The sequence below is a fragment of the Neltuma alba genome, unplaced genomic scaffold (genome assembly GCF_004799145.2).
Source record: "Neltuma alba isolate B1F8T4 unplaced genomic scaffold, ASM479914v2 tig00012732_pilon, whole genome shotgun sequence".
Taxonomy (NCBI): Eukaryota; Viridiplantae; Streptophyta; class Magnoliopsida; order Fabales; family Fabaceae; genus Neltuma; species Neltuma alba.
Window position 1 is genome coordinate 272,781 of NW_021637152.1, and position 72,089 is coordinate 344,869.

At 34.0% G+C, this 72,089-nt stretch overlaps 2 protein-coding genes across 9 annotated transcripts in view; both read left to right on the forward strand.

Annotated features, from left to right (window-relative positions):
* The first annotated feature begins 14,550 nt into the window (after positions 1-14,550).
* On the forward strand, positions 14,551-37,526 carry LOC114730412 (protein NRT1/ PTR FAMILY 5.10). Of its 3 annotated transcripts, XM_028917468.1 has the most exons (5): positions 14,551-14,788; positions 14,875-15,092; positions 35,891-36,423; positions 36,507-36,637; positions 36,710-37,526. In XM_028917468.1, exons 1-5 carry the CDS (start codon positions 14,632-14,634, stop codon positions 37,321-37,323), a joined length of 1,653 nt encoding a protein of 550 aa, XP_028773301.1. In that variant the 5' UTR covers positions 14,551-14,631; the 3' UTR covers positions 37,324-37,526. The 3 variants fall into 3 exon arrangements, with proteins under 3 accessions (XP_028773301.1, XP_028773299.1, XP_028773300.1); XM_028917466.1 differs by having other exon boundaries at positions 14,552-14,788; positions 36,507-37,526; XM_028917467.1 differs by having other exon boundaries at positions 14,553-14,788; positions 36,510-37,526.
* Positions 37,527-66,672: 29,146 nt separating this feature from the next.
* The window catches only part of LOC114730425 (uncharacterized), a 9,904-nt gene continuing 4,487 nt past the window's right edge, over positions 66,673-72,089 (forward strand). For 2 of the 6 annotated variants that reach the window (XM_028917489.1, XM_028917494.1), the window contains exons 1-5: positions 66,674-66,778; positions 66,936-67,047; positions 67,198-70,293; positions 70,932-71,537; positions 71,707-72,089. The exon at positions 71,707-72,089 is cut by the window's right edge and continues 250 nt beyond it. In XM_028917489.1, coding sequence (XP_028773322.1) covers positions 67,198-70,293; positions 70,932-71,537; positions 71,707-72,089 — 4,085 coding nt within the window. In that variant the 5' untranslated portion in view covers positions 66,674-66,778; positions 66,936-67,047. Of the gene's footprint in view, positions 66,779-66,885; positions 67,048-67,197; positions 70,294-70,931; positions 71,538-71,706 lie in introns of those variants that run through there. The other 4 variants (XM_028917492.1, XM_028917491.1, XM_028917495.1 and 1 more) reach the window with 4 other exon arrangements.

Below are 72,089 nucleotides of genomic sequence, written 5' to 3' on the forward strand. Positions count from 1 at the left end.
ATCACATGCTACTGCTTATCTAACCTATTCATGATCAATTGAATAAGGTCAGCAGGAGATCCTCTTGGCTCTTCCTCTAATTGTACATTCCTCCTTGTTCTAACCATTTTGTCGTCTTTCAACCACAAGAAGAATAGAGTCATTATTCATCTAAACATATACCTATAATAGACTCATGTTTAAGACATAGCAACAAAAGCCATATACATACTAACCAGTCGCCACAGGTTATAAAGGTCTAACATTCCACTATCGTTTACTCCTAACCAAGGGTCACGGAAGATTAACTAAAACAGGGGTATCTAGAGCACTTATTAGCTCATCAACAATGCACACCTCTGTGCAACTACAAATGTCCCCAATACCTTCCTACCATATTCATGTCATCCTTAGTGACCTAACAATGCACAAGCTTAATGTGATAGAGGAACTCGAGGTACAAATGATTGAAGGAGCTTCAAATAGAATTTTGAACTACCTCAATATGATTTTTCTACAATTAGGTATGAATTTTCAAAGTTAGACCGAAAATCTAGAATTTACTGATGAATATTAACCCAATAATTGGACTTCAAAATTTTAATCAACAGGCTTGTTTCATGAATCGCTTGAATTATAATGCTTCTAGATGCATACTAAAAGGGGTTTAAGGAAAAATGTTTCACAAAAAATATGGGCTAAATTTTCATAAATATTTTACCTCTTATATCCTTTTTGGTATATTCTTCATTATCAACATCCACCACTCGTCTCATATTAATACTTAATAGATTAAAGTCATAATTAATCATCAACATGCTAGAGTCAATTCATAAGTTGCAAATATCAAATGTGCAATTCTAATAATCAACATAAATCCAAGATCATCACAATCATTTTTCAATAAAAATAAGTCCTATAAGACAATTTCATTAATAATATAGTTTCGTAGTTCATATCATAATTCAATAGCATATCATAAATTTTATATAATTTAAAATCACTCATAAACAATATGCCAGCAAACATAAAATATAGAAAATGGTTACTTCCCGTTCAAGTAAGGAAAAAGATTATCACTAGATTAACCTCGTGTCAAACCAACAATCTAATAATTAATCTACACAATTAATACAACCACATAACAATGCACAAACTAATTAATAAATTAACTAATTAAGAATATATCTATGTATATTAGTTAAACTTTTATTTTTTATTTTAGATTTTTAAGTATCTTATAACTCATAATTAATCCTTTCCACAAAAATTTGTATTTTTTCTAAAAATCCAAGTTGCTTATTTAAATCCTCTATTTTTTTGGGTGAAAAAAGCTGGTGATTGGGTATTATAATACCCATGTGATTGCATGTGTTTATATATAGTACGCATATATTATAAAAGGGGGATTTAACCCCCCTCCTTATTTGATACTGATGGCCCACGTGCTGCCACCACTGGACTTTTTTTGGGGTTTTTGATTGGTCTTGGATCCCTTTTCCTTAATCTTTGGAAAAATGATATTGAGGTCCTATAGAAGACAAAGTATTGCAAAAATGTCCCTTCAAACTTGATAATTGCACAAGAGTCCCAAAGGGACTTAGTTATGTTGATGAAAAAGGTGAGTAGACATTATTGCCCTTCTTAATGAAGAGCCAAAAAATAGAGGCAAAATTTTTTCCTTTGTCTTCTTGATGGAGCTTCTCTGTGAGAAAGAAAAGCTTGACAACAAAAGAAGCAAAATGGTAGAGCATCTTCCCTATCACTATTACTAAAGTTGAAGCACCTTTTGCTTCATCATCTTGGCCGATCTTAATGTTCCAAAACTTGTTTTCCTCTCCTCTCTTAGAATATTTTGTTTAGTAGATTGGGTTTGTGTGTTGGGTATGTAGAAAATTGTTTCTCCTTTTAGTTATTGCAAAACTTTTGTTTTTTTTTATCTATAATGAACAAAGTAACGAATTGCAAAGCTTGTGTTTTTGGTTTGGTATATGTTGGTAATTTAACTTAGGGTTTCATTGTGGTTGGGTAGGGTGATGGTGGGTGTTCTATTTTTGGGTATATTATGAGTGTATTCATTGTGGTTTACTCTGTCTAGTGATGATTTAGTGGGAGCTGATGAAAAAGATGAAGATTGGTGTAGGTAGAAACCCTTACTATAGAATGGGAGAATGTGTTGTCAATCCCAGCGACCATAGTTGTCAATACAGCTACTTGACTTGTTAATGACAACTATGTCATACAAGTTTATATTAAAGATAACGAGTATGTCTAGAGAGCATCTATTTTGTATTTTCATATAGAAAAAAGCTTATAAATGATAAGAAGATGATATGTGCTATGTTGAGGGTAGTGTGAAAATAAGAAGCATAAAGGAACACATAAGTTATTAAGAGTTGAAGACAATGATATCATTATTTTCCAGAGACATTGGAACGCAAGAAACAATAAAAAAAATTCAGTTTGTTGTTTAATATAATTTCGAATAAGTTCATAGAGGTCTTCAAAGTTCAAGCACCCTTACTTGAAATCAAATTTTTGTTAAACTTATATTAGTAAATATATTGACAAGTGACAGTGCCAATATTGACAAGTAAGGAAAGGTGCATTAACAAGGGAGAGTGTAAATAATGACAGTGAAATACATATTAGAATGTAACATTTTGGATTATACCAATCTCAGTTGTCATTGCATGGTATTATTGTTGCCATTTTATTTTGTCTTACTCTGTCTTCCTTGTTATGTAATTTTTTTTTGGCAGACTAATTGTTTCGATTGTAGCTTATTATGTGCTATTGAGCTAGAATTACTTGAGGATGAGGGTAAAATTGACAATAAAGTGAAATAGGTCAAATTTTATGTTTGTCACATCCCATTTTTTAGGCCTAGGAGCCCTGAGAGTAGCCTGAAATAGGTAGGCTACTAAGCCTCTTAGAGCAGAAGTCCCAAAAATAGGAAAAGAAGTCAAAGCAGTTTCATGGACTAAACTGCAAAGTAAGAAAGTTTTTTTTTTTTGGGTTACAAAGGCAGGCTGAAGCCTGAAAGGAAAAAAAAACTAGGGAACAACAGTCCTAGCCCACAAAATCAAAGGAAAGAAGCAGACATGAGAAGAGCCTCAATGATGTTGTCTATCTTCCAAAATAATCTGCTTACGGATAGGAGGAATTGTCGACACCAAAGACGTTTGACAATTGCTTTGGTGTCCCATCTTTGCCATGTAGTCCGCACATCTAATTAAATCTCTACTAGTAAGAAGTATTTCCGCAAAGTAAGAAAGTCACTAGAGGACAAACGTGTAAGTAATATTGAGGTTTCAGGAGAGTCTTAAGGGCCCAGAAAGAGAAAAAAGGCTAGATGTAAGCTAAAAGTTAAGTTAAAAGCAATGTTTTAAAAGCCAGACCGGATATTAAACCGGAAAACCTAGCAGGTCACGGTTCAAATGGTCAGATCGGTCGGACCGTTCGGTCAGACCGGTGACGTAATAATTAAATAAAAAAATAATATTATATACTTATATAATAATATAAATATAAAAATAGATAAAGAAATCACTGTGTGACTTGAGAATAAAAATAAACAAACTCACATGTAATAATATATATCCTAATTCTCAACTCCTAACACAATAAAACTATTGAAATAAAATTTTTTTTAGCATTGTGCCCTTTGAATATGATATTATAATAGTACTATTTTTAATTTCCTTTTCAGCATAGTTTTTTTTAAAAATCATTTCACTCCGTTTTTTGGGCTAACTCTTTCACTACAATTAATACATGTCAGATGGCCTTTTTTATCCTCACATGCAAGGATTTCGTTTCTTTTCAGTTTTTACTTCTTCATTTTCCAACTGTGGGGCATAAAAGTGATGTCTTTTCTGTCAGTCTTTCTTTTAAATTTTTGATGGTGCAGCAATAGGAGTAAGACCAGATGGCTTCTATTTTTTATAGTGTATTTATGCATGGTGGTTTCAACCCCTCGATTTGCAGAACAAAAGTAACGAGCTTTTTTCTTCTTCTTCTGTCATCATCTTCTTCTTCCAGCAAGCATGTCTTGTTCTCTTCTTCAATATTCTCCCTTTTCTTTTCTTCTTCGTATTTCAGGAACAGATCTTGAGTTGGTGTTTGAGTGAGACTATGTACGAATTGTTTTTTCAAGCGTTCGTAGTGAGATAGAGTTTGACCGTTTGGTTTTTCCAAGACTATCCTGGCTCTCCGGTTAATACCGGCTTCCGGTCTAAAGGGCGGTTGGAAGCGGCTTGAAGCGGCTCAAACAGTAGAATGAACTAACTAGTTGGGATGAGCTGTAGTGGGCACCGGCTGACAGTCTAACCGCTCTAATCGGCCAATCCGGTCTGAGTTGTAAATCAGTGGTTAAAAGTCTTAAAGAGATGTTTTTTGGGGTTAAGTCCAAGTAAGGACTAAATCGTAATTTCAAAAAATTACGGCGAATAAGGTAAAAATGGAAAGTATACAAAAAATTTTAGAAAAATCTCAAAAAATGGGAAATAATATCCTAAGACTCTTTTGTGAAGAGAAATGACAAAAATTCCCCTCAAGCGACTTAAATGGAATTTATAAAATTATGGCTGGTAAAAAGTATACCGTTTGAGGTAATTATTTGAAATGGCAAAAGACCTAAAAATTATATGTAAAAATAAGGCTAAATAGTTAAAAGGTTGTCTAATTTATACAATTAGTCTTGCTCCCAGAAGGCTAGTGGAATGGCTTTAATAAAATATAAAGCCGATTATGTTGAAAAAATGACATTTTGAAGAATGATTTTTAAGTGGGGCCTACAGGATGAGTCATGGCTTGAGATAAATTTGCTCTAAAGGTAAAAGGAATTTATAGAGTAGACAAAAGAATTTTTTGAGCTCCAGAAAGCCATTAAGAAAGCCAAATAAATGAGAGCCTTGGAGATTAAGTTTTGATCTAATGGTCAAGATTCATTCTTCCTTCCTCTCCATTAGAATTATGACACCTATCTCTTCTAGAAGGATGAGGTAAGGGATGATGGAAGAAGATGATGTAATGTTGATGTAAAAGTACATTTGAAGTTCCAAGTTTTGCCCTTACAACTTCTATTAGCTTCGAAGGGTATTTTGGTCCATTTAAGGCCAAAGTTTTGGCTATAAAGAGACACTCCCTCCCCCTTGCAAGAGCACATTTTTGGCCAAAGGAGGGAAACTCTTACAAAATATTTTCTTGAGTTTTGTGGTTGAAAATTGTAGATTCCCCTAAGGGGAGGTGCTGGCCAAAACTTGTTATGGATGAGGGAAGATGATTTCAATGTTAAACCTAGTCTAAATTCATTGATTATAGCTTGATTTAGTGGAGTAGTATTGTGTTGAAATTTGAAAGATTTTATGATATGATTATTGTGGGTGTTGTTCAGCTAAGCTAAGATCTATACCCTATGATGTATTTTTCATAGTTTTGATACTTCTATTGTGGTTAAAATGAAAAATAGTACAGGGTAAACCTAAAGAACAAGCATTGGAATTAAAGTTGAAATTTTTAGATTTCAAAACCCCCTATTCGACCAACCCTGGTTCTTGGGAAATGAGATTTCTTTTAATGAATCCAAGATCATATTTGGATTCCTTGGGCAAAATTGTGTAGGATTGGCCTAAGGAAATAGTGTTACAAAGCTAAAATACTAATCCAAAAATTTAGAGAAAAGTTTAAGTTCTTGGGAAAGGAGAGTTAATCTTGAACCTTATGTAATCTCTTGGTCCTAATGGATTGTATGATCAATATCACTATGTTTAGGACCTTGTAACATTAAAGAGGATATTTAATGATGTTAACCAAAAGCTTTTATGGTTGGGAAGTCAAGGAAGTCAAAGGAAAAGCAAGAGTGCAAGGTAGTGAACTTACTTATTATCATTACTTGATGTTGTATGCTTGTGTATTGATATATACATGATATTTGAATATTTTTGTGACATGTTTTGGCTACAATAATTGGTATTGTGATGAGTAAATTATGTCTCCATGGTCATGCATTAATTAGGTAGCATTAAGCATGCTAATATGTCACTAACTAATAAGAGAATAAGCAAGTTAGCATCCATCTAGCATGATTAATGTCGTGTTATTTGCTACTGAGATTCTCCTGAATTTCACCCCTCCCTAGCTAACCATTTAGGTTAATCGATGATGGGTAATGATGGCATAAGAAGGAAGAAGAAGAAAGGGAGAATTGCTGATGTTAATGAATGAGATTAAGGATTAATGTATAATTCTCCTATTATACAAATTGTGTTTATGGTTGCCAATGAGACAATGTTATTGATTAGAATGTCTATGGCATGAATGAAAATATATGAGAATGAATAGGAAAGAGTAAGCCTAAGTTATGCATGCCAAAATAATAAAAAGAATTAAAGCAAAAAAAGGTGAGGAGAAAAACATAGGTCCTAGAGCAGTTAGTTTCAAGCTTCAGTTGACCTATTAAAAGAATGAGTTAATCTACAAAATTTGGCAGGCTTATTGTGCACATACTAAGCTTTAATTACATAGGTATTTTAGCATTTTTGGATGAGTATACTAAAAGATACGAATTCTCAAAATTAAGGTAAGAAATTTGGAAGTTTTAGAATTTAACAAATAAACAGTCATTTTTATGGATTAAACTGTACGAATTGGTAGGAGATAAGTCTAGTTGATATTTTTTTTCCTTAAGATTGTTGAAAGAGCGTCAAATCAAAATTTAGAGTACCTCTATATGATTTTTGTAGGATTAGTTATGATTTTTCAAAGTTGCGCCTATAATTTGAAAAAAATACATGGTGAACAGTAACCTGAGGAATTAAAGGAAAATTTTTAATTTTTGGGCCTAAGTAAAGCTTCCGCATATCTAATTTTGCTTCCAAATGTGTACTCTATGCGTTTAAAGTCAGGATATTTTATTTTGGTATCAGAACAGAGGTTTTGCAATAGGAGCAAGAACTATCTGTTCATAAAACAGAATACGTAAAGGTTTAGAAAAAGCCTAGTTCAAGCCAGAACTAGTAATGGGTTACTTGTTCAAAGTCCAACTAAGGTTATGGATTGGAGGTAAATGCTCTAGGAAAAGTGACTACAAAGGATTATTAAGAGAAAGTGTGTCTCGTCATGGTGAACCAAAAGAATTGGTGGTGACGAACAAACACAAAAGTGATTGCCAGAAGAGTTTATGACTTTCATCACAGCGAACAAGTAGTCTAGTCAGGATGAATAGACACAACAACTCTTAGATGTTAAGATGGTATCTCAGCAAGACTCAATAGACTATGACTCTTAAAGGTCACTGAGAGTACGACTAGTAAAAATCAGAATGAGAGAGGTAGCCATTATTTAAAGTTATCAGACTCCCCCACTAGAGGAAGAGTAACGACTAAGAGTTAGACAAGACAATTAAGGGTTGAGTCTTGATTGAACCCATTTGTTCTATATTATTTCATATCATTTTCAGGGTTTTTATTATTGATTTTGGCTCTTTTTGATGATAATTGTGCTTAATTTAGATCAAGAGTCCTTATTGTGGGTTAGTATCTTTTTTAGGGTAAAATTGTCATAACTGGTTATTAATTACATTCAATTGATTTCTAAGACAATTGATACTTCAAACCATTGCTTTTCATTGTAGGATACTCAAAAGCTAGAGTCAAGATTAAAGACCAAGAGATTGAAACACACAAGATCAAGAGTATTAGCAGTAGAAGAGTTCGTCGCGGCCAATGCTATGCTTCACCACAACGCAACATGTCAATTTCACTAGGGACCTCTCAGGAATGTTCAGTTCATTGCGATAAATACATTTATTCACCGTGACAAAATGCCTCGTATCAGTAACGTCAAATTCAGGTCAGAACGCTAAAATGGAGCATCTACTCAAATGATCCGACCCATATTAACCCCCTAAACCCTTAGAAACCCTATTTTCATCCTATAACTCCATTCTCTCATCTCCAACACCTCTATTCTCCCATCTTCTTACCCCTCCATCTCCACTTTCTTCACCATCCATTTCCTTCACTTTTTCTTCATCCTACCTCATTTCTTTCATCTCCTAGCTGCTATGGCTAAAGATTCCACTCTGGTTGGGGCTGTTTCCAAGGCTATGGTGGGCTAGGGTTTTCCAACTCTTGAAGATGGCAGAGTGGCATGAGTTTCCAATCTTCAAAGGGGAGCTTTAGTTTCAATCTGTAGTTTTTACTTATGTTCTTATGAATTCCTAGGTTTAGGAGTTGAAATTCTTAGTTAGATACTTGGATTGCTGCTGTAATTATTGTTTGATGATTTATAATTGTAGTTTGGATTGGTTAATATCAAATTCTATGTTTCAATATATGTGGTTGCATATATGTTTCATGTAATCCCATTGATTCTCCTTTATCTTGCATGGTTGTGTTTTGATATTGAGTTGATGTTAGGTTGCGTTTGAACCAATTGCATTGATCATTCTCAAATTGCACATTAGGAGAGCTTAATAGTGTTCTTATTAATGAAGTTTATTGATTTAAACATTAGACTCAATGAGTAATTGAGGTTGTCATTGAAGAGAACCTAATGATTTTATGAAATTCCCAATATCTTAAGTAAACTATTGTTGCTATCAAAACCATTTTCAAGAGATTTTCTATCATCCATTTTTATTCCATCATCATTTTATCAAAAATACCAAAAATACAGTAGCTTAGATTTATTTTTATTGCATTTGGGTTAGTCATAATTCAGTTCCAATCTTAAAAACCTAAAACCCCCTTTTCAATTACATGTTTTCATTACATTTAGCTAGCTTAGGTCATCAATAAAGGCTCCCAAAAGTGAAACGACCCGAGTTTTGCGCTATATCGCATGCTTGGATTTATTATTGTTGTTAATGAATGAGATTAAGGATTAATGTATAATTTTCTTATTATGTAAATTGTGTTTATGGTTGCCAACAAGGCAATGTGATTGATTAGAATGTCTATGGCATGAATAGAAATGTATCAAAATGAATGGGAAAGAGTAAGCCTAAGTTATGTGTGCCAAAATAATAAAAAGAATTAAAGCAAGAAAAGGTAAAGAGAAAAACGTAGGTCCTGGAGCAGTTAGTTTCGAGCTCCAGTTTGACCTATTGAATGAATGAGTTAATTCACAAAATTTGGCAGGCTTATTGTGCACATCCTAAGCTTTAATTACATTGGTAGTTTACCTTATTTGGATATGTATGAGGCAAGAAATTTGAAAGTTCTAGAATTTACCAAATGAACAGTAGTTTTTATGAATTAAACTGTACGAATTGGCAAGAGATAAGTCTGGCTTGATATTTTTCCCTTAAAGAGCATTGAAAGAGCTTCAAATAGAAATTTGGAGTACCTCTATATTATTTTTGTAGAATTAGTTATGATTTTTTGAAATTGGATCTATAATTTGAAAAAAAAACACAGTGAATAGTAACCCGAGGAATCAAAGAAAAATTTTTAATTTTAGGGCCTAAGTAAAGTTTCTGCATATCCAATTCGCTTCCGAACGTGTACTCTCAGGGGTTAAAGTAAGGATGTTTCAATATCTAGTCTAATACGTGAGTTTATTTGCTATACTAAATTAATTTGCTTATTGTGGTTTGTAATCAAATTCGTATGATCCTTACACATTAAATTTTGTTTATAGTGATTAGTATGGCATTCATGTCTTCTCATGGCTATATAAGTGAGATGGCACTGTTCGTGATAGTGTAAGATTTACTATGCCACAATAGTTGAAGAATGAAATACAAGAGTTTAAGATTAGATGCTTATAATGGTTGGTTACTTATAAAAACAACAAACATAGGGATAAAGTACTATCAATGCTACTGGATTTCAACCAAATCAAGAAGAGATAACGCTATTGACAATTTAGGCATTAGAAATGACTAGAGCCCTCTAGTTAATAACTCACTTTGTAATAAGAACCAATCTAATTATGTTGAATTGTATATAATATGATTACTTACTCTTTTTTTTCGAACATCAATGTCTCCATATGTTACATGTAGCAGGAATCGGTCCAATTATGTTTAATTCCATTTATTTACTTATATTTTGAAAAAAAAACATAAAATATATATCATCAGGAAATTTAACAAGTAATAGTGTAATTACTGACAAGTCCGGGTATAGATATTAACAACTGATATAAGAAACATTGACAACTAAAGGTATTCTTAATTTCAAATTTACTATTGAATAATATAATCTTAAAATACAAATATCATAGCATGTGATAACTCATTATAACTAAAATATATTGCTAAAAGTTATGTTAATTGAACGCCATTAAAAAGGGACAAGTCTAACTATTGACAAGTCATAATATCACTATTAATAAGTGATTGTGAAGCCATTGACAAGTCTAATAATAACTAGTGACAAGTCAAGGTGCAGTGAATAACAAGTGATTTATATCAATGATAATAAGTATGTTATTAGAGATTTTATATGACATTATACTGAACCTCATATTATATTTATATGACATTATGACCAAATTTATATCAGCAGATAAATTGACAAGTGATAATGTAATGATTGACAAGTACGAAAGCATGTATTGACAATGCAAGTTGCATATAATTACAATTGCTTACACATTAGAATTGAACATACCATTTTATAGTCAACTTTTATTCATAGCTTCATATATATGTAATTTCACTAACTTTACAACCCATCCCAAATAGAACATATGAGTTACTATGTATCCAATATCAAACTAATTATTGGTGTGTATTACCACACATATAAAAGATTCCATTTACAGCCATTTACAAAAAAAGAAGAAGAAAGGCTTCCATAACATGTTCTCAATTAGGGTTTGGATTCTTGCATGTCTTAATAGTTAGCATGTTCAGCTTTATTGCATCTTCTATAACACATGAAATTGACGGTCGCTCTCCAATTTCATTAAACAGGTTAAGTACAGACATAGGCAATCCATTTACATCTCTAAAAAATTGATTAATCCTGTGGTAAATGACAAGTTAGGGTGTAAATAATGACAACTTAGCAGCATGTCACCAACAACTTACATAGCAAAAAGTGAAAATACAAAAAAAAAAAACCCAAACTAAACCTACATATCTATCTCCTTCATTGCATCATTCCTTATTGCTTCTGTATGGTCATTATTGCCATTCTTTCTACATACATATGACCACTTTTTTTTATTGAACTTTATTAAATACTCCGTCCCTTTATTATCTACCAACTCCATAAATGTATTTTTATAATACATACATAAGAATTTCAAATCAAAAGAATTACTTTCTTTTCCAAGAAATGACAATGATGTAATTTCATTTAGTTCTTCATAACCTGTGCTTTTTTTTTAGACTTCTTGTTCTTACAGTACCCCAACATATTTTATATCATATTCTTCACCATTTATAAACTTACCCTCTATATGAAAAAAAAATAAAATAGATATTTTTTGGACGTACTCCCCTTCTTTAATGTAAACCTGTATCACACAGTCATCATTAATAAGTGAAATAGCAATATTGACAACTATCACGGCCTATATTTACAACTATCATGGCCTATATTGATAACACAATATCTTACTTTGCAGTAAGAGTTTTCACATGCACCAACCTTCATCTTTTTCATTTATTCTCAATTAACCATGTTCAAACAGAGCAAAACCATTATCAACCCACCCACAATATATCAAAAAATAGAGCATTCATCATCATCTTACCCACCTATAGCAAACCTCAACTCAAATCACTAACATACACCAAACCAAAAATAAAAGCTTTGATTTGCTTAATTTATTCATATTAGACCAAAAATGGAAGCTCTACAACAAGTAAAGGGTAGATGATTTTCAATATACCTATACCCTAGCCTAATATGTCCACCAAAATGTTCTAGAAGAAGAGAAGAAAGAAACTTTTGAACCTTGAAATTGGCCAAGACGATGAAGACTGAAGGTCAAGGGCAGAATGATTTTCAACATACCCATACCCAAACCTACTCTATCGACTAAGATGTTCTGAGGAGAGGAAAGAAACTTTTAAACCTTGAAATTGACTGAGAAGATGAAGAAGGAAGGTGCATGAACTTTGCTAATTGTGATGGAGAAGAAGGAATGTCTCCATTGCACATTGTCTCCTTTGATTCCTACTTTGAAGGTTGAAGCCATCCAATAACACACCTAAACTTGGGGAAGTGATTTTGTTAGATGAGGATTGAGCAAAGAAGGGATGTGACAATAGAAGAGTGAAAACAAGGGAAGGTGAGAAGGAGGAATTTGAAATGGTCTTGGGAATAAAACCCAACTTCCATATTGGGGTTCATAGGCTGGGAGTGATTATCATATCTCATGAGTGGAATCTCACCTCTCTAAATGATGATGAGATCTGAGCAGGGATGAGAAAGACCACAGGGCGACGGCAATGAATTGTTTTTTCTTTCTTTTTTGCTTTCTAATATATAACATCAAACTTGTCTATAGCAAAATGGCATCACTGCGTGTATAAAAGACGTTGGATTGCTGAAAAGTTGCAAAACGGCATCGTTTTATTTAAATGGAGACGAAGTGGGGACAACACACAATAGAGACATTCTGCTCTGCTTTTTCATGCCCAAGATTTCAAGATGCATAATTCTCCCTTTTTTTCAGTAATTTTTCTGCCTATATTATGAAGGGTAAAGAATTCTACTCTTATTTTGCTAAGTCGCTCTGAGGTCTCTTTGGGACTTGTGATTAATAAAAGACTTTCAGGGACTTTTTAGCTCTATTTTCTCTACTATAGGACCTCAATGCAATTTTCTCTTAATCTTTTTCATTTTCTATATTTTCTATTTTGTTTATTTTATTCATATCTTTATTTCTACTTTTATTTTTATTATTTTATTATTTTTTGAATTATATTTTTTTTAAAAATTCTATCTACGCAAATAATTACATAAAAAATTTCATTTGTCTTGAAACAATTGTTTTAAATTGAAATAAATATAAAACATTTATTACCTATAATGTTGCACTTCTTTTTATAAAATAATTTTCAATTATATTTCATTCTTTTTCAAATTTTCTGTTTCCAAACTTTAATGTACTCTAAATTTCAAGTTAGTTAATAAATCTTGTCATAATATTGATTAAATTCATAAACAAAATTTGACATTTTACATTATTAACCCTTTTCTTTGGGAGAGTAAGAGAAAAATAAGGGAAAGATAAAATAAGCAAATATCTAAGTGATTAAAATATACTTCTATATAAAAAATATAATATGTTTAAAATTAAATTAAATATTACAATAAAAAAACCATCTTAGCATTAGCATCATCAAATAATTTAAAATCAAATTATTTGATAAACATATATTTTCATGCATATTTTAAGACTAGCTAATTTAGAGAAAAATTTTATTTTTCAAGATAAAAAAGTGAATGCCTTTTTTGAAATTAAATATAATAAAAGAAAATAAATAAATTATATATAATTCAATATTATTAACAAATGTAAAAATATAATATAAAAAATAACCCTCATTCTCAGATCCACTCCTACATCTTGACACCCTAAACGACATCATCGACAACAATTAGGTATTTGTTTCAACTTAATTTATAATTAATTATATCTGATAAAATCTTGATTTTGTTAAACATATTAAAATTTGAACTGAAAAATTAATTTAGACATAATTTATTCAAAAAAATTTTAATAATAAATTATTATGAATCAAAATTCACGAATGCTAATTTTATAAATAATTAATTTTGGGCTAATATACTTTTTTTGAAAAAGGGTTGATATAATTTTTGGCTCTTTAAGTTTGCTATCATTTTAGTTGTGATCTCTCAAGTTTCAAATATCATATTTTAGTCTTTCAAGGAGTAAAATGATTCAAGATTTTATAAAATTATAGAAACCAATGTTTTAAATGAAAAAAAAAACTTGGGAGACCAAAACTTATAGTTTGAAACTTGAAAGACAAAACAAAAAAAAAAAAGCAAACTTGATGGATAATAATTTTTTACAAAATTTATTTTCCTCGTCACTAATGCAAGCACACGAAAATGATTTGCCGAATGAAACCATTTATATTCCCAAATAATTATGTAATATGCAAGGAAATTTTTATTTAGGATCCGTTTGAAAACCAATTATAATCATCAACTATGAGAACTAAAATGATTGTTTTCTTAAAAATTATATACCTTTTTTTTATCTTGTTTATAATTTATAAGTTACTTCTAATATGTTTTTTTAAAATTAATAAAAAATTTAAATTTCATTAATTTTGCTGTAAAATTTAACAAATTTTTTATTTTATTTCTACCTAATATATACACTTTACTTTACTACAGTAGTATATAATAATAATAAACAAAGAGTAAAATGATATGTTTATGTTAAAAATTTACCGAAATTCTCCGAGCACAAAAGCTACGGAAAAAACCACATCCATATTTGCAGGAAATAACAGAAAGAACAAGTGGGACAAAGTGTGGGGATTAAAAAAGGGGCCTTACCAACTCCTGATGTCACCGAAGTGGACTTTTCTCCAATTCATGTGGGCAACCCGAAGAGCCATCGGCGGACGCAATACCATATTAAAGTTCCTACATTAATGTGAACCTTCTTTGATAAGTCCTCCTTTCGAACCAAAAATCAGAAATGGCCCTCCTCCACCGATCCGACGCCATTTTGCAGGATTCCGAACCGGGAACTCCGCTTTTGCGTCTCGAGACAATGAACGGCGCCGTTGACTACAAAGGCCGACCGGCGATCAGATCCAAGTCTGGCAATTGGAGATCAGCATGCTTCATCATAGGTATTCTCACACTCAATCTCTCTCTCTCTCTCTATATGTATATACACACACATATAATGAGGAAATTGATTATTCTGTGCATGAAGGTGTGGAAGTGGGAGAGAGGATCGCGTTCTACGGGATAGGATCCAACCTCATCACTTTCTTGACGGGGCCGCTTCATCAGAGCACGGCGGCGGCGGCGAAGAATGTGAACGTTTGGGAGGGAACGGCGTCGTTGCTGCCTCTGTTGGGTGCTTTCATCGCCGATTCCTATCTTGGACGCTATCGAACCATCATTGGAGCTTCTCTAGTCTACATCCTGGTCAGTTCACTTCAGTCCATTCTTTCCCTATCTGTTTTTATTTTTTCAATTTCTCTTTTCCTTTGTGTTGAATAAATCAACACTGAGGAAATGAAAGTATCTGAAGTTAACTTGAATGATTTTTAAATCCAATTTTGATTTAATTTCCTTTCATATAATATTTCCCCCCAATCATGATGAGGTTTTCTCGAAATAATTGAATTAAAATAAGAGAAAAAGACAGAAAAATACCACTTGAATTTCATAATCCCCAAATCGTCTACTAAATTTGAGAAATCTTGAGACCAAATTGGAATTATCATGTTAAAATAAAAGACCAACTTACCCTTCATTTTAAATATTGTTTTTAAAATATCACAGCTCCTACTGGCCGACCGGTCATCGGAGCTCCGGTGGCGGTAGTCACCGAAACTCCGGTGACCAGCCAACAATTGGTCACCAGATCTCTGTCGGTTAGAAAAATTTTTTTTGAACATTTTTACAATTTCAGTATAACGGTTAACAACTTTTGTAATGTTACTAACAACTTTAGTATAGCAGTTGACAATAAGTTGTCTAGGAAATTCAACAAGCTCTAGCGACCGGAAACAATTTTTTTTGAAAATTTTTACGATTTAAATATAACCGTTAACAACTTTTGTAATGCTATTAACAACTTCAGTATATCAGTTAACAACAGATTTTTTGAAAAATTCAACAATTAGTCGCAGGAGCTCCAACGGAGGAAAACAAATTTTTTTGAAAATTTTTACAAGTATAACAGTTAACGATTTTTGTAACTCTATTAACAATTTTAGTATAGTGTTTAACAACAGGTTTTTGAGTTTGTTAACGGCATTACTGAAATTATAAAAATGTCACTTTTTGAATTTTCCAAAAAAGTTATTGTTAACTGCTATATCGAAGTTGTTAATAGAGTTACAAAAGTTGTTAACCGTTATATTGAAGTTGTAAAAATTTTCAAAAAGAAAAACGTAATTGTTAAAGTTATAAAAATGCCATTTTTTTTAATTTTTAAAAAAACATATTGTTAAATACTATACCGAAACTGTTAATAGAGTTACAAAGTTTGTTAACGGTATTACTGAAATTGTAAAAATGTTAATTTTTGAATTTTTCAGAAAATTTGTTATTAACTGCTATACTAAAGTTGTTAATAACATTATAAAAGTTGTTAACGGTTATATTGAAATTATAAAAAAATTTTTAAAAAAAAAGTAGTTGCCAAAGTGGTAAAAATGCTATTTTTTTTAATTTTTCGAAAACATGTTAAATACTATACTGAAATTGTTAACAGAGATATAGAACTTGTTAACGACATTATTGAAATTGTAAAATTACTAGTTTTTGAATTTCTCGAAAAAACTTGTTATTAATATCATTACAAAAGTTGTTAACCGTTATACTGACGTAAAAATTTTCAAAAAAAATTGTTTTCGGCCGTTGGAACTCCGACGATCAATTGTTGAATTTCTCAAAAAACTTATTGTTAACTACTATATTGAAGTTATTAATAACATTACAAAAATTGTTAACTGTTATACTGAAGTTGTAAAAAATTTTACTTTTAGTATAACGTTAATAATTACGTTTTTTTTAAAATTTTTACAATTTTAGTATAACGATTAACAACTTCGATATAATAGTTAATAACAGGTTTTTTGAAAAATTCAAAAAGTGGCATTTTTATAACTTCAGTAATGCTGTAAATAAACTCAAAAGCCTGTTGTTAACTGCTATACTGAAATTGTTAATAGGGTTACAAAAATTGTTAATCATTGTATTGAAATTGTAAAAATTTTCAAAAAAATTATTTTTCTCTACCAGAGCTCTAGCGACCAATTGTTGAATTTTCTGAAAAATCTATTGTTAACTGATATACTGAAGTTGTTAATAGCGTTACAAAAGTTGTTAACAGTTATATTGAAGTTGTAAAAATTTTCAAAAATATTATTTCCGATTGCCAGACTTGTTGAATTTATTAGAAAACCTATTGTTAATTGTTATATTAAAATTGTTAATAGCATTATAAAAGTTGTTAATCGTTATACTGAAATTGTAAAAATTTCAAAAACAAAAAATTTTCCGACCGACAGAACTCCGATGACCAATTGTCGGCCGGTCGTCGAAGCTCCGGTGACTGTCGCCGCTTGAGCTCCGGCGACTGGTCGGCTAGTGGGGACTATGATATTTTAAAAACAATGTTTAAAATGAAAGACAATTTGGTCTTTTTCTTTAACATGATATCCCAATTTGGTCTCTTGATATCAAATTGGGATTTCTCAAATTCAGCAGACCATTTGGGGATTATGAAGTTCAAGTGGCATTTTTCTACCTTTTTCCCTTAAAATAATTAATATAATTAGTTCGAATTTAAAATGGGGAAAAAGGCAGAAAAATAACACTTGAACTTCATAATCTCCAAATGGTCTGTTGATTTTGAGAAATCCCAATTTGGTCTCAAGAGACCAAATGGCGATTATTATGTTAAATGAAAAGACTAAATTGCCCTTCGTTTTAAATATTGTTTTTAAAATATCACGGCCTCTACTGGCTGGCAGATTGTCGGAGCTCCAGTGGCGGCAGTCACTGGAGTTCCGGTGATCGGCCGACAATTGGTCACCGGAGCTCCATTGGTTGGAAAATTTTTTTTGGAAATTTTTACAACTTCAGTATAACGGTTAACAACTTTTATAATGCTATTAACAACTTCAATATAGCAGTAAACAATAGGTTTTCTGGAAAATTCAACAAGCTTCAGCAGCAGGAAACAATTTTTTTAAAATTTTTTTACAATTTCAATATAACCGTTAACAACTTTTGTAACGCTATTAACAATTTCAGTATATTAGTTAATAACAGATTTTCAGAAAATTCAACAATTAGTCGCCGAAGCTTTGGCAGAAGAAAACAATTTTTTTGAAAATTTTTACAAGTTTAGTGTAACGGTTAACAACTTTTGTAACTCTATTAACAACTTCAGTATAGCAATTAACAACAGGTTTTCTGGGAAACTCAACAAGCTTTAGTGATCGGAAATAATTTTTTTTAAAATTTTTTGCAACTTCAATATAATAGTTAATAACTTTTGTAATGTTATTAATAAATTTAGTATAGCAGTTAACAACAGGTTTTTTGAGAAATTCAACAATTGGTCATTAGAGCTCCGATGGCAGGAAACAATGTTTTTGAAAATTTTTACAACATTGATATCACGGTTAACAACTTTTGTAATACTATTGACAACAGGTTTTTCGAGAAATTCAAAAAGTAGCAATTTTACAACTTCAATAATGCCGATAACAAGCTCCGTAACTCTATTAACAACTTTATTATATTATTTAACATGTTTTCTTAAAAATTAAAAAAAAGAATTTTACCACTTTAACAACTACTTTTTCTTTTTTTAAAAATTTTATAACTTCTATATAACTGTTAACAACTTTTATAATGTTATTAACAATTTTAGTATAACGGTTAACAAGTTTTCTGAAAAATTCAAAAAGTAGTATTTTTATAATTTCAGTAATATCGTTAACAAGTTTCGTAACTCTATTAACAATTTCGGTATAGCATTTAACAATAGGTTTTTTTAAAAAAAATTCAAAAAATAGCATTTTTATAACTTTAACAATTACTTTTTTGTTTTAAATTTTTACAATTTCAGTATAACGGTTAACAACTTTTGTAACCCTATTAATAACTTCAATATAGCAGTTAACAACAGGTTTTTTGCCGTTAATAAACTAAAAAACCTGTTGTTAAGCGCTATACTGAAATTGTTAATAGGGTTACAAAAGTTGTTAACTGTTATACTGAAATTGTAAAAATTTTCAAAAACATTGTTTTTCTCCGTTAAAGCTCCGGTGACCAATTGTTGAATTTTCTGAAAAATCTGTTCTTAACTGATATACTGAAATTGTTAATAGCGTTACAAAAGTTGTTAACCGTTATACTGAAATTGTAAAAATTTAAAAAAAAATTATTTCCGGCTGTCGGAGCTTGTTGAATTTCCCATAAAACCTGTTGTTAATTGTTATACTGAAGTTGTTAATAACACTATAAAAGTTGTTAACTGTTATACTGAAATTGTAAAAATTTTCAAAAAAATTTTTTCTGACTGACGGAGCTCCAGTGACCAATTGTCAGCTAGTCACCGAAGCTCTGGTGACTACCGCAGCTGGAGCTTCGGTGACCGGCCGGCCAGTAGGGGCTGTGATATTTTAAAAACAATATTTAAAATGAAGGGTAATTTGGTCTTTTCTTTTAACATGATAATCCTAGTTTCGTCTCTTGAGACCAAATTGAGATTTCTCAAATTCAGCAGACCATTTGGGAATTATGAAATTCAAGTGTTATTTTTCTGTCTTTTTCCCTTTAAATTAAATAAATATTAGTACCAAATATATAATTTTTAATTCAAAATGAAAGATGAAAAAAAAATAGTTGTATAATTATTTAACCGTTTGTATCTCTGTCACTTTCAGTAGTCCTTTTACTTGTCGTCGCTTCAGGAAGCGTCCACCTTTCATAGTTTCAATCTCAACTTTTCTTTTTCGCATTATAACTTCCAGCCTTCCAGGTGTCAAAAATGGCATATCCTTGTCCAACAATCTTGCAATAGATTTTTATTTTCAATCTTATTAAAAAATAGTTGTTTTAATTTCTTAAATATAAAAAATTGTTATCATGAATTAAATTTAAGAAAATATGTATTTTAAGCAAATATGTTTCCATAGGTATTATAAAAGTTTATAATAAACCAGAATATAATTCTCTTTAATATTAGACTCATGGGATCTAATCTATCGTAGTTTTAGAAATAAATTGGCATATTACTTTGATTTAATTATCGGCTGAGATGAGGTGGTTGACGGTTTATATTAAACGACCATTAATGGAAAGACTGTTGTGGCCCTTGGTTTGAAAGAATAGTTTTCTGCCGTTGGATCTCCGTTGTCCTGTCTTTTTGTGCCATCGTCCCCAAAAGTTAGGATGTATTAAATGTTGGTGGCAAGTTTAACTCAAGACGGTTGAATTTGTTTCTCAAAAATTTCTTCACAATAAGCAAACAGATAAAGGATCACAGTGGATTAGAGAATCACAGAAAATATCAGGTTAGGAGATCAGAGTGTAATATAAGATTTGATCAAAATAAAATTTAAAACACTGATAGAGTTGGGTAGATTAGTCTCTTGCAAATCAAGGTTCAAATTCCTGTTAGAATTTGGAAGAGATGTCCACATTTAATATCTAACAATATCTCGAATAAAATAAATCAAATAATTAGAAATATAGAGAATAAGGAAAGAGAGATTGCAAACAGAAATTTATCATGCTTTGCTTCATCAATCTTGGCCTATACTAATTCCCAAATATTTTTTGAGATTTAGTTCATGGTTTTCACAGGGACACTTGTGAAACCATTATAATTCTTCAAGTTTCATTCGGACACTTGAGATGCCACCCCAATCCCACGGGTTCGATCCAGGCAATTGCAATTATAAAGTCACTATAATTCTCTGAACTTTTGTGAATCCACACTTTTCTAGATTGCCACACTTGCAATTTCGTCTAAGATACGCCCACCTTAGAAATTCACAACCCTTTTTGAGAATAAATTTCTCAATAATACTCTTTATATGAGTAGGATAAATGTATTGAAAGTTTAGACTATAATAGATGAGAAGAATATGACCAAGACATTTTAATCTAATTTATGAACACGATTTCTATCATTCTCGCTTGGAGCGCATTTTCTTAAACTTCTTGATCTTCATTCTTTGACCAAATATTATTTCTCTTCATTTAGCATGGCTCTTTCAGCTTATTATCTATTTTTCAATTTTGAATGTATTTTTATAAATAACTTTAACTTCATATTCGAGTTAGTAGATCAAGTAAACATGATATAAATATTGATAACATATTTAAGAATTATAATCATGCAAACTTTTTGCTCCAGAGTCTTGACTTCAATTCTGGTCCAAAAAAAAAAGAGTCTTGACTTCAATTTGCATATTTCACCACTCTGCTTATAAATCAGTCATCATCTAAAACAAGTTAGTGATGGTGATGTTATATATTAGTCTTTTATTTTAGTTTTTCATTATTTTTATTTTCAACTTCTTCTGATTTTTTTAAAGAAATTACTATATTTTTAAATATTAATAAATTTTAAAATTGTTTCTATGTCGAAATAATTTTAATTTAATGATTGTTTATTTAATTCTTTTTTAATGATAATTCGACGTGAGCCATATTCATGATTGGGGGAAGCATGATTCTATTTTCACATATTACCGCAGCTAAGCATATTACGTGTATTAGATGGAATTTGACATTCATTAATTAGGTTGTGCTATTTTGTTATTTTTCTTGTAAAATTTATATTTCTCTAAAATTACTTTTTCGGTCAATAATATGCCTCTGCATTCTCAAATCAATCACTAACTTTGTACATTAGAATTCAAGATAATATTTTTTTTTCAGTAATTTAGAATTGTGTAAAAAAGACAGTGACTTGTAGAAATTAAGGCTTGTTTGGTTTTTTATTTTGAAAACAACTTTTCCTTTTTAAAAAAGAGCATTTATTGATTTTATTTTTAGGTGGTTATTTTAAAAAAACAGTAATATGTTTTTAAAAACTAAAAAATCAAAATAAATTTTATATGTTTTCTTGTTTTTGTTTTCAAAAGTTAGAAAAACTTCTTTTTTTGCTTATTACTTGCTAGAATCAGGAAAACGGGCAAAGCATGATAGGCTGGCTCATTTAAGTCTAAGAATTGTGAGAGTCGGGTTTAGAATTTTCTCTTTCAAATGAGAAACAAGTTTGGAAAGGTTAGCCTTGTATGGCCAAGGACTTAAACAGGCGGGCTCGTTTGGGCCCTTTTATAATTTTTTTAATTGTTAATGATATTTCAACTATTTAGTTGTTATTATTATTTTGAAATTAAATTTCACAGAATGGTTTGATTTATTTGGTTTTACATAATAATTTGTCCAATTAAATTTTAAAAAGGGGGTAATTTACATTTTAATAATGATTTGATTTATAATATATGTGTTGATATTTTTAAACTATATATATTTAATATGAGAGTATTTTTATACTTATATAACTTGTGATTCTATAATTTGAATTAGAAATTTATGAGTTTCAACAACAATATTTCTCAAACTAAAATAAAATAATAGTTAGACTGCAAAATTTAAAATTGAAATTTCTATAAAGAAGGAAAACTTGATTTTTTTTGCTACAAAAGAAGAGCATACACATGAAGAAGAGCAATTCATTATAATGATGATGACGTTTCAAAAAATTAATGATAGTGTTTGTCTATTGCATATTTGCACGATTGACGGAACTTTTGGATGTTGTCTTATTGTTGATGGATGTTTTAGATGTTTTTGGATGTTGATAGATATTTAGATATGATAATATGTTACATTTGTGACTTAATTTTATTCATATTTATGTCTTTTATTAATAATTTCATTAGTTTATTTTTATTTGTTGATTAAAAATATAAGAAATATGAAAATAATATTTTTTTCTTAAACGGGTCGAAAGCCTGCGGACTAGCCCTGAGCATGTTAGCTTAAGTACTAGGCCTAAAAAATTAGAGTATTTTTAAAATTTTGGCTTTGCAGAATTGGCCCTTTTAAACCAACATGTGTGGAAGTGGGAATACAGGCCGGACCTGCAGGGTTGACAGCTTTGGCCCGTATTCCCATTTCCGCCACATGTCATCATCTTTGGTAGCCACTGCCCACCAACCATGATTTTTGTGTGTGTTTCAAATATGATTTTTTTAAAAAAATATCTAAATAATTTTTTTATCTTTTATTCTTAAAATTTATATTTAAAATTTTTTTATAAAATTGTTTTAAGAATAAGATAACAAAAAGCAAAAACAAACAAGCTCAATAACTCCTTTTGGAAGCTCAACCAAGTTACTGTTCACATACTCTTCGCACTTTGGGCTCTTCGAATCCATTTAGACCTGAATTAGTGATGATTAAGGCTTTATTTTCTCCTTCCACATACGCATATGGTTGAAATGTCTTGGGCCTTCAATAAGATTAATATGGACTTCAAATGATTTTAATAACCCCCTCGATCTCTGTGTTTTTTTTTGATACGCTAGAAGGAAAAAGGCGAAGTACAAAAGAAAGTAGGTCCTTGTGCCTGCTTGTGTTAGGAGAGTGGCAGCCTCAGGGCCAAGAATTTGGAGACCAAAACCATTTGACAAGGTAGCCTTTGCTAAATGATCAGCAAAACTATTCTCACCTCTGTCTATATGCATCAGGTCCACTCGCCAATTCTGTCATAGCATGCTTTTGACTTCTCCAATCAGTTGGATATCTTCATGTAGCTCTGGTGGTTCATGCTAAAATAGTTGCAAAGCTTCTTGTGAATCACTCCTCAGAAGGACGCTCCTGAAGCTACTGTCCCATGCATGCTTAAGACCAATAAGATAGCCCCAAATTTCTGCAGAAAGTGAGTCTCCTGTATGGCATCTGAACTAGAATCCTTCAGTGACGAGCCCATTCTTGTCTTTTAGTATGCCACCACAGGCAATACTTTGGTTAAGCCGCGAGTAAGCATCGTCCACTTCAATGATCACCTCATGATCGTTGTGTTGAGTATGATGATGGCTATTAAAAGACAGATTCTTTGACAGATTAGTTTCTTTCAACTTAGTCCTAACGCTTCCCAGACTACTCAGAATCACTGTAGCTCTAGCGTGTATGCTAGACAGATCCGTATGGGAGTTGTTATGGATCTGGTCATTACAATCTCGCCAAATCAGCCAACAAATAATGACGAAGAGTCCTTTCCGATCGCTTGTTTGGTGATTCACTTGGGCCTTCATATTCAGCTTAAACCAATCTGTTAAAGTACCAGAGAAGAACCTGCTATATAAGGACGGTTTAATGAGAGCCCTCCATACGTTTTTAATATCAACACAATCTCTGAGAGTGTGCAGGCTATCCTCCATACACTGCTTGCATCTATCGCAAAGACCAGTTGGATGAAGGTTTCTACGATGTTTAACCATATTTGTCGTCAGTCTGCCATGTAATATAATCCAAGCGAAGGTCTTGCAATGTTGGGGAATTTTCAATCTCTAAATGTCCTTCCAACAAACAGATGTGTCCTCAATATCTGGTTCAAGTGAGCAATAAGCTGAACGTACCGAAAAAATGCCACTCTTCTTCTATTTCCATTGCACTTTTATGTCTCCATTTTGATTATGTGCTTGTCGAATACCTACTTCAACTTTGGTCCAATTTTGTTTGATCCTATTCCAGGTATTAGAGCCCGCTCGCTTTAAGCAGGTTGATTTTTGGCATTAAGTTATTTCCACATCCATATTTACCTCTGATTACTTTGGCCCAGAGAGAGTTTTGGTCATTAACAAGGCCCCATCCTAGCTTTATCATAAAGGCATGGTTCTGTTGTTTCATATGTTTCATGCCAAGACCACCAGCATGTTTCTCTTTACAAACTGTATCCCACAAAATAAGGTACATTCTTCTTTTCTCACACGAGGAACCCCATAAGAAATCTCGGGCTTTCTTCTCGATGTTCTCACAAGTTGTTGAGGGAATATTTGCTATCTGCATAGTGTAGATAGGCATAGTTGCTATAACAGACTTAGCAAGAGTGTTACGTCTTGCAAAGGAAGTCCTTGAGAGGTTCCAGCTGCTTAATCTGTTCCTGACCTTGTCAAGTATGAATTGGTATGTACCTGAGGTCACTCTATCATGTTGTAAAAGGACTCCAAGGTATTTGTCTAGGCCCATCGTGTTAGCATATCCCAGCTCCTTGCTCACTTGATATTTTTAGAGAAGAAGACCCTTGTTTTGTTGGTGTTGACTTTTTGTCCTGACATTTGGCAGAAATTTTCCAAGTAGCGTTTAATAGTCTCCACTTGGTCTATGCTAGCCTCTGCAAACAATAGCAAATCATCAGTGGAAAGTAAGTGAGAGATGGGAGGGCCATTCTTACCGAGCCTAATTGGCTTCTAGCATTTCGGGTCAATCTCCTTTTGAATCAAGAGAGCTAATTTCTCCATGCATATGATGAAGAGATAAGGCGAAATTGGGTTGCCCTGTCACAGTCCTTGAAGCGAGTAGAAGATGTCCGCCTTGCTTCCTTCCCATAGTATTTGCATAGAAGGGGAAGAGATGTATTCCCTTATGATATTAGTAATGGACGGAGGGAGATTAAGTTCATCAAGGCATTCCATCACAAACTCCTAGCGAACCCGATCATAAGCTTTCTCAAGATCCATCTTGATGGCCATAAATTCTCTTTTCCCTTGCATGTTCCTCATAGAGTAGATCACTTCCTCGGTAGTAATGATATTATCTGAGCTGGTTCTACCAGGAATGAAGCTGCATTGATTTGGAGAAATAACCTGCGGGAGAAAAGTTTTAAGTCTATTAGAAATAACTTTAGTAACTATTTTATAAATCATAGTATAAAGACTAATAGGTTGGAAATCACGAATGGTTTCTGGATACTCCCTCTTAGGAATGAGCACTATGAAGGTATGGTTAAGTCTTTGGATGTTACTTGGGTGCCTAAAAATATCTTTAACCACTTTGATAACTGAAGGCCCCAGAACATTCCGTTGTTTTTGAAAGAATAAGGCATTCAAACCATCTAGGCCAAGTGACTTCAGAGTGCCCATACTAAAGATAGTAGACTTAATTTCATCGCTAGAGACATCTCTTGCAAGGTTTGCAATGCAAGCATCATCAAGGGGGTGAAAGAGCAGAGTCTACGTGTAGGCGCTGGAGCAGAGTCTACGTGAGAGAGCCATAAAGAATTCTGTAGCCATGCATTTGATCACCGTAGTGTCATCAATCCATTCATCCGCCTCATTTTTAATGGCTTCAATTTTATTTCTTTTCCTTCTACCATTAGCTCTGGCATGGAACTATTTAGAGTTTTTGTCGCCTAACAAGTACCAGTTGCTCTTAGCTTTCTGAGCCCATATAAGGTCTTCTTGGATGAGTATCTCTTCCAGCTCAAGCCAGAGCTTTCTTTGGAGTTGATTGATGGAATTTTTATTGATTCCTTCAAGTCTACCCAGAATTCTACTCTTTTGTTTGCCTAGATGGCTGTAAATGTTGTAACTCTAAGATTCCGCCTCAAAAGTAAAGTTGTTAACATTTGCCTCCTAGTTGGCTTCGGGATCCTAAGCCTTTTGAACCATTCTCGGGAAATCATCATATAAAACCCAAGAAGCAACTACTCGAAAAGGTCGTTCTTGTTTATCTCTTGGCATCGTTGTAGTCATATTCAGCAGAAGGGGTCTATGATTGGATTTGAACCAGGGAAGGCTTTTTACTGAAGTATCCTTGTACAGGTCCTTGATTCTATTGTTTGCCATAATACGATCAATCTAGCTCTTGCACCCTTCTCTTTGCCAAGTGAAAAAAGGTCCAACACAACCCAAGTCAAAGCTCCAAATCTTCATACCAACTAATGAAGTCTCGATCAATTGAAGTAGGATAAGGAGCAAAGGAACGGCGTTCACAATAGAATAGAGTTGCATTAAAATCTCCTCCCACCAACCAAGGCCAACCTTTGTCAGGTTTGAGCTCCTGAAGTTCGGCCCACAAAAGTCTATGATTGTTAATATTTGTGCTTGCGTAAATAGAGGTAATATAAATTCTATCTTGTCCATGCATGGCCATCACATGTATGTAGTGGTTCGATTTTTTCTCAATCAAAATTTTAAAATTTCCTTCCTTCCTTTCATGCAATCCAAATACCTCCTCGGAGGCCCTTAGCATCAATTAATTTGAATTTATCAAAACCCAAGTTTTTGCAACGTTTAATGGCTTGCTCGCCACTTGATTTAGTTTCAAAGAGTGTCAAGAAGTCGACCAAGTAACGTTTGCTAACTTCCTTTATTAAACCTAGGAAAGCTCGTGCCCCAGTTCCCCTACAGTTCCAGAATAAGCAGTTCATTGGACACCCGAATAAGGGGTTACGGTGCTTATAGATCCCCCTATGTTATTCGCAGACACGAAAGTAGATTGAATTCCCATGTTGATGTTTTCTATTATGGCTATTTCCTAAGTGTTGTTGCTCTGAGTATTGTTGGTTGCATTGGGAAGGGATACCTTTGTGCTGGTATCATCTCCACTGATATTCAAATCAAAGTTCTTGTTTGTTTCACATTCCCCCTCTATTGAGGTGTTAGTGCTCATGTGTATGAGAGCATGGAAAGGATTCGACGACTCCAAAAAGTGCTTGTTGGCTATGGTGACATTGGTGTTAGAAGGACCTATCTTTGAAGAGGAAGGTTCCTATGGGTCCATGTTGCTTGCATTGATTTTATTAGTTGTAGGCATATCTTTTGCATGGTCATACCCAGTTGGGACCCACTTCCTGAGGATTCTCGGTGCCTTTCCAAAATTGTTGGGAATCTCCTGGGTCGTCGACTTAAGACTCATATTTGATTCCTCCTTTTGCTTCGCCTTGAAAATAGATAAGTGGGGATCTTGTGGTGCTTTAATGCTCTTATTAGATCACGAGATTTCCTCCTTTCCTTGATATGTTATGCCTGATTTTATGGAGTTTCCTAAAAGTCGTCTTCAGTGCCGTTAACTAGGTTCCGAACACTGAAAGCTTCTACCGCCACTGGGGAGCCATCGCCGGTAATATTCCATTCAGCCAAATGATTCTTGTATCTCTTTTATGCCTCTCTCGTATGGTTCACATTAATATCTTTAGTCGTCTCTTCAAGCATGGGTGCTTTCTCAGTGCCATTTTGAGTCCGTGCAGAAGCGTTTTCATGGTCTTGCGTATTTGTCGAAGCTTTGTCCTTGCCTTCGGTGCCCTGTATAACTATTATATCTGGACAAGTGTCCCTGTGATGCCTATACCTCCCACAACAAAAGCAAATCAAGTACAAACCTTCATATTCCACGCAACGTCTCTTCCCGAAGATCCTGATGCCTGATTTTAAGCATTTTTGCAGGTCGATCTCTATACATATATGCGCATACCGCCCTTGTTCACTTGTGCAGGTGATGCAATCCACCTTTAAGGTTTTCCTAATGAGAGAACCAATCTTTCTCAGACTCGCCAGATTGAAAAACTCAAGGGGTAGCACAAGAATGCATATCCACACCGCTATTTTCCTCTGTATCTCTATGTTCTATGGATCAAAGTTTGGCTACCAGCGTTATATCACAATATATCGATCATCTAGCATTCATGGTCCTTCTTGGTAAATGTAGTTTATCTCATCTTCTTCTTCAAAAGAGACCACAAAGAAGCTATTGTTGACGTCTCGAATTGTGAAGGGCTTATTAGTTTTCCAAAGGCATTCCAGTTTTGGTTTCATCACCCAATGTGGTACGGACTTGCCTAGAAGGTGAATGATTAGTGATTTCTGCCAAGGCGCACACCACAGCTCATATCCCTCCTTGGAGAACCTTAGGGCAGGGTAGTCCTCATCGTCTTCCTCAATTTTGCCATCCTCATTCTGGGCGGATGAGTTTTTAGTGTCACTGAACTAGCGCTATAACTCTGACATATATTCGTTCCAAGCATCGTCAAAAACATTGTACCCCTTGCTATCCTTTGGAAGAGGGTTGGGTTCAAGCCCCATCATTTTGTCCTTAAATGATGGCTCATTACCAGTTTTCTTCACCAACATTTGCTCCACTATGTTGGAGGCTTTAACATGTTTCCCTCTCCTCCTGGTAGTTTTTCGTGGGTCTCCGTTGTCAGCTCCTCCACTGCCATCTGTTTCGAAGCATCTATCAGTCATGTTATGGGAGTTCATAATTTTTATGAAATTATCTGTTTCCATTCTAAACAATTCCTCATATAACCCCTTGAATTTTTCTCTTGTTATTATGACAATTAATGATAATTTCTTAACTTTAACAATTGCCATCTTAGTATATATCGAGATTTAGTTTTATTATGTTTCAAGTATCAGTTTGTTGAATATAGACGAGTGTGCACATACATATGTAACTCAAAAGTAGGGGTTTCCACTTGTTTCCTATTCGAGCATCCTGTCTCGGTCCTAGTCATTTTGAGATATGACAATCTAGTGCCAAAATTTTTCAGGATGGCATAAAAACAAAATGGGACAAAAATGTCTTGGGATGGTACAAGACATGGGATAGGAGTGTCCCTTCCCGATTCCGTCATGATATATTATCTTTTTTTACTTTTATAAATTTATTTTACTTTATTATTATAATAATATTATAACTTTTATAGCATTAGTACAACTGACAAGTGTTAAACTTGAGGTGGCAATGCTACTATGCAAAACGAATACCTAAGGTAGGTTTACAGGACACACTCTAGAAACCGCTAAGTCTTTCTCTATTTGACCCACGCAGAATGTGGGTGGGACTAACAATACAGCCCTCCCCATATTCATCTTGTGCGCCTTTTTTGCAAGTCTGCACAGATCAGTGCCTCTCTATGGGCATGTGAAATCTCAATATCCTGGTGGCTAAAGATTAACGATCTTACATCTGATATCTCGGCTACCAGGGGGTGATATTGTCCTTTCTCTCCATACAAAAGCTGTAATGTCTCAAGGGAATCAAAGAATAGTTAAATCTTCCTCAACCTTTTTGCCTCATAGAGTTACAATCCTTCTTTTATAGCTTAAAGTTTAGCTTCTACTATGGATCTGTAACTACGCTTTTATTGTAAGCCTACTATCCATCATCCATTCCTGTCACGAACTACTCCTCTGCATGTGGCGAGACCCTGTCCATTTCTTGAGCCATCGATGTCTAGCCTCATGTACTCCTCGGTTGGTCGATACCATTTGGCCTCTTCGTGCTATGTCAGGTTGAATATCTAATGTTTAAGTCTTTTGTTTTCAGTTTCTTCCATCAATAGATGTAAACCCTTGTGAATCAATTGTTGGGGTTGGTCACTACTGTTTTCAAAGATTCGTTTACATCAATTCTTCCATAGTATCTAGCAAATAAGACTAAAGACTTTCCGCCACTACCACTTGGACATTCTTCTGTTCCCAAGTTCGTGCTTCTCATTCCATTGAAACCATTCCTGCAAGTTTCCACAAAAAAAAAAAGTAATAATTCGGGTTAATTAAATTTAGCCACACAGTGTTTGCAACCTTACAATCTCTCTGGATATAAAGAACTGTTTCCTCTTTATTACACTCAAAGGGATGCTCAATATGATTCCAGACCCTCGTTGTGTTCCTAATGCTTTTATAGGGAGTCTCTCTTGGTAAGCTTGCCATAAGAAATATTTCACTCTCTCTAGGATGGACCACTTCCAGACATGCTTCAAGAACGTGTCCTTTCGGCTTCCATTTCCATTTTTCATCAGGTGGTATGCTGAGTGGACACTAAAGTTTCCATCAGGGGAAAGTTTCCAACAACATCGATCATCGCCAACCTAGCTTGGGGGATTTACTTGTCTAATTTGCTCCACCACCCATTCGGGCAGAAAAGTTCTCTATTTTCAAATGTCCTATATGTGGTCAATTAGTATGAAATCCTTGACTTTCGCATTGGGATCTATTACCGAGTGATTGTGATCTACATAATGTAGGAGGGGCCTATCGAGGGGGTCCAATTGTGTTCCCACACCTTGGTATTCACTCCGCTTCGGAGTTTTCTCCCTACACCTTGGCAAAAAAGGTCCCACACATTTGTAATTCTATCCCATATGGCAGACTGTTTGCTTCTATTCTTTACCATCTGCATTTCTGCCTCACCACACCTGTATTTGCCTCGTAAACATTTCAGCCAAAGCAGTTCTGGTTTAGTCATTATTAGGCCCTAATAGAGTTTCATTATGAATACAGCATTTTGGCAATACAGATCCTTTACTTCCAGGCCTCCACTGTCTCAATCCCTCTTAATGGTTCCCCATACAATTAGGTGCATTTTGCGGTTTTCCACTCTATGGTTCCGGAAGAAAGCTGACTCAACCGCTTGATCTCCCCCACTATGTCTTTAGTAATGATTAGTGTCTACATCTTAGTACGGTAATGATGACAGTACTAACTTGATGAGAACTATCCTCCCTGCCACACTTAGGAACTTCCCCTTCCAGCTTGCTAGTTTATCTTTGACTTTTTGAATCAAGGGGTCAAAAGTTGTCTTTATAGCTCGTTTATGCAGAAGATGGACACCAAGATATTTCCCCAAGTCTGCAATAAGGCTAACTACCAAAATTCTGCTGAACTCATAGGCTCTGTTGAAATGTACATTCTTAGAAATAAAAACTTTAGATTTAGCAAGACTAACCTTGTGGCCTGATATATTGCATAATACTGACATGATACTTTTCATTGTCTCCATCTGGTCCACGAAGGCCTCACTAAATAGGAAGAGGTCATCTGCAAAGAATAAGTGGGAAATGCCTGGTCCTCTCCTACTAAGCTCTAGCAGTTTCTATCAGCCATTTTCAACTTCATTTTGAATCAGATGGCCTAGTCTCTCCATGCATAAGATGAAAAGGTATGGGCTCAGTGGATCTCCCTTCCTAACCCCTCTTGTAGGTAGAAATTGGTTTGTTGGGCACCTGTTCCATAAGATCCTTATTGAGGCTGAGGTAACACTTTGCATGATAAGACTTATGAAATTTTGTCTTAGTCCCAAGCTTTGCAAATTATATTCTATGAATCCCTTGTCCAAGCGGTCATACGCTTTCTCCATATCAACTTTGATAGCGACATACCTGTCCCTATTCTTTATGGTTCGCATGATGTGGATGGCTTCTTGTGCCAAAATGATGTTATCACACCCCTGTCTACCACTTACAAAGCTGCACTGGTTTGGTCCGATGAGATAATCCATGATTCTTCTAAACCTATTTGCCAATACCTTTGTGATGATCTTGAAGCTAAGATTGCATAAGGATATTAGCCTAAAGTCCTTCATCGTAATCAATTGCTCAACCTTCGAAATCAATACTATATTAGTCTGGTTTATGTCTTTTATTCGTTGGGGGTCATTGAGCACTTTGTTCACCATATCACATATTTTGGCCCATTACTTGCCACTGTGAGTGGAAGAAGTGGGGTGATATACCATCTGAGCCTGGTGCTTTGAATGCCCCCATTTTGAGCACACATTTTTTATTTCCACATCTCACACACTACCTTGGAGTTGATTCAATTGTTGTTCTGATAGCAGCGGGAAAGTATGTGACTAGGATGTGTGGCTTGTTACCCCGGCATCTTTAGAGTAGAGGGTCCTGAAAAAATCCAATGCCATGTTTTTTGAGGATGACTGGTCCGTTGCCTAATTTCCATTTCCATCTTGCAAAGTTTCAACAGTACTTTTCCTCCTTTTGATCACTGTTGATGCATGAAAGTACTTAGTGTTCTTGTCCCCAAATTGCAATCACCTACATTGGGATTTCTGGAACCAAATTAGTTCTTCTTGGTTAATAACTTTTGCATATTCCATCCATAGTTTCTTTTCTAGTTTCAATAGCCCTGGATGGAAATTCAATTCTTTTGCCTTGTCCAAGCCTTCAAGTCTCCTAATTAAATTGTCTTTCTTCTTGGGAATACTACCGACTACCTTATAATTCCACTTTGTAGCCTGTTTCACAAAGTGTTTATGCCCCTCTAGCCAATTCTTCCCACTCCAAGACTCCTTGACCACTTTGGGGAACTCCTTTTCCATTGCCCATGCAACTTAAAGGGAGATAACCGTTGAAGTTCTCTATTTCTGCTCCCCTGTGTAACTACAATCACCTGATGATCTGATTTGAATTGCAGCTAGTAGAAAGCCTTGTGGTAAGGATTACATAGGACCTAGTTGAGATGTTCCTTTGTCTCATTTCTAGTCCAAGTAAACTCTGCCTATTTTATCTTCCGAACTGAGGAAAGTATTGAAATCACCTAGTATTAGCCACGACCCATTACACGTGCCCGCTTTACAGTATAGTGTTGACCAAAGATTTAGTCTTCTATTTACCAAGGTATCCCCATACACGAAAGAGGAGTAGGTCTTTTCTCTTGTAGCTCTGTTCATGATACGACAATGGAGGAATTGGGTATTTGAGTCCATATATTCTACTTCAATCTCCTAATAATCTCATAGGACTCATATGCCTCCTGCAAATCTAGTAGCTTCTAATCTCAGCCAGTTATTAAAGCCCAACTTGTGTACTGTTTTTTTTGCCCGGGTACCACTTATTTTGGTTTCTAGAAGTCCCATAACCTGAATTTCATACTTGATGACTTCCTTGAAAATACCTAGGAACATTTACCCGCCTATCCCATGACAATTCCAAGACGCTATAATAAGTAAACAATCAAAATAAACACGGGAAACAGGCTAAGGAAGAGTTCACTTATCTAGTGGTTTTGATTCCTTTGCGTTGACCTCCTTGGGAATATTTCCCTCTAGGCCCCCCTTAGGTGGTTTGGGCTTAGTTCCTCGGTCCACAGGGGGGTCACTCTCCGCCAATATACCCATATCGTGCTTCAACATTATCATTGCAATTTGACTTTCTTTATTCCGAGAAGTTGTCTGTGTCATTTGGAGGTTTAGATTTCCTGGGGCATACTCTGATGTACCCATTTGGGATAATTTTGGGCTTTGGGCTTGATCTCCCTTTAATGTAATAGGTTCTGGATGATTCATGGATCTACTTACCACACAGTGGATTCTCTGTCTACTTGCTTTTTTCCTTCACCTTGCTTTAGTCCGCTTTCTTGTCTATTCAGCTCAGGTTCGCTAGTAATCATCACTTGGGCTTTCTTCGAGCCCAACACAATTGGCCTCATATTTGCATTTACTTTAGCCACATAAGTGTTCTTTAGGGTGGGAGGGCTCTTAGTCTTCCCTTGTTTTTTGTCCTATCATTAAATCACCTTTTCTATGATCAACTTTCCTATTCTTGTATAGTACAATTGCCTTTTCCAAGTTGTCAGAGCTAATTTCATGCTCTACTCCATTAGACTCTAGATCACCTATGGTATCCCTTTCTTCTTCTAGGTCTGTGTTTACTGCAAATCTTAGTGGGGTAGTTTTACCTGCTGTTTTCTTCTCTAACTTCGCACCATGTGCTGTACTTTCTGTCCTTCCCATGTTTCCTGCTTTCCTCGATAATCGTGTTTGTTGACCCTCCCACAAACATCCAGGGTCTGAACTCCTCCTTTTGCCAGCAAAACTTTCGCCAATGACATACTCGACTATTCTGGTTTTGGATCACTCAGCGTATTTGAGGTAGAAGCTGTTTCTATGTTGCAATTCCACATACAGCTCTCTTTACGGTGTCCATATTGACCACATGCAAAACTTATGAGATCTAACCCCTCGTATTCCATATTGAATAATGTTGAAGCTAGGATTATTTTGGGATCAGTTTCTTTTGTAGATCAAGCCCTACACAGATCCTTGCATATCTCCCCCTTTCTACCTTTTATCTTCAATCACCAATATTCGTCAGTGTATGCACCACCTGCAAGGTTTTCCCAATCATATCTCCCAATCTCCAGATGTATTTCCTTGTATAGTAGTGAAGGGGTATATTGGGGATCCTTACCCATATAGCTATTGTCCCTAGCTAGTTATGAAAAGGATCAAAATACAGTGACCATCTCTGCACTAGGATGCTGTGTTGAAAGATGACCTAGGGTCCTTCGAATAATATCCTTTTATAATGGTAGCCCTGTCCTTCTACTTCATTGAAACTGACGACATAATAGTTGTTTGGTAGATCCACCGGGTCAAATTCATTAAAGCCCTAGATGCGACAAAGGTGTTCTTTCAACTTATGAATGTTGAATCTTGCCCCAGCACTGTAATGATTAGGGCATTATTCCACAGTCTGCATCTTTCATTAAATTCCTCTTGTGATGGGGGCATACGGGGTAAACATTCATAAGCTTCTTTATCTCCTCTGATGGTTCTGGGAGCTTCTATTCCCTATCAAGCAAATCTGAAATAAGTGGGCCTTCCTCTATATCAGAGGCTCCATACGCTACTCCATTATACCTAGCGCTTTTAAAACCAAGTAAAGAGTCCTTACACGAGGCTTGCTTTTGCCCCTTTTATGTGGTTGTTCCTATTTCTTCATTTGGAGTCTTCTCCGATTCATTCTCCATATCCAACATTTGATCAGACATGATGGAATCGTCTTTCACCTCCTTTTTTGACTTCTTTGCTCTACTGTCCCCCTCTTTATCCTTCGGCAGACGATCCGGTGGCATTTTCCAGTTGGTGGCTTCTTCCATACAGAGCTCGGATTTTTGGCACGAAAACCAAGAGAGAGCGCCTATAGTTTTGTTAACCAAGCCTTTGTAGGACCTAACTTTTATAGTTATATTGTCTACAATTTATAAGTTTTTCTGCATAGTTTATATGATGTTTTTTTAGGGGATATCTTGAGTTTATATATTTTCTATCTTTTAAAAAGAAACATTTTTCTTTGTTAATTTTCTATTATTGTCAATTTTTTAGCCAAGTTTTATCTATTTTCGTTATATAATTTTTACTATGAATTTTTACATTCTAAATACATTTAGTTTTAAAATTAAAAAATTAATAAAACTAATAAAAATAAACAGGATGTCTTGGTCCCTTCTTGTCAGAAAAGCTGTCTCGTCCCGTCCCGTGAGCACTCCTACTCAAAAAGGACAAACACCCCCTTTTTGTTATTTCATAATTTTAGAAAATATATTATGTAGTTATATGTCCTATAATATCATAACCAATACGTGCGTATCGATTTGTATTTAGTGTCTATTTGCTACTATTCCTTAACTTTGGCATATTTTTAATTTCAGGGACTCGGCATGTTGTCTCTGTCAGCCATGCTTCCTTCATGTACTACTTTGGAGTTAGAATTGGCATCATGTTCTCCAAAGTTGCAAGTGATGTTGTTCTTCTTCTCGCTTTACCTAGTGGCCATTGGCCAAGGAGGTCATAAGCCTTGTGTTCAAGCTTTTGGAGCTGATCAATTCGATAATCACCATCCAGAAGAATGCAAAGCCAGAAGCTCATTCTTTAATTGGTGGTATTTTACCATGTGTGCAGGCTGCTTGCTCACTCTCTCTTTCTTGAACTACATCCAAGAAAACTTTAGTTGGGTTCTTGGATTTGGAATCCCTTGTCTTGCAATGCTCATTGCTTTGGTTGTTTTCTTGTTTGGAACTAAGACTTACAGATTTCACTTTGAAAAGAACAACAGGAGTCCTTTTGTTAGAATTGGCAGAGTTTTTGCTGCAGCTATAAGAAACCGACGAATTACTGTGTCGGACATTGCAATCAAAGATGAAGCTTGTAATATCATTCCATGCCAATGTTCTAAACAATTAAAGTAAGACATTGAAAGATTCATGTGATATTGTATCAATGACAATGGCCTCTTGAACTGAGTGGTTTTTTTGTTGTCAACCATAGCAGGTTCCTAAACAAGGCTCTGTTTGCACCTAAAGGATCTAAAGAAGAGGAGGTATGTAGCGTTAATGAGGTGGAAGAAGCAAAAGCTGTACTTAGGCTTGTTCCTATATGGGCTACAAGTTTGGTGTTTGGTATCGTTTATGCTCAAGTTCGAACTTTCTTCACCAAACAAGGGTTTAATATGGACAGGACAATTTTTCCAGGTCTTGTTATACCTGCTGCTTCTTTACAATCCCTTGTCACCTTGGCCATTGTTATTGTCAGCCCCATCTATGATCGGATATTCGTACCAATAGCAAGAGCCATCACTGAGAAACCCTCTGGAATCACAATGCTACAAAGGATTGGAACTGGATTATTTTTATCGATAATTACCATGGCTATGGCGGCTCTTGTTGAGATGAAAAGATTGGAAGCGGCTGTTGAATTTGATCTAGTTGATAAACCAAATGAAAGTATACCACTCAGTGTGTGGTGGCTGATTCCCCAGTTCTTCTTATTTGGAGTTTCTGAGGTTTTCACTATGGTTGGTCTCCAAGAATTTTTCTATGATCAGGTACCAGATGAACTAAGAAGCATGGGCCTTGCCCTTTACTTGAGTGTAATTGGTGTGGGGAGCTTTTTAAGCAGCTTTCTGATCTCTGTGCTAGAGGTAATAACTGGTAAACTGGGAAATAGTAGCTGGTTTAATGACAATCTCAACCAGGCACATATTGATTACTTTTATTGGTTACTTGCTGGGCTCAGTGTGATGGGGTTGACTTTATTCATCTTTAATGCAAAATCATACATCTATAATCAGAAAAGTATTGCATAGGGATGACATGTTTCATTCTGTCATTTCAAAATGTATTAAGAAGTATAATGTATTGTGTTCAGTGTAGTGTTAAACAAGAAAAAGGCTTAATGCGGAGCAAAATCCATATTCGAAATGTTTATTCTCTTGGTGTAGCAGGAAAAATTTTCATTAAATTTTTAGTAGTTAAATGGAAAGCAGGGAACCAAAAGGTAGTTATGGATGAGAATAGGTTCATAACTTCTTTCATAATGCCGTTGGCTGATAATATGCTACTCATCCCATCCAAATAGTTTTTGTATTCCAGTAGGTGCTTAGCAGTAGAAAATCCATTCATGATTGAGACTCTGAAGTCATACATGAACAGGAAAGAGTGAGTTTTAGGTCTTCCTTTCAATTAGGAAACTTTTAATCGGTCTTGTTTTCTGTTTTGGATGAGTTTGAAAAGGCTAGGATTATGATTTTTGTGTTGTATGATTCGTATAAAATGGGCAAGGAAGATGTGGAAGAGCCCTAAGCATTAATGTAATTCTCCATCAAAATGTTTCATGTTTGAATAATTGGTTTGGGAATGGAGATTCTGTGGCTTTTGCTTCTGTTTTCATTCATAAAGTCTTGGGCTAGAGTGAACCAGAGGGAGTGATGTCATTCTGGGCGGCCTCTGGTCAATAATATAAGAAGTTAAAAAGAAATTATGGTCCAAAATATAAGAAGTTGCCAAGATAATTAAACAATTTTGCCCCTATTAATTGATAACTGATTTTCGTAATTTTGAGGATGTGACTCCTTGTAATCTGTTTTCTTAAGGTTAAAATAAGAAAATTTCATTATTTAAGACACATTTACTTACTAAACTACCATTTCTTGGTTTATTGGAACTAAAATACAATCTCTATGATGGCATAGGGCTGAGTAAATTCTTTCTATTCTAAAATGCAAAAACTCCTCACATGACTCAGCCCGAAAAAGAAAATCCTCACTGTGACCATATTGTTGTGCCGAAACTTGATTTAGCTAGTTACATTACTATACTGTTGCTGAACAAAGGTTTGAATGCCCTGGCTATTGATGAGAATTGGCAAGAAACATGGTCCAAGTAGCTATAAGCATTGCAATGGAATGGATTTTGATATTGGGAATCCTATTTGGCATTTGGGGGAATCAAAGTTTTAAATTCTTTACAGGTTCAACTGTCAAATTCTCATTCAGGGACGTTGGGATAATAATCTTGTGAAAACCCACTAGAGAGAGTAAAATAAAAGTTACGTTAAATTATAATAAGAAAACATGTGTGATTTTCAAATTAAAAAAAATTGAAGTCATAAAGTCACTAGGATATCTAATATTTAATAGAATCTTCCTAGAATTCCAACTAAACCTTAAAATAATATAATTTAAATTTTATTAAAAAAAGATAATAATAAAAACAGGGAAAATGACATAAAAAGAAGCACGAAATTAGCAAATATCAAAATAGGAAGCTAACACTTGATAATGCCTAAAAGAGAGGAACAACTTGAATTGACATTTTGAAATTAATACTTGGTAATGGCGAAGTTGTCTTCCCACATGAGTTTTTTTTTTTTTGGAGAAAGTGTTAAAAGGTAAGATTTGATAACGCCACCACTTGATGTCAAAATTAAGAGTAATCATTAGGTCACCAATGAGTAACAATTAAAATAATGTAAAAAAGATACTACACCCGATCCTTAATATAAAAACTCATTTAACTTTTATTTTAGGAAAAATGACATTGAGGTCCCATGCAACACAAAATACTACAAAAGGGGCCCAGGAAATTTGTTAGTGATTCTGAAGTCCCAAAGGGACTTGATTGCAATTTGGTGAATGTAAAAAGACGCCTTTGCCCTTGGTGAGATGCACCCACACTAACTGAAAGCTACCCTGTTTTTCAGTCTGAAAATCAGCACTCCATATGCAGGAAGCAAGAGGAAAAAAAACATAAACTTCATTCTGCTTTTTCCCCCACTCCCATCTGAAAATCTCATCCACCCCATTAATGTCGATCATTGGCAAAAATTGCTTGTGTTTTTGGTTTGGTGTGTGTTTGGCCATTCAAGTCGGGGTTTTATTATAGGTAGGTAAGGTGATTATGGGTGTTCTATTTCTGGGTATATTGTGAGTGGGTTGAAGGTGGGCTTGCTCTGTTTGGGCATGGTTCAAGGGGAATTGATGAGAAAGATGAAGGTTGGTGTGGTTAAAAATCCTTATTGCGAAATAAGAAAATATGTTGTCAAGATGGGCCGTGACAGTTGTCAATATAGCTTCTTGATTTGTCAATAGTAATAGTATTGTATAGATTTACATTAACTAATTTTTTAAAATTTTTACACAAAGGCCATGACCTTCTGTACTATTGACTCAATAGTAGAGGTCACAAAAAGAGGAAGAAAAGGCAACAAAAAAGGGTGAGTAGTTACATGAGGCAAATGGAAAAAAAAAAAAAAAAAGCCACTTTGATCCTAGACAAATGATGGCAAAAGAATTTTTTCGTAAATAGAAGTGACAAATTTTTTTTTTTAGATATCACACCACACACAAATAATTAGTTTGATACTGGATACATGTAACTATATGCTTTTTTTAATGGGTATAAAATCTGTGTAATCACATGTATATGAAGTTGTAAATGAAAGTTAGCTGTGTATTACATTCTGATGCATAGTTAGTTGTCATTATCCGTACCCTTCATTGGCAATATATGCTTCGTCACTTGTCCCTCACTGCACCATCAGTTGTCAATTAATGTGCTGATATAAATTTAAAAAAAATATGATTTTTGTTACGTAATGTTATACAATGTTATATAATATCACTAATTCCTTAAAACTAATTCATTTTTAATAATATGATATAGAATACTTATTAAAAGTTAATAATCACTGATATGAAGTCATAAAATCACTTGTCATGAGCAACATATTCACTTGTTAATGGTTTCAATGTAACTTGACATGTTAGATTCTACTGTCATTTCAATTGTTATTACCCGTACCCTGCATTGTTAGTAGACCTATTGTAACTTGTTAATGGAGTATTGTGACTTGTCAATTAATTTGCTGATGTAAGTTGTCAACAATATGAATTCAAGTTACATAACCTGTTTTAGTGCCATATGATATTTTCAATTACTCTGTCATATTATATTTTGGTTATATTGTTATATATAATCATTCTTAATAAAATGTCAATAGTGGTACTATAATTTGTCAATAGTCGCACTGTGACTTATCAATGGTAGCATGGTAACTTGTCAATGGTAGTACTGTGACTTGTTGTTTACCGAATAACTTCTTGAAAGGGTTGGGCACTGCGACAAATATAATCAGATGCCGCAGCGCCATACGCAGAATGGCAGCTCCTTGGGATAGATGGGAGCGCCACGGCAGATATGGTCAGATGCCGCGACAGATTATTAGTTGTCAATGGTAGCACACTAACTTGTCAATGGTGACGCTATGACTTATTAATGATGGCACTGTGACTTGCTAATAGAGCATTGTGACTTGTTAATGAAGGTGATGTCTCTTATCAATTCAACATAAATTTAAGTAACACCTTCTTAATAATTATATTTTAATGCAAATATTACTTAACATTATAAATAAATGACATCTTCAGTTGTAAAAATTTTGAATATCAATTGTTAATATCCACACATTCATTTATTACAAAATTTATATCACTGGTCATTAACTCCTGTTATATTACTTGTTATTTTGGATAACTCAGGTTGTTAATTTCTATGCTGGGTGCTGCTGAGCTATACATAACTGAGAATTTTAAAAGAAATGAGTTACTTTATTTTTCAGTAATTGATGATATAATTTCCTTCGATTCTTCATTACTTGTGCCCTCCTTTATATTTGTTGTTCTTATACTACCTCCCATATATCTCATATCATCTTCTCCATCATTTATAAACTTTCCCCCTATATGAACAAAGCAAAATAGATGCTTTCCAGATATACTCGCCATCAGTAATTTAAGCCTGCATCAAGAATCACGCAACTGTCACTGACAAGTAAGGAGCTATGTTGACAACTGTCGTGGCACACATTGACAATTATCGCGGCTTGATTGACAACACAATATCCCTTTTCGTGCTAAAAGTTTCTACCCACACTAACCTTCATCTTTTTCTTTCTTTGCCACTAAACTAACATCAGAACAGAGCAAAACCATTAACAAGTGAATATGTTGTTCATGACAAGTGATTTTATGACTTCATATCAGTGATAATTAACGTTTAATAAGTATTTTATATCACATTATAAAAAATGGACTAGTTTTGATGAATTAGTGATATCGTATGACGCTATATAACATTATGTAACAAAAATCATTTTTTTTAAATTTATATCAGCACATTAATTGACAACTGATGGTGCAATGGGTGACAAGTGACGAAGCATATATTGACAATGAAGGATGCGGATAATGACAACTAATTATGTATCAGAATATAATACACAGCTAACTTTCATTTACAACTTGATATACATGTAATTAGAGTGATTTTATAACCCATTAAAAAAACATATATTGCATATATCTAGTATCAAACTAATTATTTGTGTGTGTTGTGACATCTACAAAAAAAATTTATGTTATTTCTATTTACGAAAAAATTCTTTTGCCATCATTTGTCTAGGATCAAAGTGGCTTTTTTTTTCCATTTTTTTTTTTTCCCTATGTAACTACTCACCCTTCTTTGTTGCCTCTTCTTCCTCTTTTTGTGACCTCTACCAATGAGTCAAGAGTACAGAAGGTCATGGCTTTTGTGTAAAAAATTTAAAAAATAGTTAATGTAAATCTGTACAATGCTATTACTATTGACAAGTCAAGGAACTATATTGACAACTATCGTGACCCATATTGACAACATATTTTCGTATTTCGTAGCAAGGGTTTCTAACCACACCAACCTTTATCTTTCTCATCAATTCCCCCTAAACCATGCCTAGACAGAGCAAGCCCACCTTCAACCCACCCACAATATATCCAGAAACTGAACACCCATAATCACTCTACCCACCTATAATAAAACCCCAACTTGAATGACCCAACACACACCAAACCAAAAACACAAGCGATTTTTGCCAATGATCGACATTAATGGAGTGGATGAGATTTTCAAATGGGAATGGGAAAAGAAGCAGAATGAAATTTGGGTTTTTTTCTCTCTTGTTCCCTACGTATGGAGTGCTGATTTTCAGACTTAAAAACAGGACAGCTTTCAGTTAGTGTGGGTGCATCTCACTAGGGGTAGAGGCATCTTTTTACAATTCACCAAATTGCACTCTCAAGTCCCTTTGGGACTTCAGAATTATTACCAAATTTCCTCTGACCTTTTGGTAGTATTTCGTTTGCATGGGACCTTAGTGTCATTTTTCCTTTATTTTAATCCTAATTATAAAATCATAATCTACTTTATCTCTCATATTTATATGTTTTTTCAAAGTAATCTTTGTAATAATGATAGTTCTAGCCAATACATTTGGTTAGCAATGATATTTAAAAAAAAACAACAAATATTTATTACAAATAACTAACTTAGCTAGTTTTCTTAATCTACTCAAGTTAGTCAACTAGCTCTTATATTAAGGACTGAAGTTAATACAAGTTAACTACTTAGCTAATACTACTCCCGGTCCTTAATATAAGAGTTAGTTAGCTAATTTAAGTAGATTAATAAAGTTTGTTAAATTAATTATTTGTAATAAATATATGCTGTCTTTTCTAAAATTTTCTTGTTAATCATGTCTATTATTACCTCTGATCTTTAATATAAGAGCTAGTTTGACTTTTAATTTAGTCATAAATATAAGATTTCAATCCATTTTATCTCTTATATTTATTTATTTTTTCCAAAGTAATTCTTGTAATAGTTGTATATGTTAGATGTTCCATCCAATAGTAATTCTAGCTAATACCCATAATTAACAAGGATATTTTAGGAAAAACAATAACTAATTATTACAAATAATCAATTTAACAAACTTTGTTAGTTTATTCAAATTAGTTAACTAGTTCTTATATCAAAGAATAGAAGTAGTATAACAGACCATTCACCTTCAGATCACTGCCAGGGTGTCACTCAGTCAAGTTTAGCAAGTTTGTCAAACAGGAAATCACGATCAGGATTTGCTTGGGCAAGAAGATTCTTAAAATCTTCATCCAATTTTCAGCATGAAAAAAAAGAACATGATAATTGGATGAAGACTGGAGCTGTCAATAAGGGCCAGCCCGGCCCTAAAGGGCTAGCCCTTGAAGGGCCAGGGCCTAAAAGGGTCAGCCCTTTAAAGCCCACATACTTTAAAATTATCTAATTATTAAAGTCCGGCCCTTAGGCATGCGGGCTCAGGGCTTAAAAAGGCTGGCCCCTTTATGTTATTTTTTAAAATTTAAATTCTATTTAATTATTTTAAAATAAAAAATAAAACAACAAAACTTCTAAGATTTTTTATTCAAATTATAAATATAAGTAAAATAAATTAGTGGTGTATAGGAAAAAAAATTAAATGCCAATAAACTATTGTCCAAAATAAAAAAAATCAAAATCTAACAAAACACGAAAAATAGAAAGATAAAGCCTAGCAGTTAAAGATTAACAATATCAACATAATTATTATCTTTCTTCATCTTCATCTTCATCAGTATCATCAAGATCAGCAATATTTGATTGTTCTTTACTACAAGTGAGCTCTTCTTCAGTGATAAAAATACTAAGGTTTTTGTCTTCATTTACTTTATCTGAAATAAAACTATGCAGTAGTTATAAGTACAAATAAGAACCTGAATATTTGTTCGAATAAGAAAAGTTTTACACTTTGTTAAGATATGTAAACCGATGGTAAATGAAGATCTACTAGCTATTATGGTGATTAAAATGTTAAGAATATCAGTTACCATTCTTGAAAGAATTGAAAATTGATTTTAATTGTTCTTCCACAAGTCCAAGACATTTAATTCTTTTCAATTATCTAGCTTGAGTATTGACTCTTCTAGGTATTTTTCTAATTTAAACTTATTCATAAAAGACTAATCTATAACTTTATAAATATATTGATAATAATTAAAAAAAATAGGCAGGCTTAAAAGGGCTAGCCCTTGGCCCTAAAGGGTTGGCCCTTTTATTTTTGAGCCCTATAGGGCTAGCCCTTTTAAGCTCAATTTCCTTTTAAACCACCTAAAATACAAGCCCGGCCCTCCATTTAAAAGGGCTTAAAAGGGTTGGTCCGATGGACTTGGCCTATTTTGACGGCTCTAAACAAGAATGGTACCCGCCTTCGGTAAATAATCATTACTCAGTGAACGAAATCTTGTCACTTACTTTCTTTTTTTGCGCCTGACTTGTCATTTACTTTCTTGGTAAGCGGCGGATAACAGAATCATCATCAAGATCAAAAGGCCTGTTTGGTGCGTCAAGAATGAAAATTCTTTGATGTGACTGTCTTTTGTCCTTATTCCTCATTCTTCTGGTGGCTTCATGCTCCAAAGCATCCCCTCAAGCAGCAAGCAAACCACCAACCAAGAACAAAGATTCAAGTCAGAAGAAATTTATAGAGCCTCTGGAGGATAGCTTGATGCGCTCACACAAATTGACATATTTTAAGGTACTAAACATGGCAAAAACTTCTAGATTCAATTGTGCATTTATATATTCTTAAGGGAGAATTATCATGAGGTTCTAAGGAAGGAACTTAATTACTAAAAAATCACAATAACAAGTAATAAGTATGAACCTGTTGTCATTTCCTATCCTAAAACATGTCATTGTATGCTCTTCAGTTGTCAATAAACTTTAGGGTAATTAGATTTTTTTTCTTGAGACCTTATTGTAATTCTTCCTATTTTTAACTTCTTACTTCCATTTCAAGAAATCATCTAACTTTCTAAGTAGTATGTACTTTGTTTTTCTGCCGCATCAATATACAAAACAGAAAGGAAACGTGGTTTAATACACCTTCTCCATCATAAAAATGCATGCTTGTTCCAAAAGTATGATTTAGGTTAATTATGTGCACTCAAGCACTCACTTCATCAACAAATATAATGAGAGGAGCAAGCTTGATAGCGAAAGAGAAAAGGGCTTTAATAGGTTTCTGAGCTCTCCAAACCACTGGATCAACAAATTAAGAACCAAATATGTCAGACATTGCATTTTGGATACACTTGTATGAACAAAAATAATAGAAGAATGTTAAACAACATAATCCTTTCATAAAACAACCATCAGATTTATGATTGTATGAGTTTCCATGGCACTGATTAAAATGGCAAAAGTTCTAGGTCTTGTATTATCACCTTTGATGTCAGAGTTGAACCAATTATGCTGATATAACATAGCATAAATCACATGCCTTCAGACCTTGAGAGGGCTTTCGTGACATAGTTTCTTGATCCCTCCATCTTGATATTGCAATTTCAAGACTTCAAGAATGGAAAAAGAACAAAACAAATCAGTTCCAAAATTTTGCCAAAAATGAGAAATAAGAGGATTTATAATTTACCTTTCACGAGGCAGGCACAATCGATCTCCTTTAAGCTATAGAAATGGGCAAGATGACAAGTAATTATTTTTTGCCCAACTCACCACTTTTTCATCTTCTAAAAGAGAATGTAAATAATTATCAAAACCAAAGCATTCCCCTATAAACAATTGCTATAGCGAAACCGATGGAAACTGAAGATTTGATTTTTCTCAGAACTTATTTTATTTTATAGAACCAATATTACATCTATAGACAATAAAAGGAAAAAGCAGACTTCTACTCCAACTATATAAGATATTGACATCCCAAACATATTGCATAACACCATATTTCTTTTTTTTCGGGGGGGGGGGGGGGCTCAACACCATATTTCCTCTTGGTCACAGTATCCCCTGGGGAATCAGGTTCCAGAGTAAACTGCCATTACAACTTGGTCGATAGATCATGCTCTTGAACACCAAGTTACTAGGACCTAGGCCTCCATCCTTTTTGAGCTTCGAGGAAACTTCTAAACAGAGCACATGCTCTCCAAAACAACAATGTTAGGTCTCATTTGGTATGGACTCTTGGAACGCGATTCCCTTTCCATGGCAAGAAAATTGAGATATGCAGTCAGACTAATGTTATTGTTGTTCCATAGCAGCTGCATCTTGTAAGCTTACTTAATATCCCCATTAATTTATCAGGTGAATGTGCAAAGATAGCCATAAACTTTTACCTCAAGCGCATTTACCACTATAAGCTTTTTCGAGATACAAAATTACTCATAAACTTGTAAAAACAAAGCAAAAATGACACTGCTGTTAAATTTGCCTAACGGTCTTTACTTTTTGCAATGGAGCCCATGCTAATGTCCTGAAAGCACCAAAATGCTCTTAACTAAAAAAATGACGAATATGTAAAGATACCCATAAACTTTTCTAAAAAATGCACCAAACACCATTTGTTTTTTTACGTGTGTAAAAATACTAATAACTATGCAAATAAATTAATTCTTTTAATTTTAGAAAATTCTACTAAATTTTAACAAATAAATGGGCAAATTCCACAAGCAAATAAATTAATTATTTCAATTTTAGTCTAATTTCTAATATCAACAACCCATCTTTCAATATATAGAAACATTAATGGATTGAAAATACACTTTATAATTTTAATAGACTAAATCAAAACTTGATCTAAATTTAGAGGACCAAAAGTATAAATTAACTATAAAATTGACTGGTATTATAATAATATAATAAAATTTAATATTTTTTTTGCCAAGACTAAAATAGTTAATTTATTTGCACCTTCATGGATACTTTTGTAGAATCACCATTTAAATTGACTGAATTATTTTTTTTTTTAATGACACCAATGATATTAACATCTAGTGACTAAAAATATACTTTATATATTGAAGAAACTAAATTAAAACTCGATGAACTTAAAGGACCAAATATTTACATTCACCGTAAAATTTTTAGTATCATAATAGTAATTTAATAGTTTTTTTTTGCTAAAATTGAAAAAATTAATATATTTGCATACTCATTGGTACTTTTAGACCTATAAAAACATTATCGTGTTTGGCGCATTTTGGCTAAAATTTTATGGATATTTTTCCACCTTCGCGGCTTGACCCGTTTTTTTTTTAATTTGGGGCATTTTGGTACTTTCATGACATTAGCATGTGTAACAACTCTCATAACAATATATAATTGCTTATTTTCAAAACAAAAGTTAATTCTTTAAAGATCAATAAAATAAAATAAAAAAAGAGTTAACCAAAAATACTAAAGTAATAACTATGGTAAAGAAAATAATCATATAATTGAAAACTACTATAGTTATATAAAAGACTTCGCTAATCACTTTGAAAGGTCAACCATTATAAGAGGAATAAAAGTAATCAAATAGACGTTTATGATGGTTATTAAAATTTATATCTATAACAAAGCACTAGTCACTATTTCATAATAGCAAAAAAAAAAAAAGTTACTATGACAAGAAATAGCTAACACCTGATTTAGGAATAAAAACATCCACATCCATATCATCTTGCTATCCTTTTCAAACTGTCCATAAGCCATATGCTGGATCAACTCCAAAAATTTAGCAATAAAAGCATCCACATCCATGTCATCTTGCTGAAAAGCAAGAACTCTATCTCTTTGAGTGATTGGAGGGCCAAAGGAAAATAATACTGGAAAAAAATTTCCTTAAACACCTCCCATGTACGAAAAGTACCATCAAATGGTCTAACACTCTCCTACCACCTCTTAGCAGTATCAATAAGTAGTACAACTGCTACTTGCACCTTTTGATATGAGGTGCATGGGACCAAGGTGAAGATAGTTTCCAAGTGACAGATCTAAGCCTTACTCTTAGAAGGATTAAAGTTGCCATTAAATGTTTGTGGATCACACCTATTGAAATTCCTCCATACATCACTAATAGGAAGCTCCTTCTTCTCTTCATGCCGACTACGATCCCCAGTCTCCATAATAGTATGGTGACCTTTTTCAGAACGATGGCCACTTGATTCATCAACATTGATATGCCAATTTTCCTGAATGAGCTCCTTATCAGTTCTCATTTCATTTCGTTGTTGCTCATGTCTCTGAACTTGCTGGCTGATCTGGATCATCGGTGTCCTTAGCTCCCTTATTAATGCTTTATTGTCCAGGAGCTCTTGAGGTTGGTCCGTGTTGCTATTATTATTGGCTGGTTATGTCCTACATGTATCTATCATTTCTCCCCCCCTAAAGGATGGAACCAACCAAGCAACGATAAGCCTTAAAAAACTTAAAAAGAAGTCTAATATGAAAAAGGAACCACATGTATGATTAATGTATATTGTCAATGCAATTATATGTCATAATGAAAATGAAACTGCAGAACCATAAAACACAAGGCTTTGAATACCAAATTTGTAACAACCCTCATAACAATGTATAATTACTTACTTTCAAAACAATAATTAATTCTTTAAAGATCAATAAAATAAAAAAGAGTTAACCAAAAATATTTAAGTAATAACTATAATAGAGAGAATAATCATATAATTGAAAAATACCATACATATATAAAAGACCTCACTAATCACTTTGAAAGGTCAACCATGACAGAAAGAACAAAAGTAATCAAATAGAAGTCTACAGTTATGAAAATTCATATCCATAACGAAGCACTTGCCACTATTCCATAATAGCAAAAAAAAAAAAGTTACTATAACAAGAAATAACTAATACCTGATTTTCACAAATGTATATATCAAATCCATTATGAAACCCTAGGATCCCAAAAAATACAACTAAAACCAATCATAAATGGGTTAGGGCATTGAAGTCCACCAAAATAACAACCACAACCAAAATAAAAGTCGTAAGTATTCAAAAAGTCTCTGCCTAATAGCACAATTCTAAGAAGCGGCAAAAAAATTCAAAATATGTTCAGTATAACAAAAAGGCGTAAAGTTTGGCAATATAAATCAATCAAAGAACGTATAACAAAACAAAGACTATACAGAGTAGAAAGAGAAACTCAAGTCTCGAACAACTTCCCCTTAGGACCAACAACTGAATCCTTACCTAAAAAAATATTAAATAACCACGGGATGAGTCAAATTGACCCAGTAACTGCAACTCTAATTCAACAAGTATACATGGGGTGATTACAAGATAGTTAAGCAGGCAAAGTACAATTTTAGATAATATATAGTGTAAATATCTTTACAGAAAACAATATCTAATAATTCAAAAAAGCAACTTGCATGCACAGAACTCTATCAGCCATCCTTATAACCTTCTTGTAATCTCTGATAGAATTCATGGGCTATTCACACATAACAGGATTTGTCTGTTTAACAAGACTATGCCAAGCTCTCCAATAATGAGGTGTAACTAGGCCAAAGGTTACAGAGTTCACATCAGATCATGGGTTCTCTTTCCTTGGAATATGGAAAGGTGTCGTGTCCCTTAGGATGACCCTTGATCTACCCAAAGGAAGGGTGATACCGAGGGCCCTAAGAATGTTAAAGCTAGCCACTGGGTGCCAAGTGGTGGCTATACCACATAGTACGAAACAACCAAATCTCCCACGATTATATTTCAGCACAACCCAATACAATTCCATAAGCATTTCAACCATCCAATTTCACACAATCCAATATCCATAAAGTATTCTCCTATTCAATAATCAATTTTGTTCAACATCTACAAGATAATCACAAGATAAAATAATTCATGCCCACTTAACTAACAAATTTATCAAAACGTAAATTCTCATATTTCTTTTTTTTTTCATGCTTTTTATACATAAAATATTATAACATATAATGATAACATTTATAATATCAATATATGCTTATAATCACGTCAACAAGCATACAAAGTAAATTAGAAAGTGATTACCTTAAGTATTTGACACAGGAACTAAAATGGGAGGATTTAATACCCAAGAGCCCAAACCAAGCTCACTCTACAATAATGAATTTATAAACATATATTAATAAAAACACTAATTAATATAATATTAAATAGTTTACTAGCTAAATCCCCGTAATTGGCTCACTTAAAATTCTTTAGGAAAAAAGATAATAATTCATCTATTTCTCCAAACATCCATCCTAATAACAATTCCTAAAACTTCGTACTCTAATTCACTTATCAAAATTATTAACAAGGATAATTTCTTCCAATAAATCCAGAAATTCCCAAAAGGTGCTTACCTTAATACTTAAAAAAAGAAGCCATACTTTAACCATTCCTCAATTCATTATTTCAATCTTATTTTCTTCTCCCATTAATCATCTCTCACTCATTAAGATCATTGAATGACATTTATTTTTTTCCAATTTATTCAAAACACCTAACTTCTACTAGTTAAAGTTCCTCCAAAAATCCTCAACATTCATATTTCAACAAAATCCTCAAAACTCAAGCATTAAATCTTCAATATAACCTCTAATGAACTAAACTAAAAGATAAAATTCAAAATTAATATCACCGTTATCACAATCACAATTTTCTAGCCAAACCCTAACTTATATTTCCTCAAATCAACCATCTAAATAAAATCTAAGTCATAAAACTCATATTCTAACCCCATGAGCTCTATTAATATCATAATAATAAGTTAGAAGTGTTACACCTTACTATTCCATCGTCTTAGGGCTCAATTAAAATCATTTTAGACCACATTGGATGGTCTTTGGCTCAATTTTATTCCAAAAATGCTGATTTTTAGATTTTCGCTGTTCATTGGGTAAAAATCCAGTTTTCTGGCCCAATTTCAAAAATTCATAACTTAATCTAGAAAAATCGAAATGGAGTGGTTCAAAATTTTATAAAATGATCTTTAAATGCTCTTTCAAGAAAAAATAATCTTGTAAATCAAATTCATTGGAAAAATCATCAAGTTTTTGTGGAAGTCGCCACTATCCATTGGGCAAAAAACCCTTTTTCCAGATTCTCAATCTTAACTTTGAAAAATCTTTAAAAAATCATGTAATTTGACATTTTTAACGTGTTAGCTATCAAAATGAAGCTCAGAACGTGATCTACAACCACGCCAAATTTTGTAATTAAAAGCTTTCAGAAACTTAATCAAAACGTCACTTAAATATGGCGGTGTCAATAAGTTTACAGCACTGCCCAGCATAATATTTACATAACCCAAAAGTCCACGAATTTTTATGGTATGATAGCATAATTTAATCTTCAATCTACAGCATGCCCTTGAATGTTTCAAACCCTAGAATGTTAGATTGCATTTGGGGGATGAGATTTCATTGAAATCCCAATAGCAAATTGACCAACTTATCATCAACAAGCATCATTATTATGCATAACTACATTAACTACTATTGGTAAACTAGCATGCTTATCATTTGGAAAACTCAATCATGCAAAGGCCAAAGGAAGAAAGTGCAAAGAGTAGTCACATCACAATCAAGAAAGTTCATCCACATAATAGCAATTAATCATGCAATAATCAATAATGCCAAGTTAATGTTAGTAGTTATGTTCAACTTGCTACCTTGCTCCAAACACTTGAGCTTTCTTTGTTTCTCTTTTTTTCCTTCACAAATGTCAAATCCTAGCATGGAAATCCACCAAAAAGGGCAGCAAGAATCATTAACCAAACTAAGTAAAAGCAAGAACACAACTTAAACATAACTCTTGCTCCTTAAAGCTTCCACCTTTGTTCTTTCATTTTTGAACTTTGTTTTCCATAAATCCTAAAATTGCTTCTTGACTTATTTCTACATGATTTTTCATGTAGATTCCAAATATATGCTTAGATTTAAGAAAATAAAACTCTTTCTTTCATTTTTCTCTTGACCGAACCAAAGGGGTTCTTTAACTAAAAATTACAACTTTAATTTTAATGCTTCCAATACTTGTTCTTTTAGGTCCATCCTACACCATTTTTCATTTTGAGCATGATGGAAGCATTAAAACATTGAAAAACTCATCCTAGGGTCCATTTACTACCTTGGCCAAAATGAACCACAAGGGAAACAACAAAGAAAACACTTCCAAAACAACCTGCATCCACTTGCAACCACTAGGAACTGTCATACTTTGAAGTGTTCTAGCAAGTGTGATCAACAAAACCTCTTCCCCCACATGATAACCAGCTCGGCCAGCACCTAATAAAGAGAAGAAATAGAATTTTCAACCATACAAAGAAAGAAAACAAGGCTCATCCATTTAGAACCAATAACTAACCTTGAATCCTTGGTTGAGTGACCAAAGTTGGTAGTTTTTTCCCTTGTTTTTCCTTCAAACTCTCTCTTTTCTCTCTTCCTCTCACTTGGCCGAACTTCACATCTGAAATTAAGGGGAGAAGTGTTTGTTTAATGAGCCAAAATATCCCAACCACCATCATAAATGAAATTCCAAGTGTCATTACCCCGTTTAGTCTTACTTTCTCTTTCATAATTAACTAAATCCAAATGAAATTAATTACCAAAAGTCAAAACCCTCTCCATTTGAAGAATGATACTTGGATAATTCAAATCCTCTCCATTAGGGGCTTGACACATGGCTAAATATGAACCATTTGAATTGCAAGACTCTAGTCTTGCTTTATCAGTGAACTTTAACTTCGAGTTTAACTTCCTTTCTGTAATTACAGTATTCTGGCCTCTGTAATTATTTTCTTTCAGATCCCTAATTTATTCTCCTCATTTTTATCTTATCAAATTGCCCTCTTTGTCTCAAAATTAATTTCTCAATAATTAAAGAAAAAAAAACTAATTTCCTTCTCTTTAGGGATTTTTCCATTCTTCAAAGGTATTGGGAAAATCTTGGATACTTGAGACTTTTCTTTTAATTCCATAATCTCTTATAATTTCTTGGGATATCATAGAAATTTTCTTGAAATTTTATTCTCTTTAAAAATATTTATTTGAAATTTTCCAAATAAAATCCCTTAAATTGGCCTAATTCACCCTTAAGTTCTTTTGTAATTTCTCTAAGGATAATTTGGTCACTAAACCAATTTTATAATCTCATATAGTTCTTAAAGGATATTATCCTTACTTTTTCTTAATTTTCTAAGGCTTGAAAATATTTTTTTCATAATTACATTTGACCAATTTTCCTTAATTAGTCAAATTTCCATAATTGGCTTGGAAAATCATAATAATTATTTTCCACCAAAATTCTTCTATTTCTCCTTATCATTTTTGGTCTTAATTATTTAGGAATATTCCTTAATCCTAATTACCACAGTACTGGATGTGACATTTCTCCCTCCTAAATAAATTTTGTCCTCGAAATTTAAAGCATACCTTAATGGAAAAGTTCAGGTTACTTTTCCTTCATCTCGGTCTCTATCTCCCATGTGGCTTCTTCAGAGGAAACACCCTTCCAGATCACTTTGACAAGTGGAATCTGCTTGTTCCTCAGATGCTTGACCTTTTGATCAATGATCCGCTCTAGTCTAACCTCAAAAGACAGGTTATCTCGGAGCATAATGTCATCATAGCTTATGACATGTGTCGAGTCTAGATGGCACTTCTTCAGTTGGGAGACATGGAAGACATCATGAATTTGACTTAATTTCGAGGGAAGAGCCAATTTATAGGCTATTGGTCTAGCTTTAGACAAAATTTGAAATGGTCCAACATACTTCGGACTTAGCTTCTTGGTCTTCAGGGATCCACCAACTCTTGTTGTTGGCGGCACTTTAAGGAAAACGTGATCACCAACTTTGAACTCTAACGATCTCCTTATCGTATCTGCATAGTTCTTCTGTCTACCCTGAGCCATTAAAAGTCTTTGCTAAATAGCTTTAATCCGTCAGGAAGTCTGATCCACTATATCTGGACCAAGGATGCTTCTTTCACTAAGCTCTGTCCAATATAAGGGAGATCTACATTTCCTCCCATAGAGTGCCTCATATGGTGCCATTCAAATACTTGAATGGAAACTATTATTGTGGACAAATTCGGCTAACGGTAAATATGTATTCCAATTACCACTGAAATCCAATACGCAAGCATGTAACATATCCTCCAATGTCAGAATTGTTTGTTTCGTCTGCCTATCTATCTTGGGATGGTAGGTTGTGATGAATATGAGAGTAGTGTCTATTTCTTTTTATAGGGACCTCCAAAACTTAGAAGTAAATCTTGGGTCTCAGTCTGAAACAATACTGCTTGGAACACCATGCAGCCTAACAACTTCCTTGATGTAAAGCCTCACTAACTTTTTAGGAGAATCTTTAACATTCATAGTGAGAAAGTGTGCAGACTTCGTCAGACGGTCTACTATAACCCATATTCGCATCATGCTTAGTTGATGTCATCGGTAATCCCACTATGAAATCCATGGATATGCTATCCCATTTCCACTCAGGGATATCTAGGGGTTGCAACTCTCCTGCAGGCTTCTGATGTTCTATCTTTACTTTCTGGCAAGTGAGACACTTTGCCACATACTTCATAATATCCTTCTTCATTCCAAGCTACCAGAAAAGTTCTCTAACATCATGATACATCTTTATCATTCCTGGATGAAGAGTACACTTGCTCTTATGGGCTTCTACCAGTATCTTTTCTCTAAGGTTAGCTACTTGGGGAATGTAGGTTCTTCCTTTAAACTTCAATATCCCCTCCTCAGAAATTTCAAAGTTCTTAGTCTCGCCCCTAGACAACTTCCCTTTGAAAATTTCTCCTAGCCAATCCTGTGACTGTGCTTCTCTAACTTGATCCTTGAGCAGAGCTGTAAACTGGGTTCTACCTCTGATTCCTTCTACTAACTGCATCTGATATAGAGGACCCCAATCTCTGAAATCCTCTACCAGCTTCTACTCCTTGATTATTTGTGATGCTACCTGCACTGCCTTTCTGCTCAAGGCATCCGTAACTACATTCACTTTGCCTGGATGGTACTTAACCTTGAAATCATAGTCTTTAAGCAAGTCCATCCATCTTCATTGTCTCATATTCAACTCTTTTTGATCATGGAGGTACTTGAGGCTCTTGTGCTCACAAAACAATTCTATTATTGCTCTATACAGATAATGTCTCCATATCTTCAATGCATAAACTATCGCTGCCAATTCTAGGTCGTGGGTCAGGTAATTCTCCTCATGAGATTTCAACTGGCGTGAGGCATAGGCTACTACCTACCCTTACTGCATAAGCACACATCTCAGTCCTTGCTTGCTAGTGTCTGTATAAACCATATAGAGTTGTGAAGGATCAGGGAGTACAAGTACGGGAGTAGAGGTGAGCTTCCTCTTCAGCTCCTGAAAACTAGCCTCACTCTTGTCGTCCCATAAGAACGGCTGGTTCTTCCTGGTTAACTTGGTCAGCAGAAGAGCAATCCAAGAAAAGTCCCAGATGAATCTTCTGTAATACCCCACTAGTCCGAGGAAACTTTTGATCTCGGTCACCGTCTTGGGTCTCTCCCAGTTGAGTACTACCTCAATCTTACTAGGGTTGACAGCCACTCCCTCTCAGGAAATCATATGGTCGAGAAATCATACTTCCTCTAGCCAAAACTCATACTTACTAGGTTGGCCACTAGCAGCTTCTCTTTTAGGGTATTTAGGACAATTCTCAAATGTGTTTCATGCTCTTCAGGAGACTTGGAGTATAATAGGATGTCATCAATAAACACTACCATGAATTGATCTAGGTAAGGGCAAAAGATCCTATTCATGTAGTCTATGAATATCGCAGGTGCATTCATCAATCCAAATGGCATCACTAAGAACTTAATGCCCATAGCGAGTTCTAAATGCAATCTTAGGGACATCATCAAGTTTAATCTTGAGTTGGTGGTAGCTAGATCTTAAATCAATCTTAGAGAACACACTAGCACCAATTAGCTAGTCTAATAGATCGTCTATCCTAAGGAGCGGATACTTGTTCTTAACTGTGACTTTGTTCAACTCCTTATAGTTTATGCACAATCTTAGACTACTATCCTTTTTCTTGACAAATAACACTGGAGCACCCTATGGCGATACACTTGGTCTAATAAAACCTTTCTCAAGTAACTCATCTATCTGCTTTTTAAGTTCTATCATTTCATTTGGAGCCATTCTGTAAAGGGCCTTAGAAATTGGTCCTGCTCCAGGTATGATGTCAATTGTGAATTCTACTTCTCTGTTTGGGGGTAGTCTTGTGACCTCTGTCTGAAACACTTCTAGAAACTCCTTAACAACTAGAATTTCTTCTATCCCTTCCTTAACCTCTACTTACATCGAGAAGAAAATGAGGAATCCTTGACAACCTTTCCATAGGCATTTGCCCGCTTGGGCTTCTGTTATAAAATTCAATCTAACTTCCGGATTCTACTCTAAATCTCTCGAGGGTAAGATTAGGGTTTTGTTCTTACAATCCATTAGGATATTGTGGGATGACAACCAATTTAGTCCAATCACCACATCAATTTCATGGAAGGGCATATATATTAAGTCTATAGCAGTACAACAGTGATCATAACAAACTATGAAGTTTAAGCACACATCAGATGTAATTACCCTATTCTGAGTTGGTGTGGACACATGTATATCATATGGCAATTTATTCATAATCAAGCCAAGTCTTTTAATACAGGAATATGAGATAAACAAATGACTGGCACCCGAATTAAACATTACAATCACTAAGGAGTTGTTAATTATGATCGTACCTTCGATCATCTCTAGAGATTTCTGGGCTTCTTCCCCTGTGGGGGCAAATACTCGGCCATAGGTATGTCGTTGTGCCTTTTCAGTGTTCTGCGGGCATTCTCTTAAGAAATGTCTAGGTTTGTCGCTTGTGTAGTAAACGTTCTGTCCAGCCATGCATGGTCTGTCACCGTGATTCTTGTCATACTTTGTACACTCCTTGCCTGTCGGTGGATTACCGCCTTTCTTATTCTTGCGATTGTTCCATGGTTGCTTCCTCTTTTTACTCAAATTTGATGAGGTGCCACCCTGACCTCCCCTCTCTACTCTGGGAGTAGTCTTGACCATCAGATGATGGTTTAAGCTACTTTCTGTGATTTGGCAGGCTTCAACTGCCTTGTTGAATTGTTCGAATTGTCTGGGAGCAATCATCTCTCTCAAGGACCGCCTCAGTTCTCAAACCATCTTTTCTGTTGTCCACCTCTCGTCGTCTCGGTAGCAGAGATAACTTGAGTAATTAGAGAGACAGATGAACTTAGCCAAGTACTTGTCAAACGGCTCGTTATCTCTCTGCTTCAAGGTTAGAAATTCTGCTTCCCTCTCGTCTCGGACTATCTCGAAAAATACTTCTCATAGAATTGCTCCAGGAATACTTCCCAAGTTACCCTTATGTTCCAAGCATCCAGAAGAATCTCAGTATTCTTCCACCAGCGATCAGCGTCTTTCTCTGCTTATATATTGCCATCTAGGCTTTCTTCTCTGATGATCAGTCTAATACTTCGAAGATCTTCTCTAGGCAGTTAATCCAGTCTTCTGCCGCTTGAACATTAAACGTTTCGTCAAATGATGGCGGGTTATGTTTACAGAAGCGAGTCATCTACTGCTAGATGCTGTCGGGGTCTGCTACTGGCATTATCGGTCTAAGAAATTGTTCTGATACTTGTGTTGTGGAGACTTCTTCCTCTGGCTGCGTCCTGTCGAGGTTAGCCATTGACGCTACTACAGTCGCGACTATCGTTGTGTCCCTTTCTTATTCCTGACGAGCTTGTGTCGCCCTTATCTTTTTTATGGTCTTTAGATGTTGCTCAAGATGATCCAAAATTAATTGTAGTGGATTGAGAGGGACACTTGCGTCTTGAACTGGGGGGTCTCTTTAGTGAAGGGTTTCATCAGGTTCTAACCATCGTGTTTAACTAACCGAATAGCATAACAAGGAATAAGAAATAAATATCACGCTTGGATTTCATTTAACAAAAGAGGCATATATCATTCAACATTTAAGCATCAGTCATGAACAATGCAATTCAAAACATACATATACCAAGCACTACCAGCCTAACCTACTATGGGTAGCTGCACCAAAATACATCCTACGTTAGTGATAGTAGGGTCCTAGTCATCTACAGAAAATGAACAATAACAAAGCCCTCGAGGCTTCGGATCCGGTTCTCTACATCATCTCCAAGTATGTAGTTCAAGCGGATGATCTCATGGGTCTAGAAAAGGGGTGTTAGGTAAGACCTCTACCATCTCACTTAGCCAATCAAAAAGCTCCAGGTAGGGGTTGCCTGGTCCGTGGGCTTGGTACAGCTCTCTCACGCCCTGGAGGTAGTCTAGGTGTACTTTCAAGTTTGTATCCACATTCCTCCTGATGTGACACCCTAGAAACCTCAGTTAGTCACTCAGTTGACCCACACTGCGGATCTCATGACTAGGCAGAACTGGGGTAGGTACGACTAGTATGCAGGTGCTACAGGTGTTATAGGAGCTAGGGGTATAACTGGTCCAGGGAATGTTGCATGGATGCAAAACTGGGGTAACAGGCTATCTGATGGACTGAATGTAAAAGCCTAGGTCTAATAGTTCCTGGTATAGGCCAATTACAGGATCTATTAGGTCACTGGGTCCATGAAGGTACAGTAACAGTACTGCAGTGATCCCTAGCAACTCAGGATAGCACTTGGTATAGTCATTAGAGCTCACTAACAAATGGCCTGTGCTAGCATTTCCTGTAGTCCACTCCACTGGATCCTCTCCCTCGGTGAGATCAATTATGTTAAGATCCCAATCATTGACTGATGGCTCAGATCTAGTGTCCCAATTCATGGTGGTTTCCATCCTGATTCCTGTGAATACGTGTCAGTTTCTTCTTAACTAACCCCAAATCTAAAGAATAACTTAAGTAAAGTGTTCTATCCTATACCAGAACCTCCGCTCTGATACCAAGAGTATTACACCTTACTATCACATCATCTTAGGGTTCAATTACAACCATTTTAGACCATATTGGATGGTCTTGGGCTCAATTTTATCCCAAAAACACTGATTTTCAGATTTTCATTGTTCATCGGGTAAAAATCTAGTTTTTTGGCCCAACTTAAAAAATTCATAACTTAATCTAAAAAAATCAAAATAGAGTAATTCAAAATTCTATAAAAAGATATTTGAATGCTCTTTCAAGAAAAAATAATCTTGTGAACCAAATCCATTGGAAAAATCATCAGGTTTTTGTGGAAGTAGCCACTGTCCATTAGGCAAAAACCCCTTTTCCATATTCTAAATCTTAACTTTGAAAAATCATTAAAAATTATGTAGTTGACCATTTTTAATGTGTTAGCTATCAAAATGAATATTAGAATGTGATCTACAATCATTCCAAATTTCATGATTAAAAGCATTTCTTAATCAAAACGTCACTTAAATATGGCGGTGTCAATAAGTTTACAGCACTGCCCAACATAATATTTACATAACCCAAAAGTCCACAAATTTTTATGGTATGATACTATAATTTAACCTTCAATCTGCAGCGTGCCCTTGGATGTTTCATACCCTAAAATGTTAGATTGCATTTGGGGGATGAGATTTCATTGAAATCCCAATAGCAAATTAATCAACTATATCATCAATAAGCATCATCATTATGCATAACTACATTAACTACTATTGGTGAACTAGTATACTTATTATTTGGCAAACTCAATCATGTAAAGGCCAAAGCAAGCAAGTGCAAAGAACAGTCACATCACAATCAAGAAAGTTCATCCACATAATAGCAATTAATCATGCAATAATCAATAATGCCAAGTTAATGTTAGTAGTTAGGTTCAACTTGCTAACTTGTTCCAAACGCTTGAGCTTTCTTTGTTTCTCTTCTTTTCCTTCACAAATGTCAAATCCTAGCATGGCAATCCACCAAAAAAGGCAGCAAGAATCATTAACCAAACCAAGTAAAAGCAAGAACACAACTTAAACATAACTCTTGCTCCTTAAAGCTTCCACCTTTGTTCTTTCATTTTTGAACTTTGTTTTCCATAAATCCTAAAATTGCTTCTTAATTTATTTCTACATGATTTTTCATGAAGATTCCAAATATATGCTTAGATTTAAGAAAATAAAACTCCTCCTTTCAGTTTTCTCTTAACCGAACTAAAGGGGTTCTTTAACTAAAAATTACAACTTTGATTTTAATGCTTCCAACACTTTTTTTTTTAGGTCCATCCTACACCATTTTTCATTTTGAGCACAATGGAAGCATTAAAACATTGAAAAACTCATCCTAGGGTCCATTTATTACCTTGGCTAAAATGAACCACAAGGGAAATAACAAAGAAAACACTTCTAAAACAACCAACCACTTGCAACCACTAGGAACTGTTATGCTTTGAAGTGTTCTAGCAAGTGTGATCAACAAAACTTCTTCCCCCACATGATAATGAAGGAATTGAAAGACGCACAACGGAAAATAACTTTAAAATTTTCAATCCCTTGCCCGGATCTACCGATTGTGTTTAAGTCAAGTAGTAAGAAGTATTACCTTTGATGTTTGATTTTTTGGTGGCTCGGGGATTCCGCCATTCAGGATGCCTCTGCTCGCCTCTTTTATCGCTCGAAGTCGACAACTCAGATTGGCTTCCTCTACCGGTATCCACACGAACAGCATTGCAATCACGAACGACGTGCTAGCGCCTCTTGTCCTTCTCGGGGTTATTTTTTTGAAGAATTCGTCCTCCCTTCTCTATTTATTGGCCGTCTCTTATCTTCAAGCTTTTGTACTCTCACACCCACAACCCTAGCTCCTAATATCAAATATATAGGATGCTATAGGTATTATGAAGGATATTTGATTTCGAAATTAATCCTAAATTAATTCCGAAATTAATACAATATCAAATATTACATAATCAGATAAGAAAACAATTAAATAAATATGGTTTATATTAAATCCGCCCCATAAATTTAATTCACCTATTTATTTAATTCAAAATAAAGATATGACGGAATTATATTTGATTTATTCTCATAAATCAAATTTGAGATATTATATTATATCTTATCAATTTAAAATTGATATAGATTTAATTTATCCTAATAAATTAAATCTAAGAGATATATATTTCTTATCAATTTAAAATTGATATATAGATTTAATTTATCCTAATAAATTAAATCTAAGATATCATATCCATTTAAATTTCAAATTTAAAAGTGATATAGATCTAATTTATCCTTATAAATAAAATCTAATAATTAATATCTCTTATATTTATATAATATGTATATATATACGAATTTATATATATATACGTCCACCCTATATTATTCATTGAATCTGGACATATCTTAGATTCAATGAATCTGGACATCATAGCTCGTGTTGGGCTATTTTGTGTGCGACCTTGTAGGCCCATATAAAGTTGGCAGTGGGCTATTAACTATAATGACTCACAAATCGTAAGCGGTCTCTAGCAAGACATCACGACTACCCAAATCATATGAGGATAGTTGAACGATGTAACTTTCATACAACCATATACGTCCCTTTTGTCACACGACATTTTGGTTATGGATGAGGCATGGAGAATGTCATCCTCCTATTCATGACCGTTACTTTCTCAATCCCTAAGTAGTCTGAGTATAGAAATGAAACTACCTTTCCATTATAGTATGGCCATACATTTCTCAGACTCACTCATCGAGGGGCCCAGTAATATCTCTCTACAAATGTGAGGGACAAATTCCATCTTGACCATTCACATTCCTCCGCATGAAAAACCACTAAGCCTGAACATAGTCTTTATGATCACTCGGTCAAAAGTGACTTTTGACTAGGTCAAAGTTGAGCGTTTCTCATGTAGGAATCCATGATGATCTCAGGTCAAAGGGCACAATGACATGGTTTGTATATGAGAGAAGCTTATGACTTAATCCATGCAACTCTCTCATAGCGGGTCAGTCCAACACCTTGTACTCTTACATGTGCCTATGACTTTGATTTATATCTCTATATATCTTCAAAGTCATACTGGTCTTATTTCATCTCTGCTCCCACATAGATGACCGACCAGGGACATTTAGGATAAATCATAAGTTATCCAAGGATAGTCATCACAGTAAACATGCAAATAATATGATAACATAATTAAGAAATTCATAAATCAACAATGCTCATAACACAATGATTGGCCCATAGGGCACAATTTCCAACAGATAACCAGTTCAGCCAGCACCTAATAAAGAGAAGAAACAGAATTTTTAACCATATAAAGAAAGAAAACAAGGCAAGGATCCATTTAGAACCAAGAACTAACCTTGAATTCTTGGTTGAGTGACCAAAGTTGGTAGCTTTTCCCTTGTTTCTCTTGCAAACTCTCTCTTTTCTCTCTCTCTCACTTGGTCAAACTTCACATCTAAAATTAGAGAGGAGAAGTGCTTGTTTAATGAGCCAAAATATCCCAACCACCATCATAAATGAAATTCCAAGTGTCATTACCTTCTTTAATCTTACTTTCTCTTTCATAATTAACTAAATCCAAATGAAATTAATTACCAAAAGTTAAAATCCTCTCCATTTGAGGAACGACACTTGGTAAATTCAAATCCTCTCCATTTGAATTGCAAGACTCTAGTCTTGCTTTATCAGTACACTTTGACTTTGAGTTTAACTTTCTTTCTGTAATTACAGTATTCTGGCCTCTGTAATTATTTTCTGTCATATCCCTAATTTATTCTCCTCATTTTTATCTTCCCAATTTGCGCTCTTTGTCTCAAAATTAATTTCCCAATAATTAAATAAAAAAGAAAACTAATTTCCTTCTCTTTAAGGATTATTTCATTTTTCAAAGGTATTGGGAAAATCTTGGATACTTGAGGGTTTTCTTTTAATTCCATAATCTATTATAATTCCTTGGGATATCATAGAAATTTTCTTAGAATTTTATTATCCTTAAAAATATTTATTTGGAATTTTCCAAATAAAATTCCTTAAATTGGCCTAATATAACCTTAAATTCTTGTATAATTTCTCTAAGGGTAATTTGGTTAGAAAACCAATTTTATAATCTCATATAATTATCAAAGGATATTATCCTTACTTTTCCTTAATTTTCTAAGGCTTGAAAATATTTTTCCATAATTACATTTGACCAATTTTCCTTAATTAGTCAAATTTTCATAATTGGCTTGAAAAATCGTAATAATTATTTTCCATCAAAATTCTTCTATTTTTCCTTATCTTTTTGGTTCTTAATTGGATAAAAACTTCTAAATATTTATGTACCTTCACTCTAATTTATTTTTTTAACTTGAGCAATAGACCATTGCGGCCAACCTATACAAGATTTAGACGGGTTGTTTGGAATGACAGTAGAATCCTTTAAAAGTAGCTTATTAATTATAATTTACAAGATATGATATAAATATGTAAGAAAAATTCTGTCTTGAATTATGTGAATAAGTGTCGTGATCACAAACAAACACTTAAGTGGCTTCATATAATATACCTCAAGTGAAAACAAGCCTTGCGGTTTCAACCACATTTAAGTAAATAACCTGTATATGTATGTATGTATTCTTCCTGGAATTTGAGGTAAGTAAACACCATTCTTCTTCTCCGTTTTTTTCCCCCCCGTGTGCTGGTGGGATCTCCAACCAGATTTGGTCCTTAATAATTTGGTTTCGCATTCCCCTAACCAAAACATCCACCTCATGCAGTAAGCTAAAATCATGTCTATGTGCAAGGAAATAAATAGAGGGTAAATATGGAAAGATGAAGGAACATAGGATTATGCCATGGAAGATGAGTGGAATAACTTATAAAATCTGACTGCACTCTTACTTTGCTCGGTCAGAACGATACCATCGGTACGTACTTGCAAGAGGTCCAAGAATAATAGTTTGGCTTTAATTAAATGGAATCATTTTCAAATTTCATTTTAATAATACATTAATTTTAATTTATCTTAATTATATCATAATTACAGAAAAAATGACAAAACAACTTGCGGATGACAAATTATTTGATCTAAGAAAGAAACCAGTTTTAGTACTCATCGCAAAAATAAGAATCATGACACTTATCAAATTTCAACCATTCAAATTTAGTATGGATGATCGAGATTTAATGTTTAATATTGTTGTTTGTTAAAATGTGTTTTTCTTTTAATAGGTACATAATCCAAAATAAATATAATCTCTTATGCCAGTTTTTAAGAAATAAATTTTTTATTTAAAAATTACTAGCTGAAAATTTTAAATCTAAACCGTTAAAATTGATTTTGAATAGTTTGTGATGAGCATCATGGTGCTCATCTAGAAGATAATAGAAAACATTATACTAATATTTGTTATGTTTATATGAAATTAGTTTATTTTGTAAGGGGAAAAAAACTTAAATTAAGTTCTTCAATCATGCATGGCCTGATGTTCTTTTTTGTGTCATATAAATTTATAATTAAATTTTAATATTTTAAAAATAGAACATATGATCATGTGTCCAAAAGTAGTAGTTATCTCAACTTAAAAGTTATTTTTATTTAATAATTTTTTAGATTCTGAATTTTTTTAAATATTGTTATTTGTTTCAATTATTTTTTAATCTTTACCCAACTCGGAGAGTGGGCGACATATTAGTTCAAATAATAAAAGAGCAAAAATGAAAAATCTCTGTTAAAATTACAAGAACAGCAAAATAAATTCTACTTTACAGGATTATTACCAAATTTCCCGATTATTATTACCAATCTTAATCCATTTTTTTTTCCATTTAAATTCCAAATATCGATATCTGATCGCCATCGCCCATCTCTTCGGCAGAGAGCACCCACTTCTCCCATTGCTCTGTTCACTCTTACACTGTTGGAAAAAAGGGACAAAAGAAGTCTCGCTGCCGTTTGGCTAGCTTATCGTCTTGATAGAAATGTCGTTTATCAATCCATTAAGGAAAAAGAAGTGCCCCAACCCTGAATTAATCTGGCCATCTCAGTGGCGTCATTTTGCCGGCAACGATGACGCCATCAATCTCGACAAGAAATGGGTGAAAGGCACTCTTCTTTCTTCACATCTGAACCCTAATTTATTGCCATCACAATGCTACGCCTTGCATTTCTTTCTATTCCTTCTCAATCATCTTTCAACCGGCCATCATGGATTGTAGTCAACTTGGGCGGGAGAATCTACGGAAGGAGCTCAACAAGATCAATAAGGAAGTCTCTAATCTTAAGCGTGTGAGTACATATGGTTTCTTCTCTCGTTTCAGAAGTTTTGCTATGCGACCGTCAAGCTCTCAATTCTAGTTGGTTTTTTATTCGCGAACCGATAATTAAATACCCGGGAACTTGTGCAAAAGGGCTAATATGATACAGAATGTAACTTGTTTTTTTGGGAGTAAAGGTTATATAAACAGTGTGTGTGTGTTTTTTATTTTGGGAGGTTCTAACTTTACCTTGTGTGGTTGGTTTAATTAAAAAACAAGAAAGGAAAGGATATTCAATGATATGGTTCAAGGGAGGGAGAGAAGGAAAAGTAACAATTAATTTATCATTTCATCTTTATATATTAGTTATATTTTTATTTATATATTATATAAATTCATTTATATCTTATTTTAAATTATATAATTCAATAAATATTCAGTCTTATCATATTAATATGTGTATTTCAAAATCAGTACAGTAATTTTTAATTTTAATAATTGTAATAACATAATTTAAATAATCAAATTAATAAATTTTATATGCTCCAAAAAAAATGAGAATTTTTCCTTTTCTATTTTTTCCCAACTTTAAAATATATTTTAATTAATAACATAATATATTTGTAAAAAATAATTCATTTTGTAATAATATAATTTTTCATTGCAATAATATTTGTTATTTAAAATTAATTTTTATTATAATAATATATTTTTTAATTTTTTCTTATGATAATATATTTTTGTGTAAAATAAATATTATAATAATAGATTTTATATGTATTAATGAAATATAACAAAAGTATGAGGACAAAAAGGTCTAATATTTTGGCTTCCCTCCAAAAAATCCCAATTTGAAAGAAACCAAAATGGGGATAGGGGAGGGAGGGGAGAGGAGGGGAGATTTTAGTTTCTTTCTTCTTCAAAATTTCTAACTAAACGAGAAGAGGAGCTCATTTTCCCTCTCCTCCTCTACCCTTCTCTCAACAAAATGCACTCCAATTGTTCCCAAGTGTTGGGGCTGATTTATGTTCTCGTTTTAATTATCTTGAGAAAAAATTAAAAATACATGTGACAATAGCAAACTAGTGGCATTTTATCCTGGCTCAGAAGAAAAGGGGATAAGTGCAATGCATGTTCCAAGTGGTCCCAATGAAAACAGTTACGTGGAAGACTTGGGCATTGACTCAATAATAATGGTTTGTGGCTACTAATTCCTCTTCCATTATTGAAGTTTCTTGCTTTTTGTCATATGGAGTGGGAATTCCTTCCATTTTTTATTCATTAATCACTCTGTTCTTCCTCGAATCAAAAGACAAAGGGCAAAAGGCAAAGTTTCTGATACTACCTAAATCTCTTTCCTGAGGTAAAATTGCATTCTCATTGTATTTGTTTTCATTTTGTATTCATATCGTAACTTACTATGTGACTTTTTCTACATGTTTAATTTACAGTTCTAATTTTTATACAAGAGAAGATCTTCCCGTTCTGAAGTATATCTGGAATTTTTTTTATCTTCTCAGATCAACAGGACTTGTGTATTTTTCTGTCTGCTGTAGTTTCAATACCCAGAAAACAGAGGAAGCTATGTGGTTGAAGGCATATTCTTGCAGTGTTTGAATATATGAAAAAAAGGTAAGTATACATTCCTATGGTTTCTTATTTCATTGTGTTCATATCGTCATTAACCTCTTGTTTATTTATCGAATATTGTGGATCCATTAGTTTCAAAATTAATATTCTGTATAGTTGGATGCGCTGACTATATCCTCATATCCATGCTAGATGTCAACCTTCCCTGTTAACGTTGATGTTCCATGCAACATTCTCCAATGTTTGTTGGATCTACTGAAAAGTGAAGCTCACCACTTATGCTGTTTTAACAATCATGTTAAAAACTTTGAGAAGAAAAAGAAAATACTAGCTGCAAAACAACAGGATGTAAAGATTAATATTGAAAATGCTAGTGGTGTTTCAAGAGTTAAGAATGAAGCGCAGCAATGGGCACAGGAAGCTGATAATCTCATTGAGGTTGACCCAAAAACAAAGAAGAAATGGTTTTTTGGCTTGTTTCCTAATTGCTGCTGGCAGTATCAGAGGGGGAAGGAGTTAGCAGAGAAGACTTTGGAAATTGAAGAACTACTGGGAAGATGTAGTTTCAACATAGTGGCAGGTCCAGCTGATCTTTCAAGTATAAAGTACCATTCTTCATCAATCTTCATTCATTTTGAGAGTAGAAAGTTGAAATTCCAAGATCTGTTAGAGGCATTAGAAGATGGAAATTGCAATTTTATTGGATTGCAAGGCATGGGGGGTACAGGCAAAACCTCAATGGCAATAGAAGTGGGTATTAAACTGGAAGAATCCAAATTTCACAGTGTCATCCTTGTTGCTATGTCTAATCCTCCAGATTTCAGAAAGATCCGAGGTGAAATTGCAAGGCATTTGAATTTGACGCTAGAGGAGGGAAAGGAAGAAGAACACTCAAAAACAATATGGTCTAGAATTACTAATAAGAAAGAAAAGCTTCTTATAATACTAGATGATGTATGGGAAGAGCTTGATCTTATAAAAGACATAGGAATCCCATCTAGCCACCAACACAAGGGTTGTGTTGTGCTTATAATCACTCGTAATTTACATGTTTGTGAAGCAATGGGATGCCAAATGGTGATTCAACTAGAGATGTTGACTGATAAGGAAGCATTGAGTCTTTTTCTAAGGCATGCTAATACTTCCTCAAGTCGTTTGAAGGGTATGTCACAGAACATTGTGAAGCATTGTGGAGGTTTACCAGTTGCAGTTGTAGCAGTAGCAAGAGCATTAAGAAGTCGGCCCTTAGCAGTTTGGAGGGAAGCTTTGAAAACCTTGCAAAATTCTAAGTCAATGATTGATGTTGATGAAAATTTAGCAAAGATTTATAAATGTTTAAAGTTAAGCTATGATAACCTAAAGAATGAAAAAAGCAAAGAACTCTTCTTCATATGTTCTTTGTTTCCAAAAGATTTTGGCATTTCTGTAGAACTTTTAAGCAGAATCGGTATGGGAGTGGGGCTTTTTGGGGAAGTTGAGAAATACTGCACAACAAGAAGCAAAGTGCTTGCAACTATACAAGAACTTTTGGATTCTTGTTTATTATTAAATGCTGAAGAAGGATTGTTAACGATGCATGATTTAATTCGTGAGGTGGCCTTGTGGATGGCTAACAAGGACATTCAGGCAATCACGGATTTGAGAACAGCTATAAAAACAAACTTGCGATATTTGTTTTGGAGCTCTGATTACTTACCCAGTCAATTTGATGGTACAAATCTAGAGATTCTTCTAATAAATCTAGATGGTTTGGAGGATTTGAAGGTCCCACATGCATTCTTTGCAGAGATGACGAGGCTCAAGGTATTGCATTTAAAATGCACTTATGTTCACTCACAAATTTTAGATTCGTCATTCTTATGCTCACTTCAATCGTTGAAGTGTATCCAAACTCTTTGTTTGATGAATTTGAAATTAGGCAATATCTCTATGTTTGGAAACTTACCAAGTCTTGTGTCTGTTGAGTTGAATCATTGTTCAATCATTGAATTACCAGAAGAAATTTTGAGATTAAAAAAGTTGAGATTGTTGGAGATGAGAGAATGTAAAGTGAAGATGAACAACCCTTTTGAAGTGATAGAAAGGTGCTCCCAGCTAGAAGAGTTGTATTTTGTTGGTAATGGGAATTGCATAAATGAAAGCATGGTTCCTCAAAATTTGTCTCCTCCTACATTGCAAAGATATCAAATATCGTTTCTTGAACTTCTAGATGAATATGAAAAGTATGGTTTGATATCAAGGTACTTCTTTCCACATGATTTAAGACATGCAATCTCAGAGGCAACATTTAAGAAACTTGTGGGAACTGCTGAGTTTCTCGTATTAGGAGGGTATGAAGGAACAAGTTGGAGGAATCTTGTCCCTGATGTTGTTCCTTTGGAAGATAGAGGCATGAATGATTTAATTATCCTTCATATGTATTCTTGGTCTGACATACAATGCCTGATTGATACTAGGAATCATTATTTTGATGTGATTGCATTCTCCAAGTTGATTGAACTGCACCTTTTTGAAATGGATATTGAAGATTTATGCTGTGGTTCTCTTCCGTCTGGCTTTCTTGAGCAACTGGAGATCATGGAGTTAAAAACATGTCCAAAATTGCACAACATATTATTTAACGGCAAGTTAAATCTATGTCACCTTAAGGCAATAGAATTGAGAGACTGTACAGCATTGACATCAATTTTCCAACCATCTACTGCTCAAAGTTTAGTGCTATTGGAAGAATTAACAATTAGTGACTGTCATGCACTGGAACACATAGTTTTATATGATTCAGGAGATGACATAGTTGGTGGTTGTGATCAAAAGAGTATAGAATCGTTCCCAAAATTAAAAACTCTTACAATTGCGAGATGTGACAATTTAGAAATGATATTACCAGTTCTTTTTGCTGGAGGTAATCCACCTTTGGAAGTTATAAGTGTGAGTGATTGTGAGAAATTGAAATACATGTTTGGCCAGTATAGGGAGGAGGAAAATGTGTTGTTTCAAAATGAACAGGCAACAATGCTCCCCTTTCTGTTAGAAATGAAACTCTGTAAAGTACCAAGTTTGGTTGGCATTTGCCAAGAATATTGCAAACAGTCTTCACTTGTGCAAGTGCCATCATCTTTAGTTCTAACAGATAGTTCAAAGGAGAAACTTCCTAATCCTGATACATGTGCTGTCTCTTGGGTTCGTATATGTTGTTTTCCACATGAATCCCGGACTGCCACAAATAAAGAGACTGAGGCCAGTGCTACTAAATCTAAGAAGAAATTGCTTGACCTCTCAGTCCCCCTGGTATGTTACACTACACTCTTTCTTTTTGCTCAAGGCTCTCTTTTATAAATAGACTAGCAAATATTCGCTTGCCTAAACTAATTAGATTCGGGTACTGTGCGTATCATGGAATCTAAGACGAGCAACATGTTTATGATTGATTAATAATGCAGGTTCCTATAGATTATTTATATTGATATATTGATAATTAGTAGTTATTATTGTGTGGATTTACTCAAAAAAATCGAATAGCTTACTATAAATGACAAAAAGCTTTTATGGAAAATTTGATAGATTTGAAAGTAGTTGTAACACTTTTGCATGTTGTTTACTCAATAATGTTTATAGAGCATTTATTCTGACTTCTTAATTATGTACCTAGAATCCCAAAGTTTATGTTTCCAGACGAATGTGGTTCAACTATTTAAATTGTGTTATGCATGTAATGGACACTAGAAGAAAAATCGTGAAATAATAATTGGGCATATGTGAAGGGAGCTAAATATTATTTTTCTTGAATTTTTGATAGAAAAACAAAATCTTCGACTGTTATTTCTCGCCTATGGGCCATAATGAAACTGTTAGTCTGTGGAACATTGATTTGTTATTTAATGGTGATTTATTGTCTGAACTGATCTAATAGTGACTTCTTTTTGTAGGGGTTACATGATACAGCTCAATCCATTGTGACACAACTATTCCACTTTCGCAATATCAAGAAGATGAATCTTGCAAACTTTGCAAATTTATTATCATTGTGCTCCTTATCCATTGCTTCAATGGTATTGTGGGAAGAATTGACAATTGAAAAGTGGGATGATTTAAAGCACATGATCACAAATGAGGCAGATAATCATGATGATCTTATAAACTATAGATCTGTTTTCCCGAAATTAGAGAAGCTAGAAATTTGGGACTGCAAGGAGTTAGAATTTTTATTCCCATCCACGTTATTTGGTGGACTCAAAAATTTAAAATCCTTGACTGTCAAGAATGCCCCAGAGCTAAAATTTGTTTTTGGGAGATACTCTCATGAGGATGATTTATTAAATCAGAAACAGAATGGTGTGCTTGAAGTTGTTTTCCCGGCTTTGGAAGTCCTTTGCCTGGGAGATGTACCAAAGATTATCAGCATTTGTGCCATGAATTATTACATGACCTGGCCATCGCTACAGATTGTTGTTTTGGAGAACTGCAACATCAAATCTTTTACTGGTTTGATGGTTTGTTCGGATGAAGGACAACTGAGGTGGAATACTACAAAGGTAACCATTTTATCTATTTTGATCTTAAAATTACAAAGGTAATTTTATGAAAATAAAATTGTTTGACTCTGCTAATTTCTTAAGATTGTAGGTGAATTTTCTTTTTCAACTGTTGTATCTAATATGTACTGTATAAATGTTAAACTAAGGATAACTTGCATGTTTGTAGGAATTGCATGAATCAAGAGGTGAGATTCTTCCTCTCCATGCAGATCAAAATCCTCAGCTTCAACCATTGAACAATATTAGAACAATGAAACTTGTGAACTGTTCAAACTTAGTGTCATTATTCGCTCTATCCTTTGCATCTCATATTTTTTTGGAAATTCTGATAATTGAAGAATGTCATGAATTGAGGTGCATAGTAGCAGACGGGGATGATGTTCAAGCTCTCATGAACTGCAGATCTATATTCTCTAAGTTGAAAGAGTTACATGTTCTGAGATGCAATGCAGTGGAATATCTATTTCCAGCATTTGTGTTTAGATCTCCCTCACATTTGAAATATGTGACCATCTCTGACGCTCCTAAGTTGAAATATGTGTTTGGAAC

Bases quoted from the DNA above. Each gene is read 5' to 3' on its own strand.
- LOC114730412 (XM_028917466.1), top strand. From the start codon at position 14,632: ATGGCCCTCCTCCACCGATCCGACGCCATTTTGCAGGATTCCGAACCG. The intron at 14,789-14,874 runs GTATTCTCACAC...CTGTGCATGAAG, and splicing joins ATCAGCATGCTTCATCATAG to GTGTGGAAGTGGGAGAGAGG. The intron at 36,424-36,506 runs GTAAGACATTGA...TGTCAACCATAG, and splicing joins CAATGTTCTAAACAATTAAA to CAGGTTCCTAAACAAGGCTC.